Source organism: Corythoichthys intestinalis, chromosome 4, assembly GCF_030265065.1.
Source record: "Corythoichthys intestinalis isolate RoL2023-P3 chromosome 4, ASM3026506v1, whole genome shotgun sequence".
In the NCBI taxonomy this organism is placed as follows: Eukaryota; Metazoa; Chordata; class Actinopteri; order Syngnathiformes; family Syngnathidae; genus Corythoichthys; species Corythoichthys intestinalis.
In genome coordinates this window covers 45225010-45295381 of record NC_080398.1, presented here as the reverse complement: position 1 = coordinate 45295381, position 70372 = coordinate 45225010, and the positions used below count along the sequence as shown (strand labels likewise).

Genomic DNA, 70372 nt, shown 5'->3' with positions numbered 1-70372 from the left:
CAGCATGTGTGGTTGTATGGTCATTTGTTTTGATGCTTCAGCACATGTCGGACTGTGAATTGGTGCGTAGATATGACAAAAAATCGGATTCGTGCATTAACACCTATAGTATGAACGTAGCCATAGGCTTGTTGCTGTTAAAAAGAGGACACTAATAACAGGCATATATAATCCCCGTTTAGGCTTATATTGAAAGTATATGGATCGATAGCATGCACGCACTGTTCGTGCATGTCACACACACATATGGGCAGTTTGCCCCGACTCTCGGCCGTGTAAGCAATGTTGAAATATTGCTTATATGGAGCAGAGAGAAAACTGATTATTCTCAGGCTTATCCTCAAACCTACTTTTATTTTTTTATGACTGTTGTCAAGTCCGACCCTTCCTAAAAAGCCGTGTTCAAGGCAAGCTAGGCGCTAATAACACACTGCTGCATCGCTACCGGAGCTACCGTACCGTCTCTCGCTTTTTGATGACGTAATTGGTGCATTGAATCCGATTTGTGGGACTGGACAGTACAGACCGCCGCGACAGTCTGGAAAAATGTGGCCCAGATCGGATTTAGACCACATACGAAAGTGACCCAGATCGGATTTGAAATGGTCCCGTTCTATGCGACTTGTCACGTTCAGACCGTCAAGTTAATGCCTCACTCGAGTCGGAAAAACACGAAAAAATCGGATTCATGCATTAAGACCTGTAGTATGAACGTAGCCTTAGTTCGGACGCTCATTTGCCTTGACATTTTTCCGAGTAAGGCCAATGACGTCATGCATCAAGAGAGACAATAGCTAATTAATATGCTCACTCGCCACCCTGTGGTCTGGGGTGTGAATTGCAACCTGTCAAAATGACGGATGGACTTCAGTTTTTTCCGTCACCGTTTTAAAAAACCGGTCAACGACGGAAAATATTCGGTTAACGCGACCCCTGGGGTTAGTCCTCCTTCCCTCCAGGGAGCGGAAGCGGTAATGTGCCAAAACCAACAACCAACATTACGGGAAAAAAGAAGACAAACTGACTAACTAGGAAAGTTATGGCGAATGTACAGAGTGGGAACTATCAAACACAGTATTACTAACACTTTAGAAGTGATTTAGAAGTATTTATTTTTGCACGACTTCATGAGATGCTTTTTCAGTTTTTGAAGTATTTGCAGTTTTTATTTTACTTTAGCCAATACATAAATAAATCTTATGTGATTTTGTTAACTGATGATGGTTTACAATCAACTATGTGTAATCCAACATTGAAAATGGTAGTGGTAGTGTTGGTAGTTTAACTGTTACCTCACTCAATCCCTACAAAAAAGGGTGTGTTGTCCTTTTTTTGCACATAAACTGTGAATTAAAGAATGAAAGAACAATAAAAACACAAATTCACAAGTTTGATTTTTTTTGTTTATTTTGCACTTTAATAACAGCTTCTTTTTAGTTTTAGTCAATAGAACAAACTTTAACCGTGACATACTGTATGTGTACATTACACCTCTAATATATGTTATTTCTCAACAAGAACACAATTGTCCTGTGGTTGTGTGTGTTGTCTGTGGCGAAAGGCAGCATTGCTCAGACCCAATGGATCACGTGTGGCTCAAAATACACACACGTTTGTGCCAAAAACACACATTAGGTACAATTAAATGTCAATCCAAAGCAGAGTAAGTCATAGACTAATTACACCCTTTGACATTCCTCCAGCTCTTTGTTGGAATCTCTGAAACAACCTGGCAGGATACGTGACCAGAGAGAGTAATAGAATACACCTTGTGTCAAGTAGGGTTCATGCCCCCGATGATTTATGACTTTGACCTCTGTGACCCCGCCCCCTTTGATCGTAGTCCTTTGATCTCTATTGTGATGACAGATGATTTATGACACCGCCCCCCTTCCCCCCTTTGATCGTAGTCCTTTGATCTATATTGTGATGACAGATGATTAATGACCCCGCCCCCCTTTGCCCCTTTGATCGTAGTCCTTTGATCTATGTTGGTGATGACAGATGATTTATGACCCCGCCCCCCGGACCCCTTTGAACGCAGTCCTTTGATCTATGTTGGTATGATGTCATTGATGTGGTTTTGGTCATGACAGATGTTTTACAACTTTGAAGTTTAGCGCATGCGCGTTCCGTGGTATGGGTTATGTCCGTACATGTCCCCCCTTGAAAAAAGGTAGTGTATGTGTGAGGGGGCGTGTTTAGCGCATGCGTGCTATGCGTGGTATGGGTTATGTCCGTACATGTCCCCCTAGAAAAAAACGTAATAGGTGTGGGGCCGTGTTTAGCGCATGCGTGCTCCGGGGTATGGGTTATGGATCTAATTTGGATTGAGTTAATTAAAGGGGTATTTTTGATGGATCTAATTGGGTTTAATTAAAGTTTTTTTTATTTTTTTTTGATGGATCAAATTTGGATTGAGTTAATTAAAGGGTCTTGTAAGGTTTTGATGGATCTAGTTGAGGGGTTAATTAAAGGGTTTAGGGTTAAGGTATGACTTAATGGTTTGTAATTAGAGGGTTTATTGTGGTGTTGATTGATCTAATTGGGGAGTTATTTAAACGGTTTTTGGATGGGTCTAATTTGTGTAGTTAAATTAAAGGGCTTATGTGTGGTTTTGATGGATCTAATTGTGTAGTTAATTAAAGGGTTTTGTGTGGTTTTGATGGATCTAATTTGGTGTGAGTTCATTAACGTGGTTTTGTATGGTTCTGACGGATCTAATTAGATCTAGTTAATTAAAGGTTTTTTGTTGTTGTTTTTTTTCGGTTTGGATGGATCTAATTTGGGGGGGGGGGGGGGGTTAATTAAAAGTGTTTGTGATCATGGGTGTGTCTTAATTGGGTGTATGTCCATATATGTCCAAACGAGACGTTGTCACGGTTGTTAGGATATGTGCGGTCATGCCTCTCTACAAAAAAAAAGGGGGGGGGGGGGGGGCGTGTTTAGCGCATGCGTGCTCCGGGGTTTTGGGAAATGTACGGACATGCCCCCCCCCCCCCCCAAGAAAAAAAGTAATGGGGGCTGGGGGCGTGTTAAGCGCATGCGTTCTCACGGATGTTGAGACATGTCCGTACATGTCCTAACGAAGAATCGGAAGTAGTAGGGCGTGGCTAGCGCCTGGGCTAGTCGTAGCCAAAGCGATGTCCCCTTTGACCCGTACCTATTTGGAAACAAGGGGGGTTATGGGAAAGTGTGGGTGGGAAGGGGTAACTTATCTAGGCATGTTCATGCATGTCCGGACAAAGCCCCCATGGGAGGGTGTGGTCTGTGTGTAGGCTAGTTTTGTAGCAATGCTGAGTGAGTATTTTTCCGGCGAATCTTTTACCTTCTGGATGAAGTCTCTTCTGTCAGGTTTGTGGTTCTATAATAAGTTTTAAGAAGTCTTGCACGAGTTCAATTTCAAGCATTTGTGAAACTACAGTTTTTATATCAGAGTAACTTCATTCCATTTACTCAAAGTACAGCGTCTTTCAAGTATGAAGTTTGCTTGATCATTTCACCACAGATACTACAGGCAGAGCATTGACTTCAACTCCAGACAGCTTTTTGCTGCAACTATAGGTTGGTACTAATGTATACATATATACACTTAGGCAAATAACTATGTATTTCAACCGGATTTAAATCATTCTGTTTCGCAAAGTTAGCATGCTCTCTATATCTTTAAAAGTAACCAAATAAGAGTTGGTGACATACCAGTTTTGTTGCTGAAGAGTCTTTTCTCCCCAACTTCTTCCTTGCGATTCCGCGGGCCGACTGATTCGAACCATGTCTCAAAAATCGACGCGAATCTCCGCCCCTCTTCCATAGCATGGAAGCATAGTGTTCTGGTTATTATGCAGTCGACCTAGCATACAGTTTCAGAGGTTTGCACTGGTGAACGGTTAGGAGTTTACATTCGAGTTTTCTCAACAGACTGTAATATATTTGATCCAAATAAATACCAAATGCTCTAAAATACTGTATATAGTGTTCTTATTCTTCAATCAGTTAATATACACATCTTTGATGTGAAAGATGTTATAGAATGTATAAGGTGATAACTTGTAGAACATGAAAAGCACAACATAAAATGTTAAATATGAACTACTACTGCATCCGAAGTGTTATGTAGATATTATGTGAATGTTCATACTTGTAATTCTTGAGGTTTGAGGATTTACTTCCTACTACAAAACACATCGTCTCTAAACTCGGTACATTTTGATATTTATGGAAATGTAACTATTTCGTTGTTAGTACGTTTATAAAGAGTTTAGTAAGCGAGATGATTAAAGTTATACACTACATGAGACAGTAATTCATTTAATTTTAGGGAGAAGTAATTTTTAACTGTAACTCATTACTTTTTAAAAGCAAGATGACCAACAGTGGTTACAAGTTAACTTTTTGTGTTTAAGAATGACAACTGCCATCTTGATATTACAGTGAGCAAACAATAGGATGATGTACAACTCAGTTTCATTGCAAACGTATTAGTTCAAGAGTGTTCCATTTAAAAGACCCTCTAACATAAGAAAAACAAATGGGAACTAATATTCACTTTGAAACTAAAATTACATGACATAAAATGTTGAATATAAAAGAATGCTACTTGTAGTTCAGCGGGTTGGACTATTTATACATTTATGTTAATGTAATTATTTCCTTGTTAGTAAGTTTTTAAAGAGTTTAGTAAGCGAGATGAATAAGTTATACAGTACATGAGTTACTAACTCATATAGTCTTTTTGGCAAAAGTATTTTTTAACTGTAACTCATTACGTTTTTTTTTAAAGATTAACAACACTGGTTACAAGTTAACTTTATGTGTTTAAGAACGACAACTGCCTTCTTACTATTAAAATGAGCAAAACAATAGGACGATGTACAACTCAGTTTCATTACAAGCGTGTTAGTCCAAGAGTGTTCCATTTAAAAGACCCCCTATCTTAACAAAAACAAATAGGAACTAATGTTCACAAAATTACACAGCATAGAATATTGAACATAAAAGAATGCTACATCTAAAGAGTTATATGTTAGAATATTTTTAAAGAATTCAGTAAGCGCAATGAATAAGTTTAAACAGTATCCAGACCAAATTGACAGCCAGCTGAGTTATACTAGCCATCTCCACCCCCACATATTTTTAAAGAATTCAGTAAGCGCAATGAATAAGTTTAAACAGTATCCAGACCAAATTGACAGCCAGCTGAGTTCTACTAGCCATCTCCACCCCCACCTGCAAACACATACAACGTGATAAAAGATACATCTGAAAGTGTCAATTTCAACAAGGGGCAAAAAAAGCAGGTTTCAAAGACCTAGAAAATTATGTATTTAAAAATATCTGCAATGATACTATTATCTTGTTATTTCAAAAGATTTTATGAACATTACTTTAGTACAGTACGCATTTGTTTTGTGCATATATTAATTTCACATGCTAAAGAAATGTTTGTACGCCTGATACAGTTGGTATACCTTCTCTTACAAAATCATCTAGTAATTGCATAATAAGTGCTCTTATGCAAACGTGTTCATTTGAAAAGTGCAACAAGCAACAAATACAGTACCTCCAAAAGCATACTGCACATATCTGAACAATGATGAAGGAGGGGAATATGTTGGACCATTTTTAACCTTCTGTCTGTTTGTATTCCAAAAGCTACTACTTACACACACTTATCTCATACCTGAGTCAATCCAAGTTAATTAAAGAAATATTCAGAACAGTATATGTTGCGTTAGCAAGTTTGATAAAAAATAAAAAACATTCAAATAAGAGTTAGGTAGTTACATACCGGCTTTGTCAATGACCATACGTGTGCGCAGTTTGAAGAGGAGTCACGTTTCTCATTGGTTCTCTCATTGGTTATTCAAAATCATTCTAAAGTACTTCAGCCATAAAACTATTCATTTAACTTTCTGCCAATAATGCAATTCAGTGCAATTGAGGTGGCACTGTCATGACTGAATGTCAGACTGTCATGCCTCATTGTGTGAAGTTTGCTCGTTCTTCCCCACTCCATGTGTGGGGTTTACGACGGGTGCTCAAGTTTCCTCCCACATTCCAAAAAACATGCATGTTAGGAGTATTTAACGCATCAAATTGGCCACATAATTTTTTGGGTTGTCTGGAAATTAGTCTGGTAACCCTTCCATTTTGGAAGGATCTTAGTGTTCGCGGCATGCTCGTAAGGCCTCCTATTTTTACCCATTACATACTTTCCTGAAGACTTAAAGATTGGCATTATTTTTTTTTTCTTCCTCAAAACCCTGTTTGTTTGTTGTTTTATTTTTTTTAATAAGAGCAACTTTATGTATCTTTAATACATCATAATAAAATATGTCCACACCATTTAGCAGTCTAAATTTGTCTTTTGAAAACTTCAGCTGTACACTCACTGACGTCATGCTATTGGCTCCGGCCATCCTGTGTGGACTTTGCATGTTCTCCCCCTGTCGATGTCGATGTGAAACTCTAAATAAGCTTCATAAGTCACATCGACTTACCTCTTTTTTCACTAGCAGGCCAAAGTGTTCCACGGTGTGTCTGTGGTTTAAAAGAAAAAAACTACAGTAAACATCAGTGAATCAAGAACTCTTGTGTCACCACGTGTGAACAATCCGTCATCCTCAGTGTACCTTTTTATACCATCCGCCAACAACGATGGCAGGTACAGTATTCTATTTTTTTCCTTAATTTTATTAATACGTCGTATAATACATGTTTTTGGGTAGTAGTTTTTAGGTTTAGGGGGTATTTAGGGGGACCTAAAGGGTTAATTCCGATTTATGCGGTAATTTGGGTTATGTCGTCAGCGTAAGAACGGATCTCGTTCGTAACCCGGGGGACTACCTGTAATTTGTATTGTATTGTGTGAGAAAATTGTATTCATGCTTAAATCACAACCATTATACATCATATTTTGCATGCTTATGTTATGCTTGCATGAGAACATTGTAGCATAGAGCATCATTGTTATATTAACCGGCTTGAGTGTGCCTTCCCATAGCCTTGACTATCGTAGACTGTATCACAATATGCCCAAATATGGACTGTTATGTTCCTGTGCTTTCCAATATGCCCTGAATGAATACAAAGGGCGACTGTGGCTTATCATCGTTCTAGCCAGAGCCGGTGTTCAAGGTCGTATCTTGAGGTGTTTTTCCCCCTACTGGAGATGTTTTTCTGTGGAAAACCACCAGAGTTGATACTTAAGTTTCAGTCTCGTTTTCATAGGTATCGTTTCACAGTAAGCATCCTTGGGTAACGCCCTTTCAACAGTATAAATGTCCAACCTCTATTGTACTTATGGGTGATCACAGCAGCTCCTGGCAGAATCACATCATTTTGTACCCCTGATATATCATGTTTATAAAGTCTTCGAAGCAGGCAATCTTTGGTTGGTCGTATTCATTTCTCTCATCGAGCTATCGAGGTAACACTTGTCTTGGAGTTCAAACCTGAATTTCCCTGACATATTGTACTGATTTTTTTTTTGGTTGTTGTTGTTGTTGTTGGAGACTAAATACAAAATGGAAAAAGATTCACTTAAAATTAGAGAAAAGTAAAAAATAAATGCAAAATTTCAAAAAATGAACATGCAAAATGAAATGAAAAATAACTAAATATTACATTGATAAAATGCAAAGTAACAAAAAAAACTTTGACTATGTTCAAAAAAGAATACGTGGGCAGACCGCATTCATACGAATGGCTGGCTGTCAAGTATATACGGAGGCAAGTTGATGATAAAAACGGCCCCTTTTGAATTTTCAACAGTGTATATTCTATAAGAGGCACTTTATAATGTCTATGTTGAGCTTTATTGGTATGTGCGTGGCGTATTATATATTTTATCTAGGTGACGAGCTATTTTCTACTTTTTAAGCTGACTCTGCTAACTGGGAATGTATCGCCAGGGATAAATTCATTAAGTCGCTACCTCTTTAAATTGTCAACTCTTTCAGAGGCCCTTTGTGACGTTCACACTCATCTATATTTGTGACTATTGGTACATGACTGGCTTTCACGTGCTAATTAGCTCGATTTTGTAAGCTTTGAGCTAAGGTATCACCTTCATGGAAGAGTAGCAGGTCGATGCATGACAACCTGTATTGTTTACACCAAAATGTTTGACATTATTATATTATAGAGATCTGTATAGATTGAAAAGTGATGTCAACAAACAATAAACACAAATTTATAATACAAAACTAATTTCATGTTATTTTATTAGGTCAAATTTTCATGAACTGCTTCTGCTGGGGACTGCTGCTGGCTGTAGGCCAAATGTAGCCCATTTTTCAAATAGCAAAAAACATTAAATAGGCCTTTTATTTCATGTTTTGACGGCTGACCGTTGCCATCCAAGGAATGGCGCAAGAGTCGTGGATCCGAAGACTGCGCTAAAGACTTAGTTAGGGCTCTCAGGGCATGCCACCAAAATCTCACAGCTGATAAAATGGAGTATGCCTGGATGGTACCTCAATAGAGAGCCAATGACATATTAATATTTAACCAATGTATATAATGCAGCAGATTTGTGGTCATTTAGAAAATGTATTAAGATAAAGGTGCACATAACACAAGCTGAGATTGTTGGACAGACCAGTTTTTTTACAGTATTTGCCCGGTATATAAAATTCTTTTTTTTTACTTGTATATGAGTACATTTTTTTTGTTTGGACGATTACTTTTACTTGAGTAATATTATTTTGAAGTAACGCTACTTTTACGTGAGTAAAATTTTTGGCCACTCTACCCACTTCTGGCAAACAGACGTAACTCAGACCTTACAGGTGTTCCACCTGCTGAAATAAGGAATCCTAAAATTGAATTTTAAATCACAGTTTAATAGAAATAATTTAATAGAAATAATTAAAAAAAAAAAAAGATTACATTTTTAAAGACAAATCATTAAAATAATCATTTATAAAAATAAATTGATCATTTAAAATTTTAAAATAATTAATCATTAAAAATAAGTTCATAAAATAATTAATCATTAAAATAAAAACACATTCATTCCTTTTCAATGCCGCTTAGCCTCACGAGGGTCGCGGATGTGCTGGAGCCTATCCTAGCTTACTACGGGCAGTAGGCGGGGTACAGCCTGAATCGGTTAACAGCCAATCGCAGGCCACAATGAGACGTGCAACCACAGTCATACCCAGAGCCGTATAAAGAGAGTGGCGACACCCCCATAGGGATCGATTATCCGATTTTACTTCTGGGTTTTCCGGGATTACGGAGCCTCGGGTAGTTCCAAGCACAAGCAGAACTGTAGTGGTTTTCAATGAAACTGACAGCGGTAGTTGCGACATTTATGGGAAAATGGATATAATCATGTATCTAAGTGATTTGATTTTGTCATTGCATTATAACATATATTCAAATGCTAGTTTTACATTTGGAGGGGTAAGGCATCAGCTGAAAACTATGTAAACTGTAACACAGAAGTGAACTTTCCGATGTGGAGTGAAAGTTTCATGTTTGTTTGGCATTTCCATGAGAAATCAACTTTTACATTGAAATGCAGGATGACTTAAGTTTTTCTTTTTTCACAACAAGAATGCTGTTTTTCCAGAAAATGTCTAGATTTCCTTGATTCACCTACCTGTGGTAATATATTAAAGCTAACACTATGTATAACATATTTTATTCCCAAGTTCTAAATGGCACATCCTAGTTTGTTTTGTCGCATTGACATATAAAACCACTTTTGTTTCCCAAAACGTTTGAGGTCACGACTTTTAAATTATATTTTCCACTTTTCTTTACTGTTGTACGTTCTAATGCTTATATGTATATGTGTGTGTGTGTGTGTGTGTGTGTACATATTCCTTATTTTATAGACTGTTTGACCTGAAATTACGTTTAACAAACATTTCCTGCTTAACTCAAATTTTTAATATAGCCTCTAATTTTAGCAAAACCAAACCTGTACCTTTTTAGAGGCATTTTTCATTTAGCTTGGACCCAAGCAACACAAATACAATGATCACAAGACAGGAACAAAATTGTATTATTTTCATTGTGTAATGTATAACAATAACAAGTTATTACCCCTTGATAAAGAAAAACATTTTTTATTGAACAATTGATGAAATTGGTGTCGTGGTTCATTGTTTACACCTAACATTTTATGGATCAGCGGCCTTTGATTGTTGGTTGTGCAGCATGGCTTCCGCAAAGAATTAGAGCAGCAGAAAAAATGGATGGCAACGGTCAGCCGTCAAAACATGAAATAAAAGGCCTATTTAATATGTTTTTTGCTATTTGAAAAATGGGCTACATTTGGCCTACAGCCAGCAGCAGTCCCCAGCAGAAGCAGTTCATGAAAATTTGACCTAATAAAATAACATGAAATTAGTTTTGTATTATAAATTTGTGTTTATTGTTTGTTGACATCACTTTTCAATCTATACAGATCTCTATAATATAATAATGTCAAACATTTTGGTGTAAACAATACAGGTTGTCATGCATCGACCTGCTACTCTTCCATGAAGGTGATACCTTAGCTCAAAGCTTACAAAATCGAGCTAATTAGCACGTGAAAGCCAGTCATGTACCAATAGTCACAAATATAGATGAGTGTGAACGTCACAAAGGGCCTCTGAAAGAGTTGACAATTTAAAGAGGTAGCGACTTAATGAATTTATCCCTGGCGATACATTCCCAGTTAGCAGAGTCAGCTTAAAAAGTAGAAAATAGCTCGTCACCTAGATAAAATATATAATACGCCACGCACATACCAATAAAGCTCAACATAGACATTATAAAGTGCCTCTTATAGAATATACACTGTTGAAAATTCAAAAGGGGCCGTTTTTATCATCAACTTGCCTCCGTATATACTTGACAGCCAGCCATTCGTATGAATGCGGTCTGCCCACGTATTCTTTTTTGAACATAGTCAAAGTTTTTTTTGTTACTTTGCATTTTATCAATGTAATATTTAGTTATTTTTCATTTCATTTTGCATGTTCATTTTTTGAAATTTTGCATTTATTTTTTACTTTTCTCTAATTTTAAGTGAATCTTTTTCCATTTTGTATTTAGTCTCCAACAACAACAACAACAACCAAAAAAAAAATCAGTACAATATGTCAGGGAAATTCAGGTTTGAACTCCAAGACAAGTGTTACCTCGATAGCTCGATGAGAGAAATGAATACGACCAACCAAAGATTGCCTGCTTCGAAGACTTTATAAACATGATATATCAGGGGTACAAAATGATGTGATTCTGCCAGGAGCTGCTGTGATCACCCATAAGTACAATAGAGGTTGGACATTTATACTGTTGAAAGGGCGTTACCCAAGGATGCTTACTGTGAAACGATACCTATGAAAACGAGACTGAAACTTAAGTATCAACTCTGGTGGTTTTCCACAGAAAAACATCTCCAGTAGGGGGAAAAACACCTCAAGATACGACCTTGAACACCGGCTCTGGCTAGAACGATGATAAGCCACAGTCGCCCTTTGTATTCATTCAGGGCATATTGGAAAGCACAGGAACATAACAGTCCATATTTGGGCATATTGTGATACAGTCTACGATAGTCAAGGCTATGGGAAGGCACACTCAAGCCGGTTAATATAACAATGATGCTCTATGCTACAATGTTCTCATGCAAGCATAACATAAGCATGCAAAATATGATGTATAATGGTTGTGATTTAAGCATGAATACAATTTTCTCACACAATACAATACAAATTACAGGTAGTCCCCCGGGTTACGAACGAGATCCGTTCTTACGCTGACGACATAACCCAAATTACCGCATAAATCGGAATTAACCCTTTAGGTCCCCCTAAATACCCCCTAAACCTAAAAACTACTACCCAAAAACATGTATTATACGACGTATTAATAAAATTAAGGAAAAAAATAGAATACTGTACCTGCCATCGTTGTTGGCGGATGGTATAAAAAGGTACACTGAGGATGACGGATTGTTCACACGTGGTGACACAAGAGTTCTTGATTCACTGATGTTTACTGTAGTTTTTTTCTTTTAAACCACAGACACACCGTGGAACACTTTGGCCTGCTAGTGAAAAAAGAGGTAAGTCGATGTGACTTATGAAGCTTATTTAGAGTTTCACATCGACATCGACAGGGGGAGAACATGCAAAGTCCACACAGGATGGCCGGAGCCAATAGCATGACGTCAGTGAGTGTACAGCTGAAGTTTTCAAAAGACAAATTTAGACTGCTAAATGGTGTGGACATATTTTATTATGATGTATTAAAGATACATAAAGTTGCTCTTATTAAAAAAAATAAAACAACAAACAAACAGGGTTTTGAGGAAGAAAAAAAAAATAATGCCAATCTTTAAGTCTTCAGGAAAGTATGTAATGGGTAAAAATAGGAGGCCTTACGAGCATGCCGCGAACACTAAGATCCTTCCAAAATGGAAGGGTTACCAGACTAATTTCCAGACAACCCAAAAAATTATGTGGCCAATTTGATGCGTTAAATACTCCTAACATGCATGTTTTTTGGAATGTGGGAGGAAACTTGAGCACCCGTCGTAAACCCCACACATGGAGTGGGGAAGAACGAGCAAACTTCACACAATGAGGCATGACAGTCTGACATTCAGTCATGACAGTGCCACCTCAATTGCACTGAATTGCATTATTGGCAGAAAGTTAAATGAATAGTTTTATGGCTGAAGTACTTTAGAATGATTTTGAATAACCAATGAGAGAACCAATGAGAAACGTGACTCCTCTTCAAACTGCGCACACGTATGGTCATTGACAAAGCCGGTATGTAACTACCTAACTCTTATTTGAATGTTTTTTATTTTTTATCAAACTTGCTAACGCAACATATACTGTTCTGAATATTTCTTTAATTAACTTGGATTGACTCAGGTATGAGATAAGTGTGTGTAAGTAGTAGCTTTTGGAATACAAACAGACAGAAGGTTAAAAATGGTCCAACATATTCCCCTCCTTCATCATTGTTCAGATATGTGCAGTATGCTTTTGGAGGTACTGTATTTGTTGCTTGTTGCACTTTTCAAATGAACACGTTTGCATAAGAGCACTTATTATGCAATTACTAGATGATTTTGTAAGAGAAGGTATACCAACTGTATCAGGCGTACAAACATTTCTTTAGCATGTGAAATTAATATATGCACAAAACAAATGCGTACTGTACTAAAGTAATGTTCATAAAATCTTTTGAAATAACAAGATAATAGTATCATTGCAGATATTTTTAAATACATAATTTTCTAGGTCTTTGAAACCTGCTTTTTTGCCCCTTGTTGAAATTGACACTTTCAGATGTATCTTTTATCACGTTGTATGTGTTTGCAGGTGGGGGTGGAGATGGCTAGTAGAACTCAGCTGGCTGTCAATTTGGTCTGGATACTGTTTAAACTTATTCATTGCGCTTACTGAATTCTTTAAAAATATGTGGGGGTGGAGATGGCTAGTATAACTCAGCTGGCTGTCAATTTGGTCTGGATACTGTTTAAACTTATTCATTGCGCTTACTGAATTCTTTAAAAATATTCTAACATATAACTCTTTAGATGTAGCATTCTTTTATGTTCAATATTCTATGCTGTGTAATTTTGTGAACATTAGTTCCTATTTGTTTTTGTTAAGATAGGGGGTCTTTTAAATGGAACACTCTTGGACTAACACGCTTGTAATGAAACTGAGTTGTACATCGTCCTATTGTTTTGCTCATTTTAATAGTAAGAAGGCAGTTGTCGTTCTTAAACACATAAAGTTAACTTGTAACCAGTGTTGTTAATCTTTAAAAAAAAACGTAATGAGTTACAGTTAAAAAATACTTTTGCCAAAAAGACTATATGAGTTAGTAACTCATGTACTGTATAACTTATTCATCTCGCTTACTAAACTCTTTAAAAACTTACTAACAAGGAAATAATTACATTAACATAAATGTATAAATAGTCCAACCCGCTGAACTACAAGTAGCATTCTTTTATATTCAACATTTTATGTCATGTAATTTTAGTTTCAAAGTGAATATTAGTTCCCATTTGTTTTTCTTATGTTAGAGGGTCTTTTAAATGGAACACTCTTGAACTAATACGTTTGCAATGAAACTGAGTTGTACATCATCCTATTGTTTGCTCACTGTAATATCAAGATGGCAGTTGTCATTCTTAAACACAAAAAGTTAACTTGTAACCACTGTTGGTCATCTTGCTTTTAAAAAGTAATGAGTTACAGTTAAAAATTACTTCTCCCTAAAATTAAATGAATTACTGTCTCATGTAGTGTATAACTTTAATCATCTCGCTTACTAAACTCTTTATAAACGTACTAACAACGAAATAGTTACATTTCCATAAATATCAAAATGTACCGAGTTTAGAGACGATGTGTTTTGTAGTAGGAAGTAAATCCTCAAACCTCAAGAATTACAAGTATGAACATTCACATAATATCTACATAACACTTCGGATGCAGTAGTAGTTCATATTTAACATTTTATGTTGTGCTTTTCATGTTCTACAAGTTATCACCTTATACATTCTATAACATCTTTCACATCAAAGATGTGTATATTAACTGATTGAAGAATAAGAACACTATATACAGTATTTTAGAGCATTTGGTATTTATTTGGATCAAATATATTACAGTCTGTTGAGAAAACTCGAATGTAAACTCCTAACCGTTCACCAGTGCAAACCTCTGAAACTGTATGCTAGGTCGACTGCATAATAACCAGAACACTATGCTTCCATGCTATGGAAGAGGGGCGGAGATTCGCGTCGATTTTTGAGACATGGTTCGAATCAGTCGGCCCGCGGAATCGCAAGGAAGAAGTTGGGGAGAAAAGACTCTTCAGCAACAAAACTGGTATGTCACCAACTCTTATTTGGTTACTTTTAAAGATATAGAGAGCATGCTAACTTTGCGAAACAGAATGATTTAAATCCGGTTGAAATACATAGTTATTTGCCTAAGTGTATATATGTATACATTAGTACCAACCTATAGTTGCAGCAAAAAGCTGTCTGGAGTTGAAGTCAATGCTCTGCCTGTAGTATCTGTGGTGAAATGATCAAGCAAACTTCATACTTGAAAGACGCTGTACTTTGAGTAAATGGAATGAAGTTACTCTGATATAAAAACTGTAGTTTCACAAATGCTTGAAATTGAACTCGTGCAAGACTTCTTAAAACTTATTATAGAACCACAAACCTGACAGAAGAGACTTCATCCAGAAGGTAAAAGATTCGCCGGAAAAATACTCACTCAGCATTGCTACAAAACTAGCCTACACACAGACCACACCCTCCCATGGGGGCTTTGTCCGGACATGCATGAACATGCCTAGATAAGTTACCCCTTCCCACCCACACTTTCCCATAACCCCCCTTGTTTCCAAATAGGTACGGGTCAAAGGGGACATCGCTTTGGCTACGACTAGCCCAGGCGCTAGCCACGCCCTACTACTTCCGATTCTTCGTTAGGACATGTACGGACATGTCTCAACATCCGTGAGAACGCATGCGCTTAACACGCCCCCAGCCCCCATTACTTTTTTTCTTGGGGGGGGGGGGGGGGCATGTCCGTACATTTCCCAAAACCCCGGAGCACGCATGCGCTAAACACGCCCCCCCCCCCCCCCTTTTTTTTTGTAGAGAGGCATGACCGCACATATCCTAACAACCGTGACAACGTCTCGTTTGGACATATATGGACATACACCCAATTAAGACACACCCATGATCACAAACACTTTTAATTAACCCCCCCCCCCCCCCCAAATTAGATCCATCCAAACCGAAAAAAAACAACAACAAAAAACCTTTAATTAACTAGATCTAATTAGATCCGTCAGAACCATACAAAACCACGTTAATGAACTCACACCAAATTAGATCCATCAAAACCACACAAAACCCTTTAATTAACTACACAATTAGATCCATCAAAACCACACATAAGCCCTTTAATTTAACTACACAAATTAGACCCATCCAAAAACCGTTTAAATAACTCCCCAATTAGATCAATCAACACCACAATAAACCCTCTAATTACAAACCATTAAGTCATACCTTAACCCTAAACCCTTTAATTAACCCCTCAACTAGATCCATCAAAACCTTACAAGACCCTTTAATTAACTCAATCCAAATTTGATCCATCAAAAAAAAATAAAAAAAACTTTAATTAAACCCAATTAGATCCATCAAAAATACCCCTTTAATTAACTCAATCCAAATTAGATCCATAACCCATACCCCGGAGCACGCATGCGCTAAACACGGCCCCACACCTATTACGTTTTTTTCTAGGGGGACATGTACGGACATAACCCATACCACGCATAGCACGCATGCGCTAAACACGCCCCCTCACACATACACTACCTTTTTTCAAGGGGGGACATGTACGGACATAACCCATACCACGGAACGCGCATGCGCTAAACTTCAAAGTTGTAAAACATCTGTCATGACCAAAACCACATCAATGACATCATACCAACATAGATCAAAGGACTGCGTTCAAAGGGGTCCGGGGGGCGGGGTCATAAATCATCTGTCATCACCAACATAGATCAAAGGACTACGATCAAAGGGGCAAAGGGGGGCGGGGTCATTAATCATCTGTCATCACAATATAGATCAAAGGACTACGATCAAAGGGGGGAAGGGGGGCGGTGTCATAAATCATCTGTCATCACAATAGAGATCAAAGGACTACGATCAAAGGGGGCGGGGTCACAGAGGTCAAAGTCATAAATCATCGGGGGCATGAACCCTACTTGACACAAGGTGTATTCTATTACTCTCTGACCAGGACAATGCCAGAGGGATTTATGTTCAAAGTGTCAAGTGTGTACACACACACACGCGCACGCACACCCCCACGCACTATGTATACACACAAAAACGTCATCTTCACTTCACTTCAGGGAACATTAAGCTACTGACTTGCCAACACTTACATCACACATTGCCCTTGCATTTTTACATTTAACTTGTTCTTGTGACAGGGCAACAGAGCGTTCATAGTATTAATATGTACAGGTTCTGGCTTCACATCAGTCCTCAAGTTTCCCTTTTCCCAAATTAAAAATCTATGAATGTTGTGAAAATTTAGAACTTTAAATTGTTCCTTTTTATTATTGTGAGTGTCAGTGGTTGTTTCTCTATATCAGCCCCCTGATTGGACTGCAATCAGTCCAGGGTGGACCTCACTTCTCATTTAAACTCAGCTCGGGTAGACTCTACTCATCAGTGACTCTAATGTGCAATCTATAAAGAAGTCTTGGAATATGTTTTTTTCAACCTTAGTCTCCACCTAAAACCACTTAAAGTAGTACAAATAAATTATGCACAAAACATCCGTCAAGTCCAATTTATTTATTTATTTTCCAGCAATGTTCTCAAATGGAATGCATGCCAGCCTCTGCTGCAGAGGATTGCTCACTCTATGAAAGTTGAAGGGTATCAGCAAGGGTATTCAAAGTAATTATGCATTTTCCTTTTCTGAAAAGCAATCACAAGGCCACACATGACCACCGACAGGTCAGAAGTCACTGCTCTGAGTTTGGTCACATAGCAATTAACCTTTCCAATCTGTAAGAAAAAATGCCCAGTTCTAAGCATACATGCTCAGCCAAGCATCTCGTCCACAATCTCATTCATAAAGTGCATAGGATGCATATTTGAAACATTTCAAACCTTTGAGACATTTCACTTATGTGCCTTTAACAAGATTAGTTTCACTAGATGATTTTTAACGAACTATTATTTATTATTCTTATTATTATATTCTTATTATTATTATTATAATACTAAATTCTTGAAAAGGAATGGAAGCATGAATGAATGAATGAATGAATGAATCAAAGCAAATTCTGTGCGTGATTAGAAATAGTCAAATATCACAGATGTATAACTACCAATTGTGAACTATAAGATTAGTCATTTCATTGACTTTATTACTCCAGAGTGATGTTTATAGCATGATGTTGACCACTTGTTAATCGTGCGTTTCTTACTTGTGGACGTGAGTAAATAAATAGCTTTTTTAAATGAGGGAGAAACTGTAATAGAGGAAAAGAGCCAAGGGTGTAGGTTTGTTCTTGTTAGCTTTTGAGTTGGTTCCCTCCTTGTGTGTTCCTGTGATTACCCATTGATTTCACCTGTTGTGAATGCTCCTAGTGTATCTGCCAACCTTCATCCTTCTGTGTCACCCATCTATTCCTCGTTGTGTCGTTACCCATCGTCTCTGTGTGTATATAAGCTCCTAGTTTCTTTTAACTCCCTGTTGCGTCATTGTCAGTGTCGATGTCAAGTCCCGTCCAAGCCCTCATGTTCCAGTCCCTCCGATTAAGTAGGGGAGAGTGGGGTAAGATGAGCCAAATTTTACTTATTTGGTTCTGGATTCAAGGAAAAAACTACATAGAGACAAAATGAAAACATATTCCTTTATTTCAGGATGTCTACTATAAAATGAAATCATCAGAATGAATTTCTGACAAAGCTTCACAAAATAATGACCTATCCAAAAAAAATGGTATTGTGCCTCAATTTGCCCCAGGTCTGGGGTAAGATGACCCACATCGAGGGGTAGGTTGAGCCATAACGTGTAAACTAACCAACAAGTTTTTTTTTTTTTTTTAAGTCAACCTTTGCATTTTTTTTGTAACAATCAGTTTTGAACTAAGAACAACGCACCACAAACAAAAACCTGCTGTATCAGTACTATCTAGCTACTCAAAAGAACTACTCAATATTCCAACTGTCCAGGTTGCAGTGAAATATGAATTGTTTGGTCCCTTCTTGCAGTTTCTCCAGCCTATTGAGGTCGGGGCAGCTTCTTCAGCACATCACTCCGTGGGAATGATGCCACACCATTCTCCTTGAAAGCATAAGTAGGGTATCTTATTGCCAGTGACCCCTGGGATTCTTCTTAGGAATCGGGCACTAACTTCATTCCCCTCAAGGCTGTTGACTAAGCCAATGTAATGATGGTACCTGCGTTTAGATGCAAATTTTACAATTACAAAGTCGTCAACCAACAGGTCTGAGTCATCTGGTTCACGTTCATCGCTGGAACTCTCAGTAGTGTCTTCTAATGGAACTGCAATATCACTCTCTTTAGAACTCCTGTGAAATTGGCAGAGAAAACCCATGTGCAAAGCTTGGTGCAGGTAGCTCAGCAGTACTGTTGGAGAATGAAACCATGGATTCATCACTTGCTGCTGCAGACTGCTGTTCCAGGATGGGCCTGTCTGACACCATGGATGGCTCAAAGTGTGAAAATCAGAAAATATATCTCTGTTGTAAGGGAAAATCCCAGTGGATCTGAAACCAGAGGAGATATTCCTTGGTGTCATTGCTGACATGAAAGCATCACTCACACAGCCAGGGATCTCGTATATGCTGGCTGTTTTGCCTGGGTGGGATCTCATCCAATCATCTAGGGCTCTGTTGTAGTAGGTCTTAAATGGACCATACACAGACTTATCTAGAGGCTGCAGTCGATGGGATGTGTGTGGTGGAATTGTGAGCAAAACAATACTGCTTGATTTCGCTAAGTCCACAGCCTTCAGAAAAATATGTGCTTCATCGTTGTCCAAGATCAGCAGCAGTGGCAGATCAGGGGAGCACATAGTCTGCTTAACCAAATGTTGAAGGAATTCAAAAAAGGTATATTCGTTAACCCAGCCTGATCTGGTGGAGGTACCTACTGACCCTGGATGAAACTGCTCCGCAAGCTTCTTGATGTGGTCTGCAAGCTCTTTCTCGATCTCCTCTGAGAAAACCCTTTTTTCTTCTGCCGTTCCACTGTATCCAACTGTTTTTACTTCCTTTACAGCTCTGTTTTTTCGTGTACCTTCTCAATGTTGACCTGTCAATATTTATTTAATTTGCCACTGATCTGATGGACTTTCCAGTCTTGACTTCATTGACTGCTCTCTCCAGCTCTTCCAAGGGTGTCGAGCCCCTGCTTGTTTTCCTCTTATACGTTATTGGCATGCTACCTCTTTTTTTCTCCTCTATGATGATTAAAATATGATAAACACAGCAAATCCGTTGAGCGTACTTCAGAAAAATAGTGTTTATTACATCAAGGTTTCATCTGAATTTCAGTGCCTTATGGGGTAAGTGGAACCACTGGCTCAATTTACCCCGAAGCCTTGGGCTCAATTTGCCCCATAGCCACCATTTTGTGAAAAGCAGGCTAGCTTAAAAAACTGGACTAATTTAGAGGTAAGTGATTCACGTTTTTACACCTTACAAACACACTAATATGTGTAACATATAATTTTATTCTCAGATAATCTTGTTTGACATAACTCTCATTTTACCTAAAATGCTGAAAATTTACTTTGACAGTCAAAAAACATTTTTTCTTGTAAAAATAGGCCTACCTCTTTTCCAGTGTGCTTCCTTTCACCACAGCAAGATGGCAATGGTGAGGGCTTCCTGCCATTGTGATCACATGACCACAAATAGCACGGTTGCCTAGATACAAGGGTGGGTCAATTTACCCAGTGGCTCATCTTACCCCACTCTCCCCTAAGTTTTTTTTTAACATTGCCTTTTTGATCCCCAGTCCTTTTGGTTGTACTTTGTGTTTTTGTTAGTGATTATTCAAACATTTTTGAGCTCACCGCCACCTGCCTTGCTGCATTTTTGCTTCCCTGCATTTGGGTCCACACCACCTGTCAGCCCGCGTTATCCGTGACAGGTTTCAACATTGGTAGGGAGGATATAACAGCATAACCTGCATGTACATGCAATTTTGCTGGGGACGGGACATTAATAAGACCAAACAGATTCTTGAACGGGGATCAGGCCCACATTTCTCACGAGTATGAACCTAATTGATAGGCGAAATGATCCAAGTTAAATATATTGACTTATACAAATTTTTATGTGAATTGGTTCACGTAATACAACATTCGATTAAAAAAAATCGAACATTTTGAAGAAACATTTTGAAGTGCAAGTCCCTTTATTTAAAAAAAAAAAAAAAAAAGAGCTTTCTAAGAATGGGTCCACTTCTGGTGGACAGTGAAGCACCCCTTGACACAAACTAAAGTAATGTTATATATAAAACTGATTTGGGCAAAATTTCATGATAAAATTCTGAGATATCCAAGGACCGGTCTACATCTGAGGCATCCTAGACCAGGGGTTCCCAACCTATTCCACTAAGGCACACTGTGGGTGCAGGATTTCATTCTTACCAAACAAGATGACAACACTTTTTCCCCAATCTGGTGTTTTACAAGTGCAATCAGTTGATTGCAGTCAGGTGTGGCTTGTTTTAGCAGAAGCCTCATTGGTTCAACTGTCTCTGCTGGATCGGCTGGAACAAAAACCAGGACCCACAGTGTGCCTTGAGGACTGGGTTGAAAACCCCTGTCCTAGACTATCCAAAGACTCGAACCAAAGTACTCTCAAGAAATTCTGATGTGTGATTACATTTCGCAGAATTTTTTTTTAAAATTTCAGTTCATGTTCATGTCAGTGGCCCTCTGAAGTGGACCCATTGGACTTGCACTCTGAAGCCACATTAAGGTAATAAACATAATGCAGACAATGATCCAAATGAGGGACGGTTAGCTTGACTCCATTGTTCCTTGTGGAGGCTGGCCTGACTCCAGTAGTTTTGCAAGTTAACAAATTCATACAGATTAAAGCTATTAAAGTCTCATGCAGGTCGGACTTTTAATAGCAAAATTAGTAGTGTTTCCCCCACCTCCACAACATTGACGTCTTTTAATTTATGTACAGTGGCTTGTGCTGGCCGAAAAAAAAAACAACTAATACCCCTCCTCTTCGAACGGGGTGGAGGAGGCGGCATGTTGTGCTTCTGTCGGCGGGGTTGTATGAGTGTGCGTATGTGTGGTGAGAAGAGAGTGTAGGGGGTCAAGTCATCGGCCAATCAAACGTGCGTTTAACCCTCGTGGCATGCGTTTTTTTTAGTGACACAATGCATGTCAGTGTACATTATTTGGACATGAACTTAAAGTGTGATAACTCAGCCATTTATGAATATTTTTTGACTTCCAAGCATTCAAAATGTTCAGTGGCTTTAGACCTATCAATACATATATAGTTTTTAATTTATTTATTTATTCCTCCCACCCATTAGGACAGTACAATTCCTAAAAGTGACTATAAAGAAAACTAACTGAACTGTATATACATTTCCATAAAATTTCTAGGTGAATATTTCATATGGCCTAATTAGAGCTTTGAATTAGTCAAAAAGTGATGACAATTTTTTTTTCAATACATGCCAATTTTTTTGACAATAGCAGTTTCCCCAAAAACCTCGCACAATTCATGTCAATGTACATTATTTGGACGTGAACTTGAAGTGTAATAACTCAGCCATTTATGAATATTTTTTGACTTCCAATCATTCAAAATGTTCAGTGGCATTCGACCTATCCGTACATATATAGTTTTTAATTAATTAATTTATTTTCCCCACCCCTTAGGACAGTAGAAGTCCTAAAAGTGACTATAAAGAAAACTAACTGAACCGAATATACATATACATAGAATTTCTAGGTGAATATTTCATATGGCCTAATCAGAGCTTTGAATTAGTCAAAAAGTGGTGACAATTTTTTTTTTAATACATGCCAATTTTTTTGACAATAGCAGTTTCCCCAAAAACCTCGCACATTTCATGTCAGTGTACATTATTTGGACGTGAACTTGAAGTGTAATAACTCAGCCATTTATGAATATTTTTTGACTTCCAAGCATTCAAAATGTTTGGTGGCATTAGATCTATCCATACATATATAGTTTTAAATTTATTTATTTATTCCGCATGGCATTTAGGACAGTACAGTTCCTAAAAGTGACTATAAAGAAAACTAACTGAACTGTATATACATATACATAAAATTTCTAGGTGAATATTTTATATGGCCTAATTAGAGCTTTGAATTAGTCAAAAAATGGTGAATTTTTTTTTTTTCAATTCATGCCAATTTTTTTGACAATAGCAGTTTCCCCAAAAACCTCGCACAGTTCATGTCAATGTACATTATTTGGACGTGAACTTGAAGTGTAATAACTCAGCCATTCATGAATATTTTTTGACTTCCAATCATTCAAAATGTTCGGTGGCATTCGACCTATCCATACATATATAGTTTTTAATTTATTTATTGATTCCCCCCGCCCCTTAGGACAGTACAAGTCCTAAAAGTGACTATAAAGAAACCTAACTGAACTGTATATACATTTACATAAAATTTCTATGTCAATATTTCATATGGCCTAATTAAAGCCTTGAATTAGTCAAAAAGTGGTAACAATTTTTTTTAAATACATGCCAATTTTTTTGACAGTAGCATTTTCCCCAAAAACCTCACATAATTCATGTTAAGTGTATATTATTTGGACATGAACTTGAAGTGTGATAACTCATTCATTTATGAATATTTTTTTTTACTTTCAGTGACTCAAAATGTCCAGTGGCAACAGGTCTATCCATACATATGTAGATTTTAATTTATTTATTTACCCCAAATTCAAAAACCTCCAAATTCAGCGCGTCGGAGCGACATCACACGCTGCCCACACTTTCATTACTTGGCAGGCTTGCTCGGGATGTATTGTTTGAACGAGCAGCGGCCCCGAAACAAGACCAGCTGCTCATCCACGCAGATGTCCCTGCCGGGGTAAAACATAATCGGCAAACGGCTTTTCACTTGCTCCACACATCCTCGATCGGTGCGAGCTTGCTCTGATGATGACGTTGTGGCCGGTGCAACTTGTCATCAAAGCGCAGGGCTCTGTTGATGAGGCCAAACTTGAAGGCGGACATCGTAGCAGCGAACATCGGACGACCCAGTTCCTTGTCCCACAGGCTCTTTGTAGACTCGTCTTTGGATTTGAACATTCCAGCTAAAATTAGAAGCCCTAAGTATGCACGCAGTTGCTGTGCGGTGATCGTATTCCAGCGCATAATTGTTCTCTGCCCTTGTAAATTAGTCATTGCGACTATGAGGTCAATAATTTCGTCGGTCAGAAATAAATTGAATTCGGCAACGGGGCTACTGATACGGGCAATGGCTATGAAGTTGGCCCGATGTTGGGTAGTGCCGGAGGCACAAAGTGGCCGCCTACTTCATGTGATCTAGACCAGGGGTTTTCAACCCAGTCCTCAAGGCACACTGTGGGTCCTGGTTTTTGTTCCAGCCGATCCAGCAGAGACAGTTGAACCAATGAGGCTTCTGCTAAAACAAGCCACACCTGACTGCAATCAACTGATTGCACTTGTAAAACACCAGATTGGGGAAAAAGTGTTGTCATCTTGTTTGGTAAGAATGAAATCCTGCACCCACAGTGTGCCTTAGTGGAATAGGTTGGGAACCCCTGATCTAGACCACGTGATTTTTTATTTTTAGATCGCCAGATGTTTTGTCCACCCACGTATTCCACATTCTCGTCACCCACTTCCACCTCCATTTCCTCTTCCTCTACATCGTCACCCGGTTCATCGTCGTCAGAATCCTCTTCTGTTTGTCCCACTTCTGCCGAGCAATCAGGGACAAAATCGTCATCGGAATACTCCGAGGTGTCGGAGGAAAAAAATCCTCCGGTTCGGATATTTCCTCCATAACTAAACGCCGTGCTTCATCGGCTGAGAATTTCCTTTCCATCGTGCACAGGTCAGGGTTGGTAGGAAATGGTCGCTGGGTAGTTGGCCCTTTATATACATTTGGCCTAAGAGGTCACGATCAGATCCAATCGGATTTTACAATTCAAACAGCCGACCAATAATAGTTGAGAGTCGAACGAGTTTTCATTTGAATTATCCGCCTTTCCGACAGTGGTCAGTCCCCTACTTTTCCCACGGCGTTCATTCAGATCGTTACCTTTGAAGCAGCGCCCGGGTGAACACGCCCACAAGTGCTTTGGCCTTGCCAAGAGGCACACAAGCAAGTTCACGACACTCGATTTTGCAACAGCAAGGTACGTGCGCGACAATTGTTTTGCATTGCAGAAGTTTCTGCAAAGCAATGCAAAACAATTGTAGCACACGTGCATGCGCGTCTACGCGCGCGTGCATGCGTATCCAGTGTACGGTGCACGTTTACAGGCAAAATTGTTATTTGGGCTTTGGTGCCACCTGCTGTTGTAGTGGTCTAAGCACTCAACAAAATTTTTACTTCACATACAATAGACTGCACGACACTGAAGAGACAGATACCAAAATCCCGGCAAATGCATTGAAATACACCAGGTTTATGATATATAAAAGATTATGAATTATAATGGATGTCTATGCGTCCAAATAATGTACATTGCATGCTTTGTGTCAAGTACGTGGGTGGCTCCCAAATGCAATAACATATAAATCACAGCACAATGCCATTTCGAAGATTCACATGTTTTCACAACCTGGGGGAAATTTGAGCTTCCAAGTGTTTACTTTTCAATGCTTTCTCTTTGATTGAAAATACAAAACACATGAAAATGTACATAATATGTACCTGCATGCCACAAGGGTTAAGGGTGAAAAAATGGACTGGCACAATAAGCAAGTGAAAAGAGATAAATACATGTCTGAACAAACCGAAAATAATTGACTTAATAATGGTAGGGTCTATTATATCCTTACAAAATATGGGAAGAAAATATAAATTACCCATATAACTGAACTCATTATATAATGCACATATGGTGGCTTAAAAGTTGGTGAGGACAATTTGAGCATCCTCAAAAGTTGGTAGTATTATGTCCCTACCGTCCCTATACAAACCTACGCCCTTGTACTGAGCAAGATAAAGTGGTACTTCTACATACGAATTTAATTCATTCCAGGAGCTGGGTTGTATGTCGAAATGTTCGTATGTCGAGCGGGATTTCCCCCCAAAAATACACTAATAATTCAATTAATTCGTTCCACAGTCTACACAACAGCAAACAAACAGCAAAACAAATAAATTATAAATACAAATAGGAATAGTAATAATAATAATAATTAGGGGTGTCAAACGATTAAAATTTTTAATCGAGTTAATTACAGCTCAAAAATTAATTAATCGTAATTAATCGCAATTAATCGCAATTCAAACCATCTATAAAATATGCCATATTTTTCTGTAAATTATTGTTGGAATGGAAACATAAGACCGAGATGGATATATACATTCAACATATGGTACATAAGTACTGAATTTCTTTATTATAACAATAAATCTACATGATGGCATTACCATTATTAACATTCTGTTAAAGCGATCCATGGATAGAAAGACTTGTAGGTCTTAAAAGATAAATAAAAATAAAATATATAAATATATAAATAAATAAAATATATAAATATTTATAAAAATTTATAGAAAATAAATAAAAAATAATAACTAATACAAGTTATAGAAATTTTATATTAAAACCCCTCTTCATGTTTTTGTTTTAATAAAATTTGTAAAATTTTCAATCAAAAAATAAACTTGTAGCCCGTCATTGTTGATGTCAATAATTACTTACACAATGCTCATGGATGCTGAAGCCTATAAAATCAGTCGCACCCAAGCGCCAGCAGAGGGCGGTAAAACTCCGAAAAACACAACAAGTACACCTTTCACTTTGCTGTCCTTTTAATATGTTTGAGCGGGGCATTATTGCGTTAATTGCGTCAAATATTTTAACGGGATTAATTTTAAAAATTAATTACCGCTCATTAACGCGTTAATTTTGACAGCCCTAATAATAATATAAAGAATTGGGTTCTAATGTGGTGGTTGTCTTCTGCATGCTGCTCCTGAACCCACCGTGTGACTGATGAGAGAGGTGCGACAGAGATTTTAATTTCTCTTTCTATGTTCTGTTTTTGTCGGCGTCAGCGACGGTGGACAGTATCTGTGTTGTGGTACACAAGTTCCGAAATAAATGATTAAAAACCTGACGAAACTGACGATTTCCTTGCCGATGTTACAATTATAATAATAATTAGGGTCGTCCTCAAGATTGTAGACATATTTTGGCCGGATTGTGGAGCCAGCTTACTGACGTGCTCACCACGCTCATATTTTTCAATCATGTCTATCTTAATTTCAGTGGTAAGCATCACCTTTTTTCACCACCTTCACTAACTTTCTTGGGACCCTTGTTGATTTCTGTCACGTGCATCAGCTTAATAAAATTTCAATTACATCATCAGTAAGTACTGTACTTTACTCGAATTTCGACACATTAGTGCTTGGACTTAAAGAAAAAAAATCATGCAACACCTAAACAGTAGTTAACTATAATATACACACTACCATTTGTGTGTAAGTTTTAGGCTTTTTTTTTTCGGAATACATGGGCTTTTTACAAAGGATATCGTGTTAGTGACACACACACTTGAGCACCTCCACACACGCACAATAGGAATAATAAATAAATAAATTATAAAGACAATAATCCTCCAAGGGTTTCCACAAGAAACCCAGGGAGAGTTTTTAAACCAACGGAGTATTTTGTTCTTACCTGCAGACATTTTGCGACATTTAAAAGGGATGTGCTGTGGGAGGTGATCATGTCTAACACATGCTCGTGCTTCCATTTTGGAAATGTCAAAATGAATTTGCCTCTGTGAGATTTTCCTGTGCTGTGTCGAATCATCCTGCTGTAATGGAAGAAGTCACGTAAGCACAGTTAAACAGACAAAAAGTCTCATTTGTGACCTTTACTGGCAGCACCGCAGTGCAGGATTGAGCATTCCACAAGGATACCAGCCTGTAAACTTCCTACGGATATCCCTTTAGCAGAATTCTGAAAAGACACACATACAGTATGATGTTCACCATGATAGGTTTTCTCCTTTTTGCACCATGGACCGGTGTGAAGCGGGCCTTTTTTTCATGGATGGGCAATGACTGGCAGAAAAATAGAGCAAATATAAAATAACACGACGTGGCTAAAAACGAATGTTAAGTGTAGGGAAAATGTAACTCACGATACGCGAAATCAGTGGGAGGCCAGAGCTCGTTTCCATGAGATGAGATGGTTCCATTTATGTGTGATGGGAGTATGGGTATGGAGGTAGATTTGTGTCATCATTATTCAATCAAAAAAAAAAAGTGCTTTAATTGAAAATAAAGTCACTTCAATCAAAAAAAAAAAAAAAAAAAAAAAAAAGTTCAAATGCAAAGATAGATTTAAAAAAAAAAAAAAAACATTTGAAAACAATTCTTTTTTTTTTGTTGCATTTTGTTTTAATTAAAGTGAAGCTTTTTTTGATTGAAACAACTTTTTAGATTAAATTAATGTTTTGAGTCTGGGCCATATTTTGGGTAGGACATTTGTGTCTTTATATTTCAATCATAAAATAAGTTGCTTCAAACAAAAGAAAAAATATTTTCAAAAGGAATTTTTAAAAAAAAATTCAATCATAGAAAAAAGCATTTGTATTTGAATGCAAAAAAAAATATATTTGAGAGTCAAAAATTTGTTTCGTTGAAAATGTTTTCTTTGATTGAAGCAAATCCTTTTTGTGTTTTGACTGTATTATGTGTAGGACATTTGTGTCTAAATCATTCAATCCTCCCATTAAGTTGCTTCAATCAAAAAAAATATTTTCAATCAAAGAAATAATTTATATGCAAAAATAAAAATGCCCTCCCCCAAAAATAATATTTGATTTTTTTTTGAAAATATAATTTTTATTTGATTTTTTTTTTTTTTTTATTGGAGTGCAAAGTTTTCAACTCAGTTTTTTTAAGTGCAAAAAATTTTGAACTCACTTTTTTTTTTAAGTGCAAAAAGTTTTGAACGCACGTTTTTTGATTGAATCCTTTTGACAATAATGTTGCACTTCGCTACTGGTCACACATGTTTGAGTGACAAGTGGCTACGACAACGGACTATTTCTGAGTAGGAGTTTCAAGAAGCAAGAATCCTGCCCACCGCTCGTCGGGCTGGCGCGAGCAGTCAGCTCGAGCCCAAGCCGAAAATAGTGCACCTCAGGTGGACGACGGGCATTTGTGTCAAATTGACTCAATCAAAATAAAAAACTGTTTCTACTTCAATCAAAAAAAAGTTCAAAACTTTTTCAGCATCATTACAAAAAAAGGTAGTTCAAAATCAAAACTTTTCCACTTCAATCATAAATAAATAAATAAATAAATCAAATAAAAATATTTTTTCAAAAATCTTTTTGCATAAGAATGTTTTCATTGATTGAATTTTTTTTTTTGTTTTTTTTTTGATTGAAGCAACTTTTTGGGGATTAAATGATTTAGACACATATGTCCTACACAAAAACGATTGCTTCAACCAAAGAAGATATTGATTTAAGTGATTTTCTTTTTTATTTATTTATTTTTTTGTTTGAAGCAACCTTTTTTTTTATTGAATTATAAAGACACAAATGTCCTACCAAAAATGTGTCCCAAACTCAAAACAATATTACTTCAATCGGGAAAAAAAATCAATCAAACAACAATTGTTTTCAAATACTTTTTTTTAAGTCTCAAATTTATTTTTGCATTAAAAACATTTTTTTTTTTTTTTGGATTGAAGTGACTTTTTTTCCGATTGAAAATATATATTTTGATTGAAGCACCTTTTTTTTGTATTGAATAATAAAGACACAAATCTACCTCCATAGATTGGCAAATACGGCAAATTTCCTTGGTTGCAGACTTTTCACCAATTCTTCACCAATCGTGAAAGGTTTTTTTTGGCTTTAGCAAAACGATTCGCCATGAGGTAAGATGTTCTCGGTACAGACACTTTTGTTGATGTGGTGGCACTTGTTTCTGTCCTTCGTGCTCGCGCTTTTTTCTTAAAAAAAAAATCCACATTAACAGGGAGCTTAATCTCTTATGTGCCAAAGCAGCTTTGAAGGCTTCATTGCCTCGTTTGACTGCATATTATGCAGAGCGGACTTGGTGGCTAAGAGTCACCTGTTGTGATAAACCCGTTTTTTAGGTTGGTTTCCTGGTATTGTCTGTTAAAATAATTTTTCTTTTTCTTCGAGATCCTTTTCCGGCTGTCCAAAGATGTCTGTTTTCAAAGATGTTATCTTCGCAAGTGCGTGGGCTCATTATTTCTGGGAAAAACCTAATGCACCACTGTCATTATTGAGGACAAGCGCAAAGTGAATTAAAAATTGATGCTAGATGCTAGCTCTAATGAATTTCCATGACAACATCCAATCCAGTTTTATTTTTACATCTATAGACTAGACAGGGATATTGGCAGGGGTGAAAGTGGCCAGAATTTCTTGCCGGAACTTCCCGACGTGAAGGTCACCACGGAGCCAGAAATTTTTTTTATTTATTTATTTATTTATTTATTCTTTCATTTTGGGGGTGGGAGTCAAACCTCTTAAACTACTGAAATGCAAAGAAAACTGTTTTAGCACAGTTATTTCTATAACACATACAAAAACTGATTTTCATTCAAAATTGTATTTTTTTAATGATTTGCAAAATAAAAGTTAACAAATACAGCAATAACCCCAACCTCCATCTCCTAATTTTTATTTTCCCTCACTTCCTCACATAATAAATGCCAAATCTCAGTTTTAACCACTTAAAATCATAGGATGTATACTAAAATTGAAGTCAGGGTAAACATTTACTTTTTTTTTTTTTTTTAATAAGATGTAAGTAACATACATTCAGAAAAATAAGCACAAATTACTTATATTATGCAGAGTGAAATGAAATATGTTTTGAAGATAGCGCAAACATTGACTTTTTTAAATCATAAGGAAATGAATAAGTAGCCAAACATAAATGAACAAATATAAGTCCAAAGTGTAAATTGACTGCTAAGATGTTCAGAACCTCCCTATCAGAGCAAATAAAAACTAAATATGATAAATAAGCCTCCTCAACTCTTTCGTTGCTCTTAAAGATTTGATCCATTTTATGTTGCATTGCATTTTTGTCCCATCAATTCAACTTTTTTTTTTTTTTTTTTTTTTTGCTTTTCCAGAAAACATGCACATTTGAACCAATTAGAGCTAACTATCTCTGCTGATCACATGTCAGTATGTCAGCCAGTTGAACGGATAAATGAGTCCAGGCGTTTTGCTTTGCTGCGTGCATTCGCACATTGACGTGACTCATCATTGTCAGACTCAGATGACTGCAGCAGCTGGGGAAGGCTCCATTCCGTCCGTGGAATAAAATCACTAATAAATATTGTTGGAAACGGATTAAGCTACACAAGCACTTTATTATGTTTGTTGTTAACACTTGTGTATGTAAATCTGATGTTGGTAGATTGTTATCTTCTTGGAAATGAAATGCATGTGTGGCAGCTTAGGATTTTTTTTTTTTTACATTGCGTTTTGACAGATGCCGTCATATTTTCGGAATCAAAACACAGTGTACCGGAACAGCATTCTGGCCCTGAATCTTATACCGGAACTGCTTTCTGGCCAGGAATCTTATACCAGAACTGCGTTCCTGACTGTTCTGGCCCACTTTCACCCCTGGATATTGGTGATTCAAGAGGCACATGCCAAAGTTAATTCGACCAAAATGCGGTCGTTAATAAAATATTTATTATTTCTGTGCAGCCCGGCAGAAAATTCTCTATAGACCGGTACGCTACCGGTCTATAGAGAATTTTCGGTGGTTGGAGATCCCTCCACTATGGAACGCTCTCAGTAAATTTAAAAATAAATTAGATGAAAGAGGCGCTTCTTTTCTGTTCGACTCACCTGATTGGCTGAATAGGTGAAAAAAAAACATGCGAGTGCACGTGAATAATGTATTACCACATGGCGTGTCAATTAGAGCTGTCCCGACTATCGATGACGTAAATCCGTCGACGAGCACAACATCCTGTCGACGGTTAATGAAGGGTTAAAAACAAATATATGCGTGGAAAGTTCAGAATGTCGGACGCTTGGTATGCAAGTGGGGAAATCGGCACAAAGCCAAAAAAGTGCACCAGAGAGTCCAAAACATTGACTCATTTTTAAAGAAACAAACACTGTTGTGTCCTGTCTCTTCAATGCCAAGCTTGGCTGCACGTCGGCCGTGAATGATAACGACAGGAGATTGTAAGTCCATCTAACTAACTAATAACATGTTTTATTGAAGTTGCTCAGCCTGTCGCGATATGCAATGATTCCATTTATCGCATGGTAAATAAAAATGAGGGCGCTCATTTTCATGGCTGAGTGTTATCGCTGCGCGCGCGCGTACATTTGTGCATGCATGCTGATGAGATTGAACTGATGAGACTCCAGTTCTTCTCTGTCATCAACACGCTGTAGAATCAAAGTTCAGACATACGAAATAAGAAAACACATCTATATTAAACACTATAGACGTTAGCATTGCTACATTGAGGTGAATGGGAAAAAAGACCTACTTTAGCTGGCTATAAAACAGGCAGCCTTGTCCAAAACTTGCAGTTAAAAGGTGACACTTCAAACATGAAAAATCGCTGGTTAACAGCATTTGCAAAAGGACAAAAAATCTATTACTGACACCACATGCAATGACAAAAAGTGTTTTTTTTTGTGGAATGTAAAGCATAAATTAGCGGTTTAGCGAGCGTACCTCCGGTGAACATTTCAAAATAAAAGCATGTCATGTTTGTCATATAGATAACGATTTCTGGAGTTAATCCCACATACTTCAGATTCTACACTAAGAATACCTTTAAGATGACACTCTATATGAAAAGTCTTATTGGCAATGAATAATTATTATTATACTATTATATATAGTACTACAGTATACTATAATATTAATGCTAGGTTTTTTTTTAAGAATTGTTTTGAATCATGTTGGAAAGGTGAAGTCAGTGTTCTGAATCTGTTTACATTCCATTCTTTTGCACAACTTAATTCTATCAGCATTTGAACTTTGTTTGTGATTTATTATTGTTATTTATCTGTTTATTTGTACTTTAATAAAGAATTTAAGTGTTCCAAAATGTTTTTGTGAATCGATAAGCATCAACAAAAATTTCATTGCTAAATTAGTAACAAAAAAAAAAATTGAAAAAAATTAAAAGATTAGTCGACTAATCGCAAAAATAGTCGGCTGATTAATCGGGAGAAAATTAGTCGTTTGGGACAGCCCTAGTGTCAATTTTTGAAATGGAAATTGTATGGAGGTAATGGCTTGGTGCATTATTTAAAAATGTCTAAAAATCGCATGCACATTTGGTCACTGAGGAAATTATGTGAAGGATATTAAGATAACAAAAAAAAAAAAAAAAACAAAAAAAAAAAAACACTTTTGTGTTCACACCAATCAATCGCCCTGGTGAATTTCCAAACCATACATCAACAAAAAGAAACACATTGTATTTATTGAGGCAGTTATACCTGTTCTACATGGAAGAATTATTTATTTATTTACTTATTTGAAATATAGCACACTGTACAGTAACTGTCAGTGCAGTGGCATATTTATTGTTTTGCCTAATTTCCTTCAAAGACTAATAGGCCTAAGGCACATACAGTATCTATGCATCTCACATTTATTGCATTTTTAAATAAAAGCTATGCATGGCGACAAGTGATGTTACAAATCAATGACCAGAGAAAATAATAGGCGTATAATTAGTGAACATTTATTAACTGTAAATTGACTTTTGCCACCAGAGAGGCAACTGGACATTAAAAAAAAAAAAAATACCAGGAAAATTTCCTAGTATTCTGGTAAAGTGGGTGGCTTTCATATGACAGCCGCATAGTGTGCGCATACATTTTCTGTCAGCACACATGCAGCGTGTCACAGCATCTCTGAGTTCAGACAGCCTCATTCTCCACTTTACAGGATAAGTGCTGACTTCGATGTTTGGAGCTCAGAATGTTAACTGTCGGAAAAGAGAAATATGGAGGAGTTGAATAAAGATTTACCTATTGAGAGTTTTCCTTTCCTTACTCAACATTTGCACCTGCAATCGAATTTTACCAGTCCACGGCACATTGCTGCCATGATGAAAATGTTTCAGATGTTTCATTCTTCAGATATTCAGCGTGCTATGTTGTGATGATGTTCTGCAAAATGACTGTCACAATTGGACCCTGGGAAATACATTTGTTAATTTAGGGTTGTTCCGATCATGTTTTTTTTTGCTCACGATCCAATCCCGATCGTTTTAGTTTGAGTATCTGCCGATCCCGATATTTCCCGATCCGATTGCTTTTTTTTTTTTTTTGCTCCCGATTCAATTCCAATCATTCCTGATCATTTTTCCCGATCATATACATTTTGGCAATGCACAGGCATGAAAATCTCTCACCTTTCGGCGAAATTCGCCGTTTTGAAGTCAAAAAGGGCGACCTACGTGAATTGCGTAGATCCGAGGAGAAATTCTTTTTGGGGGGGGGGGGGGTCGGGAGGTTTTATTTAATTATTATTATTATTATCATCATGTGATTAACTTAGTACGTAAACTGAGCACTTAAGAACACAGTCACCAAATCCTTCTAGATGCTTCGCTGACAAGAACCAATCATCGGTCCAAGCTGCGTTCCATTATTCCAAACGCGCGCACTCCTTACTGTACATGGAGTGCTCGGAGAGCCTTTGGTTGCATTGCAAAGCTGCGAAAAAAAAAAGCAGGCCTTATCCACACCGGGGCAGACCAGAGCGCAGCATACACACTTGCCTGTATTTGCCAGCAGATTGAATTTGGTGAGTAATGGTTTCAATCGTTTTCACATTTTGCGATATAAAAAAGTTACTGCCATTCGTTGCAGCTTGCGTTGAACACTGCCAGAGGTAGCCAAATCTCCCATGAAAAAAAATAGCTCCCGTTAAATTGGCGTCAAGCTTGTGTATTTAGCGGGAATATAAACGAAGAAACACACTGTTGAGTCAAATTAAGCGGCATGCTCTCGGATGGAGGGGGCGCCTCACATCGCTCCCGTCGTCCGCCGGAGACGCGTTATTTTCGGCTTGGATTTGTCGGCACAACACCGGCCCGACGAGTTGTGGGAATGAGTCCTGCTTCTTAAAGCTTTTCAGAAATACAGGGATCCCTCGTTTTTCGCGGTTAATGGGGACCAGAACCCGCCGGAATAAATGAAAACCGCGAAGTAGCCCCCCCCCCCCCCCCCCATTTTTTTGTGCGTGTTCAATGCATTTATTCAGATTTTACATTGGAAAAAAGATACGACATGATAAGACATGTTTTTTCACTTTTTTCACCAAAGTATCATTTATAAATGGTTTTCAAGCACTTCAAAATGTAAGAATTATGGTTAGTTCTAAACATGTTACTGCCCCACCGAATTATTTTTAAACAAGAATAAAGTAGTAAGAAAATGCTTGGCTTTATTAAATGCTTCATAGTGAGTCTACTCAAACCCTCTCAGGCTTTGGTAAACGGTGATTGACACATGTGCCAAGTTTTTCTTTTTATATATATTTTTTTGTTTGAAGCAACTTATTTGATTGAATAATAAAGACACAAATGTCATAGCCAAATGTGGCCCAAACGCAAAACAACATTACTTCAATGGAAAAATTTGTTTCAATCAAGAAAAATAGTTTTCAAATGCTTTTTTTGTCTCAAATTTATTTTTGCAATCAAAAACTTTTTTTTTTTTATTGAAGTGACTTTTTGGGGATTAAAAGTATATACTGTATTTTGATTGAAGCAACTTTGTTTTTGATAGAAGTAACTTTGTTTTTTGATTGAATAATAAAAACACAAATCTACCTCCATCGTTATTGAGAGAGAAAGAAATTAAGAAAGCTTTAAAACTAAAAGCCACCGGGGAGTCTGTTTTTTTGTTTTTTTAAATATTTATATTTCATTACATAGACATGCATCGTACGGAAGGGAGATTGAGGGATAAAAAAAGGAGTTAGATGAGGCTTCTAAAGGCAGTGGATACCTCATCAGCTGGGTGAATAGCAGACCTGGTAAGAACAAGTTTGCAAGGATGGTTGGGTATTAAATACAATTATAAACACAATTACAATGTTATTTTTCTATAAGATTTTTATGTCATTGCTTTATTAATCATTAGGTGCTAGAGTTGTTAAGTATGGATAATAATGAAATAATAGTTTTAAGAAACCTGTGCTGTTGGTGGCTCAGTGACCATCTGATGTGGTTTGTTCTCAGATGAACAAGTTGAGGAAGGAAGTTTTGATGCAGAGGTTGAAGGAAGAAAAGAGGCAGACTGACTGAGTCACAGCCAGAACGTGTTGATGACAGTTTTGATTTCTATTCACTGTTGCCTCCCTCCCAATTAAAGTATGTCACAGTCGCAGCCAATTATTATCTAAAGCTGGTTAAAATTGAAGTTATGTTGTTTTAAGGTGTATTAAATACTTGTTCATGAGCCCCTTTTGATCTACGAGCACCCGCCCCTCCACCGGTCTCTGCACGGCCCTGCTGAAACACAGTGTGGGTCGACAGAGCTCAATATTTTGTTGGGGTGTACAGTGTACTGGAACATATTTCCTCCACACCGTTCTCACCTTTTTAACCCCTGACCCATTTTCATGCCTGAATGCATTAAGAAAAAAATGAACAAAACTTGGACGAATGTATACATTCAACATACAGTACATAAGTACTGTATTTGTTTATTATGACAATAAATCCTCAAGATGGCATTTACATTATTAACATTCTTTCTGTGAGAGGGATCCACGGATAGAAAGACTTGTGACTTTGTATATTGTGACTAAATATTGCCATCTAGTGTATTTGTTGAACTTTCAGTAAATGATACTGCAGCCATTCAACCCAAATGTATGATGGGAAGTGGAACCATGACTGTGCGTAGTGCTACCAATTGATATATCTTCTCTGCGTCGGGAAATAACATAAGGTGTTAAGAAAAAGATCAATTGCTACCTTGCTTCCCCACATTACTTCCCATGATATTTTTAATCGTAGGGAGAGGGATTGTAAGGCTTTAGCCAATTAAAAGAAGCCTTCAAAGGCTGCCAAATTCACTCTACTCATTTTATGCTGCCTTTTATCTCTCTATATAGGTAAAACGGCGCCATTACAGATTGAGCGTGACAGTGCGTGAGTGGTTCGTGCAGCGCATGCATTAATTGCGTTAAATATTTTAACGTGATACTTTTTTATTTTTTTAAATTAATTACCACCGATTTCGAGATAAATTTGGTAACCCTACCTTAAGCCTAAACTAAAGACTCTGGATGAGTGTAACATATTATGTCTGTAACGTTAAATACAATTAGAAAACGATTTAATTAAAAAAAAAATATATATATATATATATTTAAAAAAGGCATGGCCAATATTTTTTTGCCGATTCTGATACTTTGAAAATGACGTGATCTGACCCGATTGATCGGCATCCCGATTGATCGGGGCATCTCTATTTGTTATTATTTCCTTAAGGATGAATTGTTTCTGAATATATATTTAAAAGTAACAGTTGAAAATTGTTTAACCATAGAAGTTACTCTGTGAGACAATTGCTTGGTGCTTTCCTCTTGGAGAAGACCATGATTGTCTGTTCGCCTCCTCTCACTTGCCCTGCTTCCAGCTCATGACATTCTTTTTACCCATGAATGAATGCAAGTGAACAAAGGCATTTTGGCTGCTGCACTGACAGATTAGAGATTAAAATCTCACATGTATCCATGTCATTCTGTATAATCATATCCTTGACAAACAGCTGTGCTCTGCAAATGGCGAGTGTCCACACCGCTCATCTTCCCCTGTGACTGCAGGGTAATCTTCAGCCCATTACGAGGCTGAATGGGCCTACAGGATTTTTCGCTCTATCTCCTCAGCCGTACCTTCACTGGAGTGAAAGAGCTGACGCTGGGAGAAAGCGCTGACACAGAAGTGCAAGGCAACAGGAATGAGGAACTCAGAGTCATCACAGGTACGATATCTTTCTGCTGGATGAGGGAAAAGAGAATAGGTGGCCCGATTTTAAGAGATTCAGAAAATTGTGTAATTATAACATCTATGCTCATATTTTCGCTTCATTATGAATTTAACAGGGCACAGGTCTAAATCTGCTAACGAGTGGATGGCATTTGATCTCATTAAAAGGGCCCTGTGGGATACAATGTCCTAACGAACACCACATATTGGTGAAAAATAATGACGTGCTTGCAGGCCTGTTAGATCAGCATGGTAACAAAGTTGAGGTACTGACTGACTGCAGCTTCTTGCCGCACATTTGGTCACTATAATTATAATCGCAAAATATGGTTTATAAAATGAAAACAATCTAATTAATACAATCCCAACAAAACACTAAAATGACATTTTGGTCACTAGAGGTAACAGTGTTCACTCACTTGACTTTCCACTCTGATGCTGTCAATGTAAATGTAAATGTTTATTTGGTTGTGTCAATACATACTGTATGTTCCCTGGGATTGACGGCTGGAAAGCGATAGGTGCAGTCAGATTTTCGCCCATATTCTGAGTTGCTTTGGATGAATAATATGATCATATGCGTACTAGTGATTTCTCATTAACCAATAAAGGCTATATAATTTTTATTTATTTCAAATGTGTGGACTATATAAGATAAGCAGTGCTTAATTTGTAAACCATAAGGCTGCCGGAACGCAAAGTACACATGACAGCGCAGGGATGATGAGACGGGCACAGGTCCTGGAACATACGCAGAAAATGGTGCTGAAAACAACACGCAAATGCCCATTTGCCATGCTGTGGGCCTCAATTTCAGATAATATCCATGGTATAAATGTTATGACAACGATTTACAATTAGTTAGGCTATACTCTGCACAGCACGGGCAATTGCTCACATAACTACAGGTGGGACTTAGAGTAACATACAGTCTAACTTGTAAAACATAAAAAAAATAAAATAAAAAAAAAGAATCAAAAATTACATTAAAATAACACAAATCCACTATTTTGCGAGTTTATCCCAACCCTCCACCTCCCCCGTCTTCTCTGGCCCCAAAGTTCCACCGCCTAACAAATTGTGCAGCCCAAACCCGAATTTCCCATAGACCAATGGACTGGCCTGTTGCTCCGGCTGTTGGTGGTCCACCTGGCTGACTGCTGGCGCTGTAGCTGGCCCCAACTCCGGGTGGCGCTGAACCTGACCAGCTGCGCCAGTAGCACCCTACTGCCCGGCTTGGCTGGCTGTCCGTGAACCTGGTTAGCTGCTGCGGCACTAGTCTCCTGCTGTTAGCATGCCTCCTCCGTGAGTATGATCGCTGCAGGTGCCCTCATCACCGGCTGTTGCTTTTCTGACTCATTTTGATCCATCTTCCTTCTTTTTGAAAAAAGACAGTAAATGCAACTGTCTTTTTGGCATGTTGAAATACCGTTTTTTTTTTTTTTTTTTTTTTTTTTTTAATGGCAGGAGCATGATTTGTTGGTCCAGCTTTTGAGTGCATCAACAAATCTCCAACTCTTTCAAATGAAGTTAAATTTTTATAAACAACATGCAATTCTTGGGATTTGTTCAGTAAATTAATTTATGCATGTTATGATTTTATTTTATAATGTGATGTCCGTCACTATGCACAGTCCCTTTAAGAGACGCTGGGACTGGAGAGCTGTGAGGTAGTAGGAAGCGAGGGGGAGACGGACGAGAAGCAAAAGTTAACGGTCGAAAGTGGTGGCAGTCAGCTGTTATTTTGTTTATTGTCTTCTTATAGTTGCCACGATAAAGTGGAGAAAGCCATCAACGACTCCTCTCATTCTTTCCCCCCGTTTGAGGCTATTACAAAACATTATTTTTTTAAATTTTTATTAATATTTTTTATATTATTAGTGTTTTTTATACACGAGAGATGCCGGATCTGCCCAAGTACGTCCAGGAACACAGGGAGGCCAAAATCAAGAGGTGCCGGATCTTGTTCCGGCAGGATCCAGCCCAAATTAACGCCTGAAGATAAGTGCTCAAAACATTTGCAAAAACTGATCAATTTAGTGCTAAAATTTAAAGATACAACACTAAACTTTTTTTTTCCCGCTTCTTCAGACGGATTGATTTTTTGGGGGGGGCGTAGCTTGGGGTTCTAGATGATTTTAGGTGATTCCTGGAATGACTCCGCCTTGCAATGCTTCCAAATCAGTTCCAAGTTGAGCCTTACTATCCGAGCCCAAGCAGGTCGTGTCCAAGTCTGTAGTTTTCTGAATCAAATTGCAAGTTGTTAAATATGCAACTCAAGTCAGAGGCCCTAGGACAAGATTCCAGTTGTCTGCCTTTATCTGAGAAGTCAATGGTTATGAAAGTGCTGTTATTCCTCCTTAATTAGAAAATTCAGAAATTCAAAACCATTCTACATTTCTTTGTTTTGTGTTCTTTTGAAGAGAACACAAGAATACATCTTGTTGGAGCTGATAAGATGTGTTACTGTAGGTTTGTAATGGGAAAGAGAATTATTCATTGTCTCCTACGCTAATCTCTCATGTCAGTTAAAAGACAAAAAAAAAAAGAATCGCACTGCTGTTTGATATTCCTTGGGATTTTATTATGTACTGCTATGTACTGCTTTCATTTACAAGTGTGTTCTGTATGTTTGTGACATTGTCACTGTGGAAAGAAACAAACATTTAGCAAGTCAGTTTTTAATACCAAAATGAGAATTTGGTACCTACATTTCATACATTCTGAGAAAGAGCACAGTGTTGATCTCTCTTCAGAGCCACTGAAAGATGCAACACACACACACAGGGACCCTGATGCAGTGACTTCAGGCACTTGGCTAAAACTTTCACCAGCACTTCATCCATCACAGCAGTGAGCGTTCACTTTCGTTTGGAAATGCTCCATATTTTTATTTCAAACACGGGAAGAGGTTAAGAGAAGTTTAAGTATATGCAATTACACTCTCACCACACAAGGCTTTCTTTCCCAGAGTGCTCAGTCCTACTCGCTTGTGTTTGCGCTGTTATCTTCCCACAGGAAGACACTGCCTGTAAGATGTAGTTAGAGTGTAAGACAACTGTTACATTTGACATACACGTCTGTCCCAGCAGGGAAGGTTGTCCCACACTCTTGATAACAATTCAAAACCTTTCATGGAAGGTAGATATTTCAACATCCCTCCATCCAGTTTCTTCTGCTTATCCAGTTGAAGTTTAAGGATAAGTTAGATTATATCCAAACTTACTGGATGAAGAGGTTTGTAGTTTCTCAACTGGTGAGCCAGTCAATCACAGGGCATAGTCGGGGGTGGAAGTGGGGTGCAAGTAAGTGGGGAAAAGGGTGGTCCTTATGTGCCAATTTGACTGCAGGGATGTCTCTGGTATAATTCAGGTGTTCTGCCCAGTCGGTCGTTGTATTTTTTCACACAAAGCAAGAGGCAATATTTTATTGAACAAACCAGTTTCTGCTTCCATCAGGTATAGAGAGAATAAGCTACAGTGTCATTCTCTCATGATGTTCATGTGTGCCAATGTGTACGATGTGGCTCTTTGCAGTAACACAGAAAAAAGTGTCTCTTAGTCTCTGACTGGTTGGCCACCCCTGTGCTACACCAACCAATGTGCTGCTTTTGAAGGGAATGCAAAGAAGCCCGTTGATTGGGGTGAAGGAGTCATCATACCCAGCCTATGCTGCTTCTCGCAGCATTGCGCCTGTGCACAAAATTACCAAACCATGGTCAAAAATAATCTACCCTTGGGGAAGACTGTCAGTCTGTCTGTCTGTTTGTTTGTCGGTCAATCAGTCAGTCAGTCACTCTGTCTGTCTGTTCTTACATCTCTCCATCTATTCAGTTGGACATAGTGCGACATTTTCAGAATTACATATGACTCAAAAGACAAAAATAGAACTATTGTATTTTTCGACTTTCTTTGAGTTTGCTCAGCAAATTGTAAGGAAGAGTGGCCTCAAAAACAAAGAAAAAGGTGACATTTTTGGGAAAGTGTAACTGAAGAAAAGAAAGATGGCCCTGAGGTAGAGCCATAAATGAGTCAAGTCAATTGATCTATCAGTGCTATGTGAATAGTGCTACAAGTTAACAAAAGCCTTAAAGGTTAAACATTAAAAGATTTCCGTTTTGCTACGTACCTCCCTCAGGTTGACATTAATGCTTTAGTTATGGACTTCAGTATAAAGGCTTCTGGGGTAATACACTATATGCATGCCATTAATTTAGCTTTTATATGCAAATGTTCCTTGTGGTCCCAACGAAAGGAGCACATTGTCAGTAAAGTTGATCAAATGCAACACTGTTGGGATGCACTCTTTTGGCCCACTTTAGGGCACTCATGCATGCGCGCACACACGATCAAGTCAGGCACAGTCGTGTGCACACAAAGCAGTTACATATGTGCCACGCTTCATTTCTGCACCATTGCGTCTGTGTCATGTCACAACTTTGCAAATGCATTCGCCATGGGGACACAAGTACTAAATTTGCACAAATTCTTTTCTGAGCCTCTTGGCTAGGAGAGAGTGGGTTTTGAAATGATAATGAATCTGCGGGCCCAGATCTCGGGCATGTCACAGTGTTGAGTGGAAGCGTGAGGGAATTGAAGAAGGCGGCCCTGGAAAGCACAAGAATTCCTATTTGCCAGATGGGAAAATTGATTCCAGTCTAAGCAATATTCATAAATTACAAGTGACAATGTTAAAAAAAAAGACTCACTGCATGAAACACATTGTACACATTCACAAGTTATTACTGTTCTTCCTCACATGTGTCGTGGGTTTGTTGGAACCGATCCCAGGTGACTACCGGTAGGAGATTCGGCAGAGCCTTAACTTGTGCAGCCATTCGCAGGGGGACATAAAGACAAGCAATAATTCATAGTGCTTGATAAATCTACCATGCATATTTTTGGGACATCACATGAGAGAAAAACCCATGCAGGCACATGTCTAATAAATCCTCAACTTCAATCACTTTAGGATGAGGTCAGAATAGCACAACACCTTTCTCTAGAGCACAATGCAGTTTTATTTTGCAAATTGTAACAACATAAAGGATAAATGTATTTTTTAAATACCTCTCGAGCAGGGTCACAATTTAGCTTAATTGAGCGCACAGGGAATTTAAACATTATTTTATGATGAAACACAATATTTTTTGATCAACTACTTTTTCAATTTTTTATGATGACTGAGGATCCTTTCAAGGATGATATATTGCTATGTTCATTAAAATATACATACAATGTTTAAAATGGAATAGATGTTTACAAATGTAATACATATTATTGACCGCTGTGCTGTCATTTATATACATTCAATGTATTTAGATGAGATTCATAGTGCAAATTTTATCCATCCATCATCTACCGCTTAATCCGGGGTCGGGGGGCAGCAGCTTTAGCAGGGAAGCCCCTCTCCCCAGCCACTTCAACCAGCTCATCCGGCAAGATCCCAAGGCGTTTCCAGGCCAGCCGAGAGACATGGTTTTTCCAGCGTGTCCTGGGTCATCCCGGGGGCCTACCGCCGGTGGGACATGCCCGGAACAGCTCTCCAGGGAGGCATGCAGGAGGCATCCAAACCAGATGCCCGAGCCACCTCAACTGGCTCCTCTCAAAGCGGAGGAGTTGCGGCTCGACACCGACTCCCTCCCAGATGACTGAGCTTCTCACCATCTCATCTCTTAGGGAGAGCCCGGAAACCCTGCAGAGGAAACTCATTTTGGCTGCTTTTATCCGGGATCTTGTTCTTACGGTCACGACCCACAGCTCATGACCATAGGTGAGGGTAGGAACGTAGATCGAATGGTAAATCGAGAGCTTCACCTTTCGGCTCAGCTCCTTCTTCACCACTACGGACCGGTGCAGAGTCTGCATCACTGCAGACGCTGCACCAATCCGCATGTGGATCTCCCGCTTTCTACTACTCTCACTGGTGAACAAGACCCCAAGATACTTGAACTCCTTCACTCAGGGAAGGATCTCATCCCCGACCCGGAGAGGGCATGCCACCCTTTTCCAGTTGAGGACCATTGTCTCAGATTTGGAGGTGCTTATCTTTATCCCAACCGCTTCACACTCGGCTGCGAACCGCTGCAGTGAAAGTTGGAGGTCGGGGCTTGATGAAGCCAACACATCACCACATCACATCACCTGCAAAAAGCAGAGATGCAATGCTGAGGCCACCAAATCGGACACCCTCAATGCCTCGGCTGTGCCTAGAAATTCTGTCCATAAAAATTAAAAACAGAATTGGTGACATGGGGCAGCCTTGGAGGAGTCCAACCCTCAATGGGAATGAATTCGACTTACTGTCGGCAATGCGGGCCGAACTCTGACACCGGTTTGTACAGGGATCAAACAGCCCTTAGCGAGGGGCTCGGTACCTTGTACTCCTGGAGCACCCCCCACAGGACTCCCCGAGGCACACGGCTGAACGCCTTCTCCAAATCCACAAAACACATGGCCATAGCCTGGTATAGCGAACTCCCAGATAGTGCAAATTTTAATCACTTGTAATAGAGGACTAACTCATTTTTGTTTTGTTTTAGTGCTGCAACAACACATGGATAAACGCAGTAGATAAACACAATGTTAATCTGCTTTTACCTTAGAACTACAAATTATATAATGTAATTTTCGAACTGTAAGCCAATGCTTTTTACCCTCATTTTGAAAACTGCGGCTTACATTCGAGTGCCGGTTATTTGTGGATTTTTATGGGTTAATTGGTAACACTTTATCATAAGATCGTCATAATTATGACATGACGCTGTCATGGGTGTTAAGGAATGCAAGATGTCTTCCGGAAAATTTTGTCAATAACTCTAGTGTGGATCTTTTACATCCATTCAAAAGTGAGATAATTTGCTAGATCTCACTATGACATCTGTCATAAGCATTAATTAACGCTCATGACAGTCTCATGACATAATTATGACAGTCTTATGACAGTCTTATAACGCAGCTGTCAAATGAAATGTTACCGGTTAATGATGTTTGGTGTAAATAGGCAAGGCAAGGCAAATTTATTTATATAGCACAATTCAACACAAGGCAATTCAAAGTGCTTTACATCACATGAAGATCATAAAAATCACATTTAAATCAATACAACGTAAAAACCAAGACAAAAGATCGCAATTAATCACAAATAGAATAAAAATAAATAAATAAAAATAAAACAAAAATATAACAAAAACTACTACTTATAATAATAATTAAGATCAGCAATGGAGATAAGCACAAGAGGAATAGAAATCAGGTAGATTGAAATATATAGCCAGTTATGGATATGCAGTGCTAAACAAAAGCGTTTTTAGCCCTGATTTAATAGAGCAACAGTTTAAGCATACTTCAGACGTTCAGGTAACTTGTTCCAGAGGTGAGGAGCATAATAACTAAATGCTGCCTCACCCTGCTTGTTTCTTGTTCTTGGAATATGCAGAAGACCTGTTCCAGACGACCTTAGGGGTCTAGTTGTCTCATACCAATCTAACAAGTCCATCATGTATTTTGGTCCAAGGCCATTAAGTGTTTTGTAGACGAGCAGTAGTATTTTATAGTCTATCCTTTGACTCACTGGAAGCCAGTGTAGCGATTTCAAAACCGGTGTAATGTGGTGCAGCTTCCTTGTATTTGTGAGGACTCTGGCTGCAGCATTCTGCACTAGCTGCAGCTTCCTGACTGATTTTTTATCAAGACCCGTAAATATACCATTGCAATAGTCCAATCTGCTGAAAATGAATGCATGCATAAGTTTTTCCATGTCTTGTTGAGTCAGAAGCCCCTTAATTCTGGTTATATTTTTTAGGTGGTAATAAGTGGATTTAATGACGGACTTTAGATGGCTATCAAATTTTAGGTCTGAGTCAATAATTACGCCAAGGTTTCTGACTTGATTTGTAGCTGTAAGTGACATTGTGCTAAGTTGCCTGCTTATCTTTGACCTTTCCTTTTTTGGCCCAAAAATGATCACCTCTGTCTTCTCCACATTTAACTGGAGAAAATTCTGGCACATCCATTCATTGATTTGATGAATGCATTTACTCAGGGAGACTAAGGAACTATAATCATGTGGGGACACAGAAATGTACAGTTGTGTGTCATCTGCATAGGCGTGATAGGAAATGTCGTACTGTTTCATTATCTGAGCTAACGGAAGCATATAGATGTTAAATAAGAGTGGTCCAAGAATTCACCCTTGAGGGACTCCACACGTGAATTTGGTTCGTTCTGACTGATAGTTTCCGATTGACACAAAGAAATCCCTATCATGTAAATAGGATGTGAACCACTGAAGAATAGTGTCAGTAAGCCCTACACACTATATCATTTAGGACTTTGATAAGCACGGTCTCGGTGCTGTTTTGTGGCCGAAATCTAGACTGAAATGAGTTAAAAACATTGTTTTGCATCATAAAAGTCTGGATCTGTTCGAACACAACCCTTTCGATAATTTTCCCCAGGAATGTCAGATTTGATATTGGCCTGTAATTGCTAATGGTTGAGGCATCCTGATTAGGTTTTTTTAGGAGAGGTTTTATTACTGCAGTTTTTAAAGTCTGTGGAAACTCTCCTGTTTGGAGAGAAGTATTTATAATCTGAAGTATGTCTGGGGCTATGCAATGAAAAACAGTTTTGAAAAAGTTTGAAGGAAGGATGTCAAGGTAGCATGTTACGGGCTTTAATTTTGACACAATTTCTGTTAAAGTGGCATAGTCCAAGAGGCTAAACTGTCTAAGATTGGCGTGGGGGACATTTTGGGAGGCATTTAGTGTAGCAATTGTTAATCTGGAGTTGCACACAGTCTGTCTAATCTTTCGTACTTTGTGTGTAAAGAATGCTGCGAAATCATTACAGGACACCTCCGATGCCAATTCCTGTGGTATTGATGCTTGTGGGTTTTTCAGTTTGTCAACAACAGAAAGTAGTGTTCGAGTATTGTTGGTGTTTCTACTAATGATCTCTGAAAAATATGACTGGCTAGCATTTTTCAGTTCCTGGTTGTATTTGCGAAGACTCTCTTTGTAGATATCATAAAAAACTTGGGGTTTGTTTTTTCGCCATCTGCGTTCTGCTCGTCTACAATCTTGCTTTTGTTTTAAAGCTAGTATGGCATTTCTCTAGGGTGACCTCTTCTTTGACAAAGTTTTTGTCTTAACCGGGGCAATAGTGTCAATTACAGTCATCACACTGGAATTGAAACTATTTACAAGTTCTTCCACTGGAGCTGTTGTAGGGTTTAATGGTGAGGCATAGGCCTGTGTGAATAACGCACAAGTGTTATCACTTATGTAACGCTTCCTAATAACCTCTGTTTCCCTTTTCAGAGGATGACAAATATCCCATAATACAGTGAGGACAGCTGCAGTTTATGGTTTGGTGCGGCTTATAAATGAACGAATGCCGTTTTCCTGTCGAATTTTGTGAATGCCGTGCTTATAGTCAGGTGCGCCATATGGTCCGAAAATTATATATAAAGTATATATCGTACACTTCGCCAAAACTTTTTTTTTTTTTTGCACATTTAAGGAACTATCTTTCGACACAACAGATGTCTTTATTTTTAATTTTGTACGATAAAGTGTTAGGGCCTCTGCCCCTTCCTCCTGAGCCCTGGCTCACCTTGGGTAGGTTTGTGTGTTTTTATTCTGATTACAGGTTGGACATCAGAAGGGTGGAGCGGCCACAGGTGATGGCTATGACAATCAGACCTCTTTAAAAAGCAGTGGATGCTGCCACCTTGTCGCCTGATCAACGTGTCTTTTTTCTATGTCAGTTGTATGTCGCATTCCTCTGATCACAGGCTCACGACATACAGTGGAGCAAATAAGTATTTAGTCAACCACTAATTGTCCAAGTTCTCCCACTTGAAAATATTAGAGAGGCCTGTAATTGTCAACATGGGTAAACCTCAACCATGAGAGACAGAATGTGGGAAAAAAAATCACAATGTTTGATTTTTAAAGAATTTATTTGCAAATCATGTTGGAAAATAAGTATTTGGTCAATACCAAAAGTTCATCTCAATACTTTGTTATGTACCCTTAGTTGGCATTAATGGAGGCCAAAAATTTTCTGTAACTCTTCACAAGCTTTTCACACACTGTTGCTGGTATTTTGGCCCATACCTCCACGCAGATCTCCTCTCCTCTAGAGCAGTGGTGTTTCTGGGTTATCGTTGGGCAACACGGACTTTCAACTCCCTCCACACATTTTCTATGGGGTTGAGAACTGGAAACTGGCTAGGCCACTCCAGGACCTTGAAATGCTTCTTACGAAGCCACTCCTTTGTTGCCCTGGCTGTGTGCTTGGCATCATTGTCATGCTGAAAGACCCAGCCACGTCTCAGCTTCAATGCCCTTGCTGATGGAAGGAGATTTTCACTCAAAATCTCTCGATACATGGCCCCATTCATTCTTTCCTTCACACAGATCAGTCGTCCTGGTCCCTTTGCAGAAAAACAGCCCCAAAGCATGATGTTTCCACCCCCTTGCTTCACAGTGGGTATGGTGTTCTTCGGATGCAATTCAGTATTCTTTCTCCTCCAAACACGAGAACCTGTGTTTCTACCAAAAAGTTCTATTTTGGTTTCATCTGACCATAACACATTCTCCCAGTCCTCTTCTGGATCATCCAAATGCTTTCTAACGAACCGCAGACGGGCCTAGATGTGTACTGGCTTCAGCAGGGGGACACGTCTGGCAGTGCAGCATTTGAGTCCCTGGCGGCGCATTGTGTTACTGATAGTAGCCTTTGTTACTGTGGTTCCAGCTCTCTGTAGGTCATTCACTAGGTCTCCCCGTGTGGTTGTGGGATTTTTGCTAACCATACTTTTTATCATTTTGATGCCACGGGGGGAGATCTTGCATGTAGCCCCAGATCGAGGGAGATTATCAGTGGTCTCGTATGTCTTCCATTTTCTAATAATTGCTCCCACAGTTGATTTCTTTACACCAAGCGTTTTACCTATTGCAGATTCAATCTTCCGAGTTTGGTGCAGGTCTACAATTTTGTCTCTGGTGTCCTTCAACAGCTCTTTGGTCTTGGCCATAGTGGAGTTGACTGAGGTTGTGGACGAAGTGTCTTTTATCCCGATAATGAGTTAAAACAGGTGCCATTAATACAGGTAACGAGTGGAGCCTCGTTAGACCTCGTTAGAAGAAGTTAGACCTCTTTGACGGCCAGAAATCTTGCTTGTTTGTAGGTGACCAAATACTTATTTTCAACTCTAATTTGGAAATAAATTCTTTAAAAATCAAACAATGTGATTTCCTGTTGTTTTTTCGACATTCTGTGTCTCATGGTTGAGGTTTACCCATGTTGACAATTACAGGCCTCTCTAATCTTTTCAAGTACGAGAACTTGCACAATTGGTAGTTGACTACATACTTATTTGCCCCACCGTATTTGCTCTCGCCCCAGGTCCTGTTTTCACGCGCCCCTCGTTGGATTTTACGTCTGCCACCTTCCCGCGCTTCATCGTCTCACGCCTACTCAACTACCATTTGCAGAAAGCGCAACTATCTTATTTTGGATACAAATAAAAGTATTTTGTTCATCGCTATACCGTGCCTGTGTATGTCAGGGATCACCCCCATTGCATGAATCCTTACATAAAGTTATAGGCTATGTTGAATGAATCTCACAGATTCAAAATATTACTGATCGAGAATCTAAATCCAGGCAGACTTTTCTGCTCTCTGAACTCTCTGCTTATCTTTGTAATGGCAGAATTATTGATGGAAACGTTTTGAATCTCATTAGATAGTGAAGAGGTACCTTTAAGTGTATAAATCTAAAATTGATGACAATTTTATTGCATCTTATTTGATGTTCAAAGTCCGAAGACATAAAATTATTGCTTTCTTGTTGCACATTTAAAACAAATTTGAAAACATAGTAGATTGTAGGGTGGGGTTTTTAGTCACATCTCATGAGATAATACATGCTCTTCCACACACTCCGACACACGTGACTGAAGATGTTGATAGTAGTGTAATAAACAACCTGACCTGGCTCAACCTTTATCGCAAAGGCATAATACACAACTTGGTTGTCACATGTTGCAGTTCACCTCAAGACAATGAGGGTGAGGCAGATTTATGTTACAGAGCAATAGTATATAACAACACTGGGGTAATGCCGACAATCCAAAGAGTTCTTCAACATGACCGTGACAAGTGGAGTAATAGAAGAAGGTAAGATAGAGAGCGTGTCCCTGCATCCACTTGGAGGAAGAGGAGCAGGAATGGCCACCACTCAGGAGCAGGAGCTGCTATGCATCTTTGGGACAGGAGATTTGGGACGTTCCCTGGGCCTGCGCCTGCTGCAGAGCGGCTACAAGGTTGCATATGGCAGCCGAAGACCTCACAGCTGTGGCCCTTTGCCTGAAGGATCCCGGGTGAGACGTATGAAGTGGTTAGCTGCTATCAGCAAGAATGGATGATTGTGCACGTAAATCGTGATTTAACATGGTGAATGTTTGTGGCGTGCAGGTGATGAGCCATGAGGCGGCAGCCAAGGCAGCTCGACTCATCTTCATTTGTGTTCACAGAGAACATTACACATTCATGGAGACACTGGCACCGTATCTGGAAGGAAAGGTGAATTGATGTGTTCTGTAATGATGCCATAGTGCTAATGTTGACTTAACGACCATACAACACATTTTGATTTTGTATGAACAATATGAAGGATTTGCTGCTCATTCACAATATTTAGGATGCAAGGAGCATTAGATGAAAACTGTCTATAGCTCCTTTGTACCCTCAGCAGCCACAAGATTAACTACAATTAAATTGAGATACATTTCAAAAGCTTTTTGAAAACATTTCACCAAGACAACACCGTTCAGGATGAGTATTAATTTAGTAACAACTATTGTGGCTTTAGTCATACTAATCGGATTTCATAAATCAGCTTAATTTAGGAAGATGAGAGAAAACAGTTCTACACAATTACAACAATAATTCAATAACGGGCCATAAAGTTGTGCCTATGTAACCAAATAGTGAGTAATACACAATTTGATTATTACAGCACAGTGGTACCTCGACATACAATCGCTTCGACACGCGATCTTTTCGACATCCGATGTAAAATTAGACCCGCCATTTGTTTCTACATCCGACGACATGCTCAAAATACGACGATGTATGACAATGTCGCAGTTTCTTTGCTTTTCTGCTAGACCGACGCATGGCAGATTTTCATGGGTCGATCATGGGTTCCAAGAATGTTAGTGCAGGTGGTGAATAAAGGAAAAAGGTGATGAAAAATATGAGTGTGGTGGGCGCATCCGTGAGCTGGCTCGACAATAAGGCCGTATAATGTCTACGATATCGACGGTCCTCCTCCGACCTCTGTTCGCCAGTCTTTATAAGTTAGGGTGACAATTAATATGATTGTAACATCGCAAAAAAAATTGCCAGCTTTGCCAGATTTTTAATCTGTAAAATGTTTAATTAATTAATTAATTTCAGAACTTGTACAACACAACATGCCTACTGTCCGCTGTAGCTGAACATGAAAAGTGAAAGTAAAATGTCCTTTCTCTTTCTGTAACATCAGCCAAGCAGTGCATTCAGGTACACGACACAAAACACATTCGCCACATTGGAACTCGATTTGTTACATTATTGCGGGTATTATTATTACTATTATTATATAACAATTCCTATTTTTTTAAATAATTTATTTGTTTTCTCAGTGTAATTGTTATTTGCAATAGTAACAGCAGTATTTAGGATTTCATGTAGGTTTTCGGGCTGTGGAACAAATGAATGGAATTATAACGTATTCTTATGGGAAAATCCTGCTCGACATAAGACAATTTCAATTTACAAACAAGGTCCTGGAACGAATTAAACTTCGTATGTAGAGGTACAACTGTACTTTAAGCTCACAGGTAAGAGCTGTATGCTAAATATTGCTGTGAAAATGTCATGCCCCTTTTATATCTAATAGCAGTACTATATATTATGTTGTACTTTTAGCACATTTTTTATGAAAAATATTGCACTTGTGTGTGTGTCTTGAAGACACATGCATTAGTCACTAAAAGGAAAGGATTGAAGTTGGGATCTGAACTAATTGGAATCTATACTAATCACATTCATTGAAAAGCTTCACTCAAGTCTGTGTTGCCAACTCTATGTACTTGGAGGATGCTAATTAATTAATATAAATGAACCTGTATCGTGTCTTAGAGCAGCATTCTCAATGTTATGTAACATATGCAAATAAAAAAAGATTTCTTCTCTTTTTCAGGTGTTGGTGGATCTCAGTAATAACCTAAAGAAAGGCATGTACCCTGAACCCAATGCTGCCTATTTGCAGAGGTAACAGATTCTTATGGAGTCTCATATACTGTACATATTCTGACAAATGTTTCAAGTATTTAATAGTTTAAGTCAGACAAAATAATAATAAAACTCATTTGGCTTTCTTAATGTTTAGTGGCTGTGAAAATTCATAATCTTTATTTATTTAAAAAAAAAAAATATATATATATATATATATATATTTATATATATATATACAGTGCCTTGCAAAAGTATTCGGCCCCCTTGAACCTTGCGACCTTTCGCCACATTTCAGGCTTCAAACATAAAGATATAAAATTTTAATTTTTTGTCAAGAATCAACAACAAGTGGGACACAATCGTGAAGTGGAACAAAATTTATTGGATAATTTAAACTTTTTTAACAAATAAAAAACTGAAAAGTGGGGCGTGCAATATTATTCGGCCCCCTTGCGTTAATACTTTGTAGCGCCACCTTTTGCTCCAATTACAGCTGCAAGTCGCTAGGGGTATGTTTCTATCAGTTTTGCACATCGAGAGACTGACATTCGTGCCCATTCTTCCATGCAAAACAGCTCGAGCTCAGTGAGGTTGGATGGAGAGTGTTTGTGAACAGCAGTCTTCAGCTCTTTCCACAGATTCTCGATTGGATTCAGGTCTGGACTTTGACTTGGCCATTCTAACACCTGGATACGTTTATTTTTGAACCATTCCATTGTAGATTTGGCTTTATGTTTTGGATCATTGTCCTTTTGGAAGATAAATCTCCGTCCCAGTCTCAGGTCTTGTGCAGATACCAACAGGTTTTCTTCCAGAATGTTCCTGTATTTGGCTGCATCCATCTTCCCGTCAATTTTAACCATCTTCCCTGTCCCTGCTGAAGAAAAGCAGGCCCAAACCATGATGCTGCCACCACCATGTTTGACAGTGGAGATGGTGTGTTAAGGGTGATGAGCTGTGTTGCTTTTACGCCAAACATATCGTTTTGCATTGTGGCCAAAAAGTTCAATTTTGGTTTCATCTGACCAGAGCACCTTCTTCCACATGTTTGGTGTGTCTCCCAGGTGGCTTGTGGCAAACTTTAAACGAGACTTTTTATGGATATCTCTGAGAAATGGCTTTCTTCTTGCCACTCTTCCATAAAGGCCAGATTTGTGCAGTGTACGACTGATTGTTGTCCTATGGACAGACTCTCCCACCTCAGCTGTAGATGTCTGCAGTTCATCCAGAGTGATCATGGGCCTCTTGGCTGCATCTCTGATCAGTTTTCTCCTTGTTTGAGAAGAAAGTTTGGAAGGACGACCGGGTCTTGGAAGATTTGCAGTGGTCTGATGCTCCTTCCATTTCAATATGATGGCTTGCACAGTGCTCCTAGAGATGTTTAAAGCTTGGGAAATCTTTTTGTATCCAAATCCGGCTTTAAACTTCTCCACAACACTATCTCGGACCTGCATAGTGTGTTCCTTGGTTTTCATAATGCTCTCTGCACTTTAAACAGAACCCTGAGACTATCACAGAGCAGGTGCATTTATACGGAGACTTGATTACACACATTTGGATTCTATTTATCATCATCGGTCATTTAGGACAACATTGGAACATTCAGAGATCCTCACTGAACTTCTGGAGTGAGTTTGCTGCACTGAAAGTAAAGGGGCCGAATATTATTGCACGCCCCACTTTTCAGTTTTTTATTTGTTAAAAAAGTTTAAATTATCCAATAAATGTTGTTCCACTTCACGATTGTGTCCCACTTGTTGTTGATTCTTGACAAAAAAAATTAAATTTCATATCTTTATGTTTGAAGCCTGAAATGTGGCGAAAGGTTGCAATATTCAAGGGGGCCGAATAGTTTTGCAAGGCACTGTATATATATATATATATGTATATATATATATATTTGAAAATACTTTGTGTGTTTTAAATATTATTCTTATATTTTGTTACTGGAATGTATTATTTAGGGCTCAGAATATTGTGGAAAATAAAATGGTATGGCGAAAAACTAGTTAATGTATATAATTTTCAACATTAAGGAAATAGTCTTAAAAATAAGTCTTAAACTTACGAGAATAAAAACGGATTTTAATTAGTAGAACAAAAATTCCCATGCAAACCCAAAGCAACACAAATGCTAATAATTCTTATTAAAGCAACACCAATGCTAATAATTGTTACTCGGTTCGCAAGTGTGCTGGAGCCTGACCCAGTGTGAGGCTCTCTGAACTTGTTGCCAGCCAATCACAACTAACATGAAGAAAAACAAACATACACACCTACAAACCGTTTAGAATCTTAGAATCGATTCATCCACTATGCGTATTTCTGGAATATGGCAGAAATGCAGAGTATCTGGGAACATACTTACACAGGCAAAGATAGAACATGCGAACCCACAACCTCATGACTATGAGGTGATGTGCTAACCAGCTGGTTGCCGTGGCATCTGGATAAATAGTTTTGGAAAATATTTTTAGTTGATAATGGATAAAAAGATATAACGGGTTTTCAGTGCATACAGTTAACAAACTTTTGTACAAGCAACTGCAGGAAGTCCCCTGGTTATGAACGAGCTCAGTTCCCATGCTGGCGATGTAACCCGAATTTCCGCGTAAGTCAGAATTTACCCTTTAAGTACACCTAAATACGCCCTAAATGTCAATTATTACTACTATACTGTTATGTGTCACTTTAATGAAATAAAGTTAAAAAAAAAATCGCGACTGGCGACAAAATGGCGGACAAGACACCGTTATGCGACAAAAAAAAACAAAAAACAAAAAACGACTGAGGACAAATGGCGGACAAAACTCGTCGTAAAGTCGAAATCACGTAAGTCGGGTACGTCGTAACCCAGGGACTACAGGTACAGTAAAATATTCATATTGCTTTCGTACACTTCATAATTTGGTACTTTTATCAGTAAGGACATCATATCCCTTTGTCATACGCAGAGTTTAAGGGGGGGCTGGGGGGGATACCCCCCTGTTGTTGTCGCCGACTTGAGCAGCCTGATTTAGAATTCCCCTAAAAAATGATAGGAAACAAAAACAAACAAACAAAAAAAAGATTTTCAACGTATTATTATAAATATTCCTGACTGGAATATTCAGTCAAAAAGGATGCAGCGTGTACTTCTCCACTCAGTAAGACAGAAAAACGAGCGCACTCACTCACGCAAGCACACACACACACACACACACCCCCACACACACACACACACACAGCTGGGATACCTGTATGTACGAGCGTGAGTTGAGCTATTATCCTCATATATATCTTGTAAATTATTTTAATTGCTGACATTGCGTTTCGGGGTCATCAACATGTTTTGCCCCCCCTGCCGCAAAGTCAAACTCCGCCTATGCCCTTTGTTCTATTCCATCAAACTCTATTTATCGTCTACAACTATATTCTTGTTTATGTGTTGAATATCTGAGTGAAAGACTAGAAGTTTTGTCTTTGTGAAAAAAAAAAAAAATCTGGCGGAAGTGTCCTGAAAGCCCACTTAGAATGCGAGCCATCAAAAGGCACCCACTGAATCTTAAAAAATGAAACCATGTCCTTTGGCAGGAAAGCCCGCTGAGTTTCGATTTAGTCGAAGTGGAGACATTGATTTGTGACATTCAGACTCCTCTAGTTCTGTTTCCCTCCCTCTCTTTTGAGAGGGGTGTTGAAAAATGTCAGCTAAAGTCTTTGCTGTGTGTTCTCCAGACTGGTCCCTGGAGCAACTGTGGTGAAAGGCCTTAACACGCTGTCTGCCTGGGCTCTGCAGAATGGTCTTCTGACAGGAAAACAGGTGAGTGAAGAAAGAAAAAAAAAATACTTCAAAATGTGAGCTGAATGGAAAACAAAAAAAATGAGGCAGCATGCATGTGAAAATCCATTGGCACCTAGGGTATTGTAAAGGGGAGGCACTGCAAGGTCAATTGTATTCATTCCATTAGCGACAAGCCCTAGAAATATAGAATATACTATTATATTGCTGGTATGTTCCTGTGCAATCTATTTTCATAAAGACCAAAATTCATATAGAACACTACTCACCCATAGGGAGAAAACACTAGATGAGAGCAAGCCTTTATTGATTCCGTCTGCGTTGATTCATGTTATTGATTTTTTTCATGTTTCCATATCAATGCTAGAAAAAAAATGAGGGCACTACTTGTAAAAACACACAAACCAACACACTTTATAATGTTACAAAGTTGATAGACCAGTGTTTATTGTAGCTTCCGCTTCACAGCTACAAAGAGAAACACAAACTTACAGGCAACCTCTGGAGACCGAACCTGAATCTGCCTCAAATCCTCTGCAACACAAACAAGCCGCATGCACATGCACAAAAATACACACGTCCACAAATATCCCTTCACATGCTGATACCACTGCAGTGCTGTATTTTCTTTGAAACAGCGGTATCCCTCAACCATTACATGTGGCGTGATGGGGTGGATGAATAATCCTGGAATAACCACAGCCCAAATTACCGCCATCAGACAATCATTCAATGTATGGACAATGTTTTCAGTAACATTTTTATTATTCTTAACTCATTCACTACCAAGATGTATAAACAATATCAATATCAAACTAATGTAAAAATAAATAAACAAATAAATAGTTTTTTTAGACATCGTTATACTGTTTTTTGGGTAACACTTTATAATAACTATACGTTATAACTAGGTAAAACGTCTTTACTAAACTGTTAATAAATTATATATTTTCGACTTGTTAAGTACTTGTTAACAGTTTGTTGTCATGTATGGACATTATATGCCCCGCATATTTTTGTCGCACCTGAGTATAAGTTGCACCAGCCCAAAAATGCGCAATGAAGAGGGAAAAAGAAACATATAAGCTGCACCGGACTATAAGTCGCATTTTTGGGGGAAATTTACTTGATAAAATCCAACACATAGAACAGATATGTTATCTTGAAAGGCAATTCAAAATAAAAATACACTAGAAAACAACATGCTGAATAAGTGTACAGTATGATAATGTTACATTATGCATGAACAACAAAATGCGGCCGATATGTTAACGTAACATAGCTATTAAGAGTTATTCAAATAACTGTAGCATAAAGAACATGCTAACATGTTTATCAAACCATCAGTGTCACTCTAAAACACCAAAATAACATGTGAAATGATACAAATGTGTTAAGAATTGCACACATAAGTCGCTGCAGAGTATATAAGTCGCACCCCCAGCCAAACAAATGAAGCTTTTTGAAGCAATGGAGATTTACAGCCAATTCGTTCGAAGCGTCACGGTGGTTCATTTGGTCTTATGACAGTCGTATAATGCTGCTTTTAAACAAAGTGTGACCGGTTAATATTTTTTGGTGTATATATCCCATAATATATTGAGGACAGCCGCGGCTTATATTCCAGTGCAGCTTATCTATGAACGAATGCTGTTTTCGTGTCAAATGTAAAGGGTGAGATTTATAGTCAGGTGCGCCTTATAGTGCGAAAATTACGGTATTTGTTTTCAAAGGGAATGAGAAGAGCCGCTTTGATTGGCGCAAATAGAGTTGGCTGTGTACTTGCCCAGAATAACATAGCGCACCCTGTTTAAAACGAGCCAGCTTGCTCATGTCCAACACCTAATCTAACACACCTTTACACAGAATTAGACATGCTCATCGAATCAGCGAGCCAACCATTTACAATTACATTCACTCTATCACTAAGTGGATAGTCAGCCATACATACCACTACACCATCAGTCACCCACAGCTACATTATCTGTAGTAAATGGTGATGGTTATGGTCATACTTTATTAATCTCAAAATGGGGAAATTCCTTTTTCCGTTACAACCCGCTCAAGAAACATAATGACATTGAAACATAGAATACAGAGGAAGACAGGGTAGTTCGCGATCAGCTTTCAAGACCAGCTCCTCAATTGCGCAGATGGAAAAGGGTTATTAAAATGTGGATGACAGGTTAAAAAAAACAAAAACAATAACAACATGTCTCTGGCACTGTGTTCACATTGATTTGGGGCACAGTGTGGAATTAGGAGAAACTACCTCAGTGCATATGCAACAGGATAAAACACCAGACACCATAATTTTCAGACTACCACTGACTAACAAATAATCATAACAATTTTCCACAACACGCACGATGATCGCTCATGGCTCATTTATGTGCCACAGCACAGTGGTTAGGAATCACTTTAGATATCAACTCTCTGTAGTTTAAATTGAATCAACAGGGCTTCTGATGTTGGGAACCAAGTCATGCCCACTATTTTTTCTGAGTTGCTACCAAACATGATAAATCAATATTCAATTCCACACAGCATTTTAGGAACAATTATTTAATTATTATTCAAAGTAAAGTACATACACATAAGGATGAATGATAGCACTATGATTGGTCAGGCACACTTTCTATTTTTTTGTGCTTGTGTCACATTTACAATCAGATAGAGATTTAGTCTGTCTGGCTGTCCCCTGCTGTTATGGTGCAGTAAGGCAACATAGCTGGCTGCTCGGTCCACTTATCCACCTGGGGGGAAAACTGCTCAGTTGAATTGCCAGTCAAACTCTTAGACACACATGCACACGCACGCACACCCCCTCACACATACTTCCCCTCTTCATAGCAACATCTTAATCACCTTATCGCAGAGCAGCAAGTGATAATAATTTACAACATGGTGTCATAGAAATTGGATTATCTATTACGTGGCACACCTACTGTTTGGTATTTGTTGACACCTTATAGAGTTTTTGTCAGATTAAGGATACGCCATATAAACACTCAAGCTATGGCACCAGAGAGTATCACTGTGTCATGTGTGGATGGCAGCTTTCGACTATTTTAAGTGAAATCTGTTAAATATCACAATAGTGCAAAACAACAGTCAGACAGGGAGCAATATGAAAACATTTCTATTTCCACTCACTTTGCATGGCTTTTTTTTTTCAAGAAAAGACAATATGGCCCGAATGATTGAAACAGAAAGGAAGTTGGCAACTGGCTGTAAGACACTGTCATAAAGATATTCATGAAAAAAAGATTCATGAAAAATAGTCACCCTTGTAAATGTTTTTTCATTTAAAAAATGTTTCATATCCCCCTTTTTTTTTTTTTTTTTTTTTTTTAAGGAAATACATTCATTCTGTTCTGCTTATCCTCAATCATTCAAACAGTCTTTCAGCAGGTTTTATGTATGTCATCTACACATATGTGTTTCCCTTTATGACTATCACTGCAAACATACAGTGGTACGAAAAAGTATCTGAACCTTTTGGAATTTCTGCATAAAATCACCATCAAATGTGATCTGATGTTTGTCAAAATCACACAGATGAAAAAAGTGTCTGCTTTAACTAAAACCAACCAAACATTTATAGGTTTGCAAACAATAACAGAAAAGGGAAAAATAAATAAGTGAGCCCTCTGTCTAAGGAGACTTAAAAAGCAATTGAAACCAACTTTTCCCAAACAATTTATGTCAGGTGTGTGCCCAGTCACTGATGAGTGGTTTAAAGCCGCCCTGCCCACTGTAAAACACACACCTGGTAAGAATTGTCTTGATGAGATGCATTGTCTAATGTGCATCATGGCTCGGTCAAAAGAGCTGTCTAAAGACCTGCAACCAAGGTTTGTTGATTTGTATAAAGCTGGGAAAGGATACAAAACCGTCTCTAAAAGTCTGGATGTTAATTAATTGACAAGAAGTTGTCTACAAATGGAGAGCGTTTGGCACTGTTGCACCACTCCCAAGTAGTGGCCTTCCACCAAATATGACACCATGAATTCAGCGCAGGATATTCAGAGAGGTAAAAAAAAAAAAAACCTAGAGTGTCTGCTAAAGACTTACAGAAATCACTGGCACAGTCCAATATCTCTGTGCACACATCAACTATATGAAAAAGTATGGCCAAGAATGGTGTTCATGGGAGGACTCCACAGAGGAAGCCACCACTGTCTAAAAAAAAACATTGTTGCTTGTTTAATGTTTGCAAAATGCACTTGGACACTCCACAAACGTTTTGGCAAAATGTTTTGTGGACTGATGAAACCAAAGTTGAATTGTTTGGGAGTAACACACAACGTCATGTGTGGAGGAAAAATGGAACAGCTCACCAACATCAACACCTCATCCCCACCGTGAAGCATGGTGGAGGGAGCTTCATGATTTGGGATTGTTTTGCTGCCTCAGTGCCTGGACAACTTGCATTCATAAATGGAAGAATGAAGTTAAAAGTTATCAGGATGTGTTGCAGGAAAACCTGAGGCCTTCTGTCAGACAGTTGAAGCTAAAAAAAATGGATGGATGCTACAACAAGAGTAAGATCCAAAACACAGAAGTAAATCAACTTCAGAATGGCCAAGTCAAAGTCTAGACTTGAAGCCCATTGAGATGCTGTGGCAAGACAGCGATTCATGCCAGCCATCCCAGGAATCTGACTGAAATACAGCAGTTTTGTAGAGAGGAATGGGCCAAGATTAGTACTACATAATATCCTCATTAAAATATGAAAACCTATAGATGTTTGGGTGGCTTTAGTTAAAGCAGACGCTGTTGTTTCATATGTGTGACTTTGACAAAAATCAGATCATATTTGATGGTGAGTTTATGCAGAAATGTGAGAAATTCCAAAAGTTTCAGATACGTTTTCATACCAATGTACTGTTTTCTAAATGCATTACAGCACATATTATATGTGAACATTAGGTACTTGTATTTCTAACAGCAATAGTCAACATGACTAATCTGACTCATACATTTAACATAGCCCTTTTGTTAAATTATGAGCAAACAAACATTGTTGGCCAATATGGCTTGTCTCCGCAGTACTAGAAAAAATTGATACCTTTTTTTTGAAAAGATAGAAATCAGTGTTTCTATTCATTAATTTGAAGAGCTCTTGAGTGTGGGTTAGTGTGTTCTTTTAATTATATCAAAATGACTAAATAAGCAATCATTCTTTTTTTCTATACATCACATCTCTTTCCAGGTCTGCCTGTGTGGCAATAGTACAGAGGCAAAGCAGGCAGTGGCAGAGGTGGCCACCAAGATGGGCGTAACAGTTTTGGACAGGGGATCTCTATCTGCAGCCCAAGAGTTGGAAGACTTCCCCCTGCAGCTGTTCCCCGAGTGGAGGCTACCTCTCCGCATTGCTGTCGGCCTAACCGCCTTCTTCTTCTTCTACCTCCTCATCCGAGACGTCATCTATGCTTATGTAGAGCAGGGGAAAGACATCTCCTATAGGATTATGGTGTCCTTGGCCAACAAGGTAAGGACTTGTTGATGCTTTTATTGCAGAAACATCAAAAAGCTTACAAGTCATACAGTGTAGTTTCTTATTTTGGTGCGTATGTGTATTTTTTTGTTGTTTTTTTTGTTTTGTTTTGTAGGGCCACGTCTTCTCAGATCCTTAAGTCAATCACGACTGGTCTATCGATATTTAAACTAGGGCTATGCAATATGGGTTAAAAGTCATGTCCCGATATATTTAGGCTGAATATACGAAATATTCCACCATATTTTCCTTGCAAAGTGAGAGCAAATCTTCAGTCCAAGTCAAAGCCAAATATGACGTAACTATTAATTGTATTGAAACCAGTGATATCAGTGAACTGCAGCAAAAATGAATAAACTGTCTTCTTTACCTGGGTCATGAAAAAAAAAAATCCTCAGATTATAAAAGATAAACATATAAATATGATATAATAACAGGATTATTGTATTTGGATTAAAGCTACATAAGGAGAACATTTGAACTATTTCGATATGTAATATATAGTCTGATTCCCTATCAAATTAAAACATTTTAATCAAATTTTTATATCAATGTATTGCATATCCCTAGTTAAAACCCAAAGTTAGGTCCACACACTGACTACGAATGGTCACTCTTACAGGATGCAAAACAACAAGGTCTATGCAAGCAGAAGTTAATAGTCCATTTAATTCTTCTGGACTGAGATGAGAACGGCCTTTTCGCTACGTCTAGATGGGAGAAAACAAGAAAAATCTAGCTGCATCAGAGCATTCACATGTCGGTATGGTAAAGGGATGGATAAAAAAATCCAAATTTAAAATATTTGAACCGATAACTAATAGTGGAGAAAACAGAAATAAATCCAATGCCTCTAGGAAAGGGCCGCCCATTAGAATATGGCCATCCTTAGCCCAGGCAGACAGACAATCAATGTCGATACTATTTTAGCCAAGTGTTCCTAGCTTGTTCCAGCTTGTCTGCCCTTTCCTCATGATGCCAGTTTTACCCATTGTCACATGCACTTATATATAACTGACGTCACAAAATGGCTGTGCATGTATGCAGCACCATTTTTTTTTTTGTTTAAACATTATTATCTTCAATAACAGCTATTTGCATACTTGGATACTTTGAGCAACTGTCTTAAGCATGAAGGTAATAGATACTAGGTGTTGTCATTCTCTTAGTTATTGTCATTATTATTATTGCTTGTTAGTGGGGAAGCATGCCATTCTTTAAATAATTTAAAAAATCAAATTAGCCATATTTTTCATCTTGCCTTGCACTTTTTTTCAACATTTTCTAGCTCTCTGTATATCTGCCTGATGTCACTGACGGTATAGTTGCCTTTATTTGCCTTCTCTTTCCACTTAGTGATTTGTGAACGCAGGGGTGAAAGTCGCTAGAATTTCTTGCCGGAACTCCCTGACTTAAAGGTCACCACGGAGCCACTTTTTTTTTTTTTTTCATGGGGGTCAAACCTCCTAAAACCACAGAAATGCAAAGAAAACTGCATTTGGTGGTTATACCTATAACACACAATAATGCACAACAGGTTTTACACATGCATTAGGCTACATGAGAAACTAATTTTCATTCAAAATATTTTTTCAATTATGTGCAAAAACAGTTAACACAAACACCATATAATAAACCCAACCTCATCTCCTCATTTTTATTTTCTCTCATTTCCTCGTATCTAAAAGCAAAACCTTAATTTTACCTACATAAGAACATAGGATGTGCAGTGCATTAAGATTAAAGATAATGTAAAAATTGATTTATATATTATTTTTAAAAAGTAACATACATTAACAAAAATAAGTACTAATGACTTACATTATGCATAGAGAAATGGATTATATATAGAAGATAATGCAATTTTTTTAAATTTATTTATTTATTTTTTTATTATAAGGAAATAAATAAGTAGCCGCACATGGGTAAATGAACAAAAATAAGTCCAAAGCGCTCATTAACTCTATTGCCAAATGTATCATATTTCAGACAAGCATCTAATTCACTCTAACCTAATCAATCAGCAAAAACGGATGATTTACTGCTTGACCCAAGTGTCACATCAAATCAATGACTTTTAGGATGATAATTCATGTGTATTAAAAAAAAAAAAAAAAAAAAAAACTTGTGAACAATGTGAAATGCTTACGTTATCATGTGAAGATTTGCGTTTGGGATTTAATAAGCCCAGGCTTCTCCCGTCAGCCCTTGTGTTTTCTTCGGGTTAATTAATCTTATCACAATGCTATCTTGTAACTGTCAATGATACCGATGATGATGATGATGACAATAAACAACAACAACAGCATTTCTGGACCTCATTGCAGTGCTTTTGAAATTGTTAAAATATTATATGTTAAGGACCACATAAAATTTTCGGAAAAAAAAAAAAAAAGATTTTTTTGTTCAGTATTTATGGGGTCAGGCATTATAACAAGGAAGATGTTTTGAACCTCCCCAAAAATAATCCTCTTTAACTCTTTCCTTTCTCTTAAAGATCTGATCAATTTTCCGTTGCATTGCCCTTTTTTTATCTCATTAATACAACCAGGCTGTTCTTTTATTTTTTATTTTTTTTGCTGTTGCAGAATTTTTTTGTTGTTGCTGTTGCAGAAAACGTGCATTTCAAACAATCTGAGATAACTATCCATGCTGATCACATGTCAGTATGTCAGCCATTTGAACAGACAAGTGGAGTTGAGCCAGGGTTGGGGTTTTTTTGCTTTCATCGGCACAACAAAGCGAGTCGACTGTCTCATCGGACTAAGATACACGCGGTAAAAACGGATGACGCTACAGCAGCATTTTATTAGGCTTATTAAAACTTGTGTATGTAAATCTGACATTAGTAGATGATAATCTTCTTGGAGATGCGTATATGGCAGCCTGGCAGTTTTTTTTGTTTTTTTTTTGTTTTTTTAACATGGAGGTTTGACAGTTGCCATCATATTTTTGGAATCAAAGCACTGGTCTCCCTGTTCAGCCCTTAATTTTATACCCGAACGGCCTTCCGGGTCGTTCCGGCCCACTTTTACCCATGTGTGAATGTGAATAGTTGACTCAATATGTAACATACTCTAGTCGTAATTGTCGACCAGAATCTACCTCCATTTTCCTCCACCAAGGTAAATAAAAATGGATTGCTTGTTGGATCTATGTTACTAGGCCTTTTCCAATAATTGACTTTCTCCATACTACTGATGGCCTGGAATTTCTTTTGGCCTAGTTAGTTTTTGAGTTAGGGTTAGCAAAACCTTCTTACTTTTTTAAAAGTAAAACTTTGAAAATAATATGTATGTATGTATATTTCTGGACGTTGCCTGAGCGTTTGCTAGGAGGGGCTTCTAAGATGTGTTTCCTACCATCTTTCAGGTGTTTCCCATTGTGTCGCTTGTCATGCTATCACTGTGTTACCTGCCTGGTGTGATAGCCGCCTTCTTTCAGCTCTACAGAGGAACCAAGTACAAGTACTGTATCAAATCATTTGAGAGTAACAAGTTGCCCCCTCACGTGCATTATTTGAAATTACATCATGCCAACTTATTTGTCCAGGCGCTTCCCTAACTGGCTGGACCGCTGGATGCTTTGTAGGAAGCAAATGGGCTTGGTTGCTCTGGGCTTTGCTTTTCTCCATGCCATCTATACATTCATTATTCCTATTCGCTACTCGGTCAGACATAAACTCATCTCCCGGGTGGTGAATGAGGTACAGTATAGTGGTTTTAACAGTACTGTACAAGCTGATCTACACATTTTCAAGAGAAATGTTCCCCATCGTTAAAGCTCTTCTCGTCCATCTCTCGCTACCCACAGATGAAGAACAACAAAACCACCCCCTTTGACTTTAATTATACAGAAGCATGGGGAACAGACTCCTTCTACGTCCTGGGCATTCTGGGCTTCTTCCTTTATGTTCTACTCGGCCTGACATCACTGCCCTCTGTGGGAGGCTCGCTCAGCTGGAGGGAGTTCAGCTTCATTCAGGTCAGAGCATTCATGCATATCTTTTTTGGTAACAAAAGGGATGCAGTGGGGGTAGTATTTTTACTATCTTTTTTTTTTTTTTTACTATGGGCTCCTGGGTGGGGGAAAAAAACCCTAAACATATGGTAACTCCTTATTTTTTTCTCTTTAGGAATGTGCATGTTTTTTAAAAGACTGGGAAAATAAAAGCATTTTGTAAACATGTAATTATGTGAACTGAAAAATACGTCCATAGTATAGTAAGAGTAATGTCAGTGGTCCCTAATCTTTTTTTGCACCACAGACAGGTGTAATGTGGGCCTTTTTGTTTTCAAAGACAGGCAATGTGTGGCAAAAAATTACAGTAAATATAAAATAACATGACTGGGCTAAAAACGAACATTAAGCGCTTGGAAAATGTAACTCACAATACACTGAATTAACCATTTTTAACAGGTGCCTCTCCTAAAACTGAAGGCAAATATCCTTGGTCGGAGGCATAATGAGTTCTTCTCCAATTGTGAAAGGTTTCTTGGTTTTAGCAATAGAGTTTGCCACGAGTACGATGCTCTCAGTGCATTTGCTTTTGTTGCATTGTTTCCTAGCTTATAGCCACATATTATGCAGAATTGACTTAGTTAAAGTATGTCCAAAGATGTCGCCACCTGCAGCACACAGCCAACAGCAGCTAACGTTACTGTTTACATTGACTGACGCTGGGCTGCGATAGGTGTTCAAACACCCCAGTAATGGCTGCCAACCACTGTTTTACAACGTACACAATTCCCTACTCGGATTAGTCAATAGAGTAGACACGCATATTGATGTGTCAAGAGGCACAGGCCAGATTGTGGTCATTAACAAATAATTTGTTATTTGTTTTCTCTGCGGCCCGGTTGCAAATGCAACCCGGACCGGTATCGGTCCCCAGCCCGGTGGTTGGGCATCCCTGTCATAGGTGATTGTTAATTCATGAAGCATCAGGGATGGGGACAAGCATAGAAAGAGACAAAGATTGTAAAGATTGTCTTGCCTTTTTTTAATGAGATAAGACAATACAATCTCTATTAAAAATACAAAGTTAGAAAGTGCCATTGTCCTTATCCCGTGCCCCCTATCAGTGAAATCTCTTTTAGGGCCCTTTTGATAAAATGTATTGGTAATTATTTCCAAGTTTTATCTAAGTTATTAAAGTGCTGTAAAAGCAAATGCGTCACAGGCTCTTTCTTCCCAAGTGACTGGTTAAGTAACTCGCCAACACGGGCACACACAATGGATGAGTGGTTGCTTTTAGCTCAGCATTTTAAATGTTAAGTTATTCATTAAACTGAATTATGAGAGCAGGTACAATCCCACGTGAGCAGATTTGCTAATACAGGTCACGAGTAAGTGTGTATGTGATAAGGTCGCATGCGCAGATGAACTGATGGGAAAAGATATTCGGTGATGGAGGTCAAGATAATTGATCCTTTGAGAAGGAGAGAAAGAGACGACACATCTGAGGTCGATTTGCATAGATTATCGTTGTGATCACGGTTGTCAACAAGGGAATGCGTCAGATTTTAATATTCACGATGCAAAAGCCTTCGCAGCTCTCAGTTGTGATTAAAAATAAAATCCTTTATTATCATCTGAGGATGCAACTGTACTACAATTATGTCTGCTTGCTGTGAGGGAGCATTGTGTTCAAGATACTCTCTATAAGTGATTAACAATAACCAGACAACAGAAGACACTAGGGCCCAGAAAACAATTATTCTGTAACAGCTTCAGGGAAAAAAAAAAAACTTTAAGCGAGTGTTTTACTATAAAACTTAATGTGACAGTTTCCATTCATGAAGTCAGCAGGGGAGTAATTTTAACCATCGACAAAAACACGTCTGACAAGCCACATTTCCACCGTGTAATACAGTAGATTATTTGTACAAATGCATGCATAGATTTTCCCCGCTTGAATAAAAATGCTTAACTACTTTTGGCCAAACTCCAATACTCAGTAGGACCTAAAAAGTCTAAATGTATACTTTTTCACTGTTTCTGCCTATTTTATTATTGCCAAAATTATTTTTTTCAATAATGGAAAGACTCGAAGTTGCAGCATCATAAGTTGTATTGGCCACAATTACAAAGGTAAATTTGTTGCATAAGGTGTAATATTGTTATTTGTTATATTTCTGTAATTAATAAATGCCTCTGCTTTCTATTTTTTCAGTCTAAACTGGGCCACCTGACCTTGTTCATATGTACAGCGCATGGCTACATTTACGGCTGGAATAAATTCCTGCGCCCATCTACATACAAGTGGTACACGCCTCCGGGCTACATGCTTTGTCTGGTGGTGCCCTCCGTTGTGCTTGTGCTCAAAATGCTAATCTTGTTGCCGTGCGTGGATCGAACTCTAACCCGCATCCGTCAAGGCTGGGAGAGGACTCCGAGTGAGGAGACTGGCAAGGCCACGGCCACAAACCTGTAACCGTCTGACCAGTGGGTTCATCTCAGATGAACTCATTTCGATAAGTGGTGGAAAAGACTTGAATTAACTTTCTTCGTGAGTAGTGTTGATTGGATTTGCGCAATCATTCAGTATTGTGGAGTGTCTACAGGGTAGGTAAAGCACATTATTAGATCTTTTAGACAAGTTAAAGTTTGATTTTGCCTTTGAACAAGGTAACTTCAGGCATAGGGACATGCAGTCGAGGATATTAGGATTTCTTTTTGTGAGCTTTGAGAGATTGTATGTGCTTGTTGTTCCTCTTTCAACTGAATATGTCAAAAATAGAATTCTATCCCTCGACGACACACATTGTTTTGATGAACAGAAGCAATCATTTTCATCCTATCCTCCCTCCAAGTGGAGCATCCCCAAAGCTGCTTCGTTCTCATTGCCCAAATCTTCCTCCCTCTCAAGGGCACTGCACACACAAAATTAGAATAAAGCGCTCACCACACTCACCCTCAGCTGGTTTGATTAAACACACTTCACACAGTTTAAATTGGTACTACAAGCTGACAGGTTTCGCAAACAGAGCGTAAAAACATTATGGTAGGTAGTGGTTCTATGAATCAGTTGATTTGTAGTTCAGTCTCATTGAAGCGCTGTCGTTGTCATCTCCTCCTTAAAATTTTCTATCCAATGCCACGCAGAGCTATCTTCCAAAACAAGAACATACAGTACTTTGTTACAGTAAATAGGAAACACTCGTTTGTGGCACTGATGGGAAAAAAAACTAAAAAACTTTGCGATCGATGATCAAAAAAGAAAAGAGAAAACTTCTGTTTACCAATTCATCCTCTGTACTGCATATGCGAACAACCTTTCACAACTATTAACACTTTAAAGTCTTCAATTAGGGCCTGCCCTGAATGCATGTTTGTGGAATGCAGGATTTGAACGCACATCGAGGGAGTTAATATGTATGCACATGTCTTGTTCACTTGGTCTGGCCTGATTTTTGCATCTTCACATTTCCCCCTAACAGTTATCTCCCACTTTCGTTGTGAATGTGGCTTTTACGTCATAGTGTGCTCCAGCTGTGATACAGGCAGATTTTGGATGTGTGGGTAGTTATTATCTAAACTAGAACACCTACTCTCGCTTCAATCACACCCCCTAAGCTACAGCATGAAACTTGTTTCAACGAGTGGAGAGCAATTGGTTCCTGTGGTGATGGTGATGCCTGGTTGTCAAGAAGGAAGAAATAATTATCTGATTTAGCTCATATTTTTACTGATTTTAAGGCCTTTTCTTAAGCAATAGCTTTAAAAAATATATTTTAAAATTCTTCCCGTGCTCAAGTTCCACATTCCCAGCAAGTTTAATGAAAGTGAGATTCAGTCTCTGAATAAAGCCAGCCAGACAAACGGATTCCAGTGAATTATTCCATGATATGCATACTTATGACAAAAAGTCTCGGGCTCGGACACCTCAAAATCACAAAGTATAATTCCTTGTTTCATAGTACACGACTGCTAATGAAGGAACCTTGGTGTCCAAAAGATTGTATTATCCTTAGGTTTGTACTTAAATGTATACATGCCAGTCAATGTGAAAAAGATGTGACCTGTGACTTTTAGGTTTACAAGGAAGTTCTCAAAAATATGAAATTCCTGACTTTATCGTCTTTAGAAAAACAGTTTCTTTGGGGGACACAGCCTTACAGGCGCTGATGATGACAGCCTTCAATGATTGACAAATGGTAGAGCTGTAAGATATATAGGCACCATATGTTTTTTGAGCAGATATGGACCGCATAATCTGGGTGGGCCAAAATAGCCCTCATACACGGACTGCTCTGCACTCTCAGTTGCATGTTTCATTTTATGTAGAACAGCTGCATGTCTTGACAAGAAGCTTTTACTCAATAAATTACCATTGTTTTAACTCAAAGAATTGTGTTCAGAGCTCCTTCTTTTCAATTCATCATCTCATTAACTTTGTCCAGATAGACTCTCTTGTCTGACCTCAATGTGTTGAAAATTCACCATACACGTTTTCACCGATAGGAAGGATTTACCTCTCTAATAATTGTCATTTGATGGGTGGCCAGGCACTCTAGAGCAGTGGTCCCCAATCTTCTTTGCACCACTGACCAGTGTGTTGTGGGCCTTTTCTCACAGACCAGCAATGTTTGCCAGAATGTTACAGTAAATATAAAATAACACGACAGGACGAAAAACGAACATTAAGTACAAATGTAACTTACCATACACTGAATCAACCCATTTTTAACAGCGGCCTCTCCTAAAACTTGACGGCAAATTTCCTCGCAGGTGTTAGTGTCCGCAGATTTGGAAACAAGGTTGGACCGAGAGGCAGACAATAAGTGAGGGATTGGAACAAGGGTTTATTAATACAAACAAAAATAGCATACACGATCGCGGAAAATGATAACAAAAAGGGGCCATGACAGCAAGTCGACGGGGCTCAATAATACTAACTCAAGGGTAAAGAAGGCGATGGGCAGAGAACCAAAAAGACAAAATAAAACACTC

At 38.3% G+C, this 70372-nt stretch overlaps 1 protein-coding gene across 1 annotated transcript; it reads left to right on the top strand.

Annotated features, from left to right (window-relative positions):
- Window positions 1-49524: 49524 nt before the first annotated feature.
- On the top strand, window positions 49525-69654 carry LOC130914940 (metalloreductase STEAP4-like). Its single transcript, XM_057834542.1, has 9 exons — window positions 49525-50233; window positions 50328-50435; window positions 52102-52172; window positions 55851-55935; window positions 61133-61411; window positions 64790-64884; window positions 64970-65123; window positions 65231-65401; window positions 67593-69654. The coding sequence occupies exons 1-9, from the start codon at window positions 50000-50002 to the stop codon at window positions 67851-67853; spliced, it is 1458 nt and encodes a 485-aa protein (XP_057690525.1). The 5' UTR covers window positions 49525-49999; the 3' UTR covers window positions 67854-69654.
- The last annotated feature ends 718 nt before the right edge of the window (window positions 69655-70372 follow it).

Excerpts from the sequence above, each read along its gene's own strand:
- LOC130914940 (XM_057834542.1), top strand. The coding sequence starts at position 50,000 with ATGACCGTGACAAGTGGAGTAATAGAAGAAGGTAAGATAGAGAGCGTG. Across the intron at positions 50,436-52,101 it reads CACCGTATCTGGAAGGAAAG|GTGTTGGTGGATCTCAGTAA; the intron begins GTGAATTGATGT and ends TCTCTTTTTCAG. Across the intron at positions 65,124-65,230 it reads TCTCCCGGGTGGTGAATGAG|ATGAAGAACAACAAAACCAC; the intron begins GTACAGTATAGT and ends CGCTACCCACAG.